The sequence below is a fragment of the Amblyomma americanum genome, chromosome 8, assembly GCF_052857255.1.
Source record: "Amblyomma americanum isolate KBUSLIRL-KWMA chromosome 8, ASM5285725v1, whole genome shotgun sequence".
NCBI lineage: Eukaryota > Metazoa > Arthropoda > Arachnida > Ixodida > Ixodidae > Amblyomma > Amblyomma americanum.
Window position 1 is genome coordinate 112,281,811 of NC_135504.1, and position 72,089 is coordinate 112,353,899.

The following is a 72,089-nucleotide window of genomic DNA, read 5'->3' on the forward strand; positions in this document are numbered from 1 at the left end:
TACCCTCCCTGATTAGGTGTTCACGAATCCTTAGAGCGACATACTAGAAACGCATAAGCTTGGTCCTACAGGGCCTTTGGCTTCAATTAGGACTTCAGCTCGGGAGCAGGCAGAACTGTTAAACAGTCGTTTGAGGAGCAAGTATATATTTTTTTCTTGCGCATCTATTCTCTATCTAATCAGAATAACATTTCTGTTGTTGGGCTTCATTTTCAGGCTCTGTACGTCGTTCCTGTGCGCTCACCACCATATCTTCCAAGTCAACACTGTCGATAAAAACCCTGAGTTATAAATACCCGCAACTCGGGATACAAATGCTCTTGGCGTTCAAGCGCTGCAGAGGGGCGCACGGCGCGTGGATCGCCTACTGGTCCCAGCGGACCGGTGATGACCTGCGAGATTTTAAAAATGCTCTGGACCTTTCAACGTGGGATTCTCTGAAGTAGTACAAACTAGAGCCCTTCATGGGATAGGGTGTACGCGGTAGCCTAACACAGGATCACAATATGCGGAGTTACGGTGGGCTTGGGCCGGGCGCGGTGTTTCGAAAAACGCGCCAAACTCCTTGAGAATTGATTATGGTGTTCAGAAATTTGCTGACTTAGTATCTGAATTACTAAATAAACGCCTACACATTGTAGAATTTTCACACCAGCCTCAAGGCAGGGCGAGTTTAAGAACAATAGAATTAATTACCTCTTTTCTTCATCCCTGTGCAACCAGTCCACGCATTTTACCATCTATGCATATGCATTCCCTCATTGCTTTCTCTCTCTTATGTTACTGTTAGTGTTTATTCCTATTCTCTCTACCCACGTAAAAGTATACTGTAGCCTTTTCTCCTTTCTTGCCTCATCAATCATTGTTCTGCTTTATAGATTTTATTTGCTGTATTTACAAGTCTACAGATACGTCTGCCTGCTTACCAATATACACATGCGTGGCGGGGTTTCGTGCGGCAAAAAAAAAAAACAATATGATTTCTCCCATGACCTTAGGCTTTGCTTGTGTGAATAAAAATTTTATGTCCATCTCATCTAGCTGCGGATACGAACGTGAGCAGGGGATTGAGGTTAGCAAAAAAGTGGGCGGAGCCTCAAAATATTCACTTCATATCTGCTCGTCGACTATATGCATTGAAACGCAGCCGAGAAAGAAATGCAAATACAATTCTTAAGTTTTCTCAATTTGTCCAAAGAAGCAGTTTGGGAAACTGAGCACTAATTTTGACACTAAAAACTAACCATGGGCGCTCTTTTGTTCACACAAAAAAATAATTGCATTAATCTGATGCTTCTTAATAGAGTGTACACTTTTTGTCAAAAACTCACAGCCCATAGGGTTTGCTTCCAAGCCATGTAACGGGGCTCTTTAGCACATTTGACAATCCTAAGTTTAGGAGCGTTGAGGACTTAAATTCCTCCCGCATTCCGGAGATTAGGTTCTCAGAGTATGCAAGAGGGACCGCTCTGCAGGGCTCCGCAGCAGGCCCCTTGGACTGTATACTTGTGACAAAGACTGTACCTACAGTAGCCATAACTGCATAGCCCAAATAGCGTGTAATGTTAATGCTCACTCGTTCGGCACAATGAACCGCCATGTGTTTAATTTGCTTTCTAAGAGTTAAAGGGTAGCGCAGAAAGCCTTCTCTCGCCCGTCCTAGAACGGGGAACCAAAACATCCGCCTGCCACTATCGGGGCGGTTGGCAAATGGCATTCTTTGGTGTGAATTTGTATTGTGGCTAAATCTTTGCTTTCGTTTTGACCTGCACCATAAAATCGCTTTCGTTTAAACCCTTCGACTTTTTACATGCCCGTTTTGCCGATCGCCATTTCATTCACGTGCTTCCATCTATGACGTCAAATACGTTTTTTTTTGTGTGTGTACATTCGCACGCTATAATTCCCGCACCTTTCCATATTCATCAGTATCATCCGTATTTGAGCCTCAAATTTCGCTCTCCAAACCTAATCCAGCCTACATAATCCACATAAAGCTAATCCAGCCTAGCCAATATGAAATGGCACAGGTTCGTAAATTACACATCTTTTCCATATTCACAGAGCCAATGCTATGTTAAAAGAAGGTCACAAGTGTCAAGCTTTCATATGCACCACTTGCGCCCTGTAGAGCGCGTCAGCTTGACACAGAAGAGCAGCAAGTAATAAATGCATACGAATGTTTAACACTTGCGACCTAAATTTCGCGTATCATCTGCCGACTCCGACCTTCGTCGACTCTAAAGCTACGACTGTCCCTGTAGGCATCGGCCATCAGGAAGTCCGTAATCACACCGGCGTGCCTGACTCCGTCTCAGCTGAAAGACGAGCAATCGCAGAAGCAATCGTTCACCACCTTCTCTAAACTGACACCATCAAAGTGCGCATGGACAGCCAGAATGCCCTCCATGACTTCAGCCGCAACGTGCTCCCGGCACTTATCCGCGCGCTGCTAAACACCTACATTCACCATGACCCACACTTTCACGTCCTTCTCGAATGGGTGCCCTGTCACGCGGGAATAGAATGGAAATAATGGGCTCGTGCCATCGATGGCGACACGGCTCTAGCAACTGTTTCCCTTGGCCGGATAATTGAAACGCCAAGGATGATCGGAACGTACACCGAGAACACTGAAGACAAAAGCTGAAAGAACTGCAAACATCTGCCGCCTCTTTCCTCCCCTTCCCTGCGCATCCCTCGCTGCGAATCAGTTTACATTAACAAGCGCAAACATATTATCCACCATGCGACCTCTACTGCTCTGTCATCCCCCCTCTGTAATAGTGTGGTGCAAACCCTGACAATACAAAGAGACGTATTGGACGTGTTCACACGCCTTTCAGTCACCGCTCTACCTCCGACCGAAATTATAATCCACCCGTACCATATTTCCAGGAGAGATGGTTCTCTCCTCCTTATGCACTACGCGGAGCACTGTGATCACTGCTAGTTGTCCATATCATCCACGTGTGGACCACCAGCTTGAACTTCAGGACTTTAGATGGCAACACATTCATCTTATTTGGCCCAAAGGGCACGACAGCAGAAAGGTTCACGAACACCTCGACTTGAGATGTACAATACGCTTTCCCTCTCTCCTTGCAGAACAGACACAAAAACAAATCAAATTTCCACTCAAGGCGGTATATCTTGCATCGCTGGTTCTATTGTTTCGTTGAAAGAATCTGCAACGTGCAAGAAACCTTCCAGGCATTAAGGGCATCGGTCGACAGCGACAATTCCCAGGCACAGCGACATTGGGCACAGTGACAGTGACAATTCAAGGGGCACAGACACAAAATTTTGAAAAAAAAACCAAGGATATTATTTCTTTTACGGGGTTAAGAAGACGCCCTCTGGCAATTTCATTCGCAGGCGTTCAGTGGAACATAAAAAAGCGGCTGTGGTTTACCTCTGGTTAAGCCTGGAGTGACGCGATAGCTACAGCTGGCCGAGTGGAATTCGTTCAGTCGAATTGCAAAGTCTGTCTTTCGCCACTCCGTTTCGCTAGGCGTTCCTTCTTCATCTTCGTCCATGGATGTGGATTCACCCCCTCCTTCTCCCCCCCCCCCCCCCCCCACTGATTCGCCGGCGTGCCGCGCCGCCGGTAGCTGCTCCGCAATACGTGATCAACCACGTAACCAACCACGCACCACCTGATCACGCGTGGCGGCACCGTGGCCACCGTCGCGGCGCCGCCACGCTGAATGCTCGAAATGCTAGCGTAATGCAGCTATCGCTACAAAACATTAGGATTTTGAATGTTATCGAAGAAGCGACTCGGCGCTTCCACCCGCATCGAGTGACGTCAAAGTGCGCTTGCCCAATTATTGTGAAACGCGGAACCGAGTGCTTGTTCAGAGGAACAACCAGTGTTTGCCGGTGACGCCGATGCAATCAGGAATATGGTAGTGGAGGTTGGCTGGTCGGTCGTGACGCCGCGGTGCATTTCAGCGCTGGAACCGACCGAAACCAAAACTGTCGGCAAAAGTCGTTTGTAGTTCATTATTAACGGTTCACACTAGTGTTTTGAGCAAATTACTAGGCGAGTCGACCTCTTTCAAGGAAAACACGAACACCCAAACACTTCGTGTCTGTACCCCTTTAAGTAGCACAAGTCGTTTTTCTGCAGCTGTCAAATAAGCCGCCACCAATCCCATTGGTGCCATTGATTTCAGCGGGTTTTTTTACGAAACACGAGGAGGTGAAGTTGCGGCCTCTAAGGAATCTGTTTCCAATGCCGGCAGTAGCACTCACCTGAATCACTTGCTAACAGAGTGAGAGATTGAAGGTATGTTTATTTAGAGGGGTGGCTCTTAGATCCTTTAGGCTTAAGAGCCCACCTATAACACATGCCTTCACGCTGCTTGATAAGCAATATTTTTTATTGAGCAGTGCATTTACGTTTTACGGAAACAAGGCAGAAGCCTTCCTGGCGATAAATATCATAGAATCTTATAGCCTTCACTCAAATTCTCTGGACGTTTTCATTCAGAATGATTTGTCGATGTCAGCCTGCTCTTCGTACCAGGTCACCGCTGGCTCAAAGGCACGGTGGGCGAAAAGTAAAAGAATATAGCATATCTAGCACAAAGAAACTAAAGAGCCAAAAAATAGACCTGTTCATTCTCTCACAGCACCCCAACTCTGAACACTAATCATTACACCGTGCTGCCACCAAAACTATTTCTGATTTTCTTAGTGGTGACAGAGTCAACATGGTTGACCGTACTGCTGCCCGCCTCCTTAATTCAAGCGCCGTTAGCAGCGAGGAAGTGCGGGCAGAGTCATATGGTACCGCGATAAATGTATTTAACCTCGTGTGGATTCCATGCACGTATGTTGTTGGTTCGAGGCTGCATGTGAGCACATCGTAATAAAGCTTCCCGTTCCTTGGCTGGCGTCTGGTTACAAGTGGCGACGAGGATGGGATGGACGAGGGCAACCAAGAAACCAGAATGGCCGCAACCGTCGAGAAGCTGCCGGAATTCCAGCCGGAAAGCGGCCACTTCGAAGTGTACCTGGAGCACTTCGAATTGTTCGCGGCTGCCAACGGCATCAAGGATGACAAGAAACTGCAAGTTTTCTTGACCGCTATTGGCGAAAAGGCCTATGTCGCAATGTGGAGCTTGCTGTTGCCGGCGACATGCTAAGTCGTCATTCGAAGAAGTGGTAAGTGCTCTAAAGAAGCACTGCGCCCCCAAACGCTCGCTTGTCAGCGAACGCCATCGGCTCAACCAGCGCAAGCAAGAAACTCATAAGACCATCGCGGACTTTATTGTTGAATTGAAGAGACTAGCTTCAGCCTACGAATTCGGCACGTTTCTGAGCTGAGCTCTGCGGGATCGCCTCGTCGCGGGATTGTGTTCCGGGGCGATACGATGCCGACTGCTCGCCCTTCCTGAAGATGAAATAACATGGGACCGAGTCTGTAGTGTTGCCATAGCAATGGAAGCTGCAAGCGAAGACATCTAATACATGCTGAAATCGTCAAGCAGCAAAACAGCTTCGTCGGACAGCACCGAAGTGTACTGGAAAAGAGAGGCAGGGAAACAGCGTAAGCCTGATACCTGAGAAACTCCTGTCAAGGAAAGAGGCAGAGCGACTCCGTTTCGGAAGACGTCACAAGAAACGAAAGCTCCATGTCATCGATGTGTAGGTCAACACTCACCCGTGAGTTTCCCTTTTGTAAACAGCAGGTGCTACAAGTGTAAAAAGAACGGACACGTTGCAAAAAAGTGCAGAACTAAACTAGTGCACTCCGTAGAGCCGGATGATAGCAGTTCTGAGCTAGTGACTTTTTGTCACACGATCCAAAAGGCTGGTGCACCTGCTATTGTTATTGTGGTTACGATAAAGGGCAGAGATATCCCCCTGTAAATTGATACAGGAGCAGCTGTCTCAGTCATGTCGGAAATCGAGTGGGCGATACACTTTCCTAATGCCGGTTTAAGACAAGCCATTGTGAGATCGGTCACGTACAATGGCATGGCTGGGCCTAGTGATGGATCTGTGGACGTCAAAGTGCAGTATAAAGAGCAGTGTTGCGAGCTGCCTCTAGATATTGCAAAGGAAACAGAAGGCGCGAGAATGCCCACGTCGTTCGGTCGAGACTGACTTTCCAAGATTAGGATAAATTGGCACGAGATCATCTGTGCACGCAGTGGAAAGTGACACACCCCTCACAAAAAAAAGTAATGTGTTCGACTCGGGTTTTGGCGCTATCAAAGGTTTCAGAGCTAGCGTTGTCTTGAAAGAAAATGCGCGCCCAGTGTTTGGTAAATCAAGGCCAGCTCCTTACGCTTTACGCCAGCAAGTCGAACATGAATTGGCAAATCTAGAAAAAGCTGGCGACGTGTATCGGATCAGGCACAGCACTTGGGCAACGCCCCTGATCGTAGTCCCTAAATATAACAGCAAGGAGCTTCGCCTTTGCAGCGATTACTGGGTCGCCGTAAACCCAGTAATTAACGTGGACCATTATTCCTTGTCGCTGGCTGAGGATATTTTTGCCTATTTACAAGGCGGGGCAGTGTTTTCTGTTCTTGACCTGTCTGAGGCGTATCTCCTGCTCGAGCCAGACAAGCAAGCTTAAGAACAGCTTACTATCAACACGCACTTCGTCCTTTTTAGGCTACGTCGCTTGCCGTACGGCGTAGCTTGTGTACCTGCAGTGTTCCAAGCAGTCATGGACCAAATACTCCATGGTATGTCGGCTAGGGCCGGCTGCTTGAATGCTTCAGTCATCACAGGCGAGAACTACAAGCAGTGATACGAAAGAAGTAAAGCAGGTTGCACGGCGCCTGAGCGAACAATATGTGCGAGTGAATAAAAAAAAGTGCGCGTTGTTTCAGCAGCGCATTACGTACTAGGAACGTGACATTGATAAGGATGGGTTGTATTCGGCGCCTGAAAAAGTCATCATCATCATCATCATCATCATCATCAGCCTTACTACACCCACTGCAGGGCAAAGGCCTCTCCCATGTCTCTCCAATTAACCCTATCCTTTGCCAGCTGCATCCACCCTTTGCCTGCAAACTTCTTAATCTCATCCGCCCACCTAACCTTCTGCCGCCCCCTGCTACGCTTACTGTCTCTTGGAACCCACTCCGTTACCCTTAAGGACCAGCGGTTATCCTGCCTTCGCATTACATGCCCTGCCCAAGCCCATTTCTTTCTCTTGATTTCGACTAGGATGTCATTAACCCGTGTTTGTTCCCTCACCCACTCTGCCCGCTTCCGATCTCTTAACGTTACACCTATCATTTTTCTTTCCATGGCTCGCTGCGTTGTCCTTAACTTAAGCTGAACTCTTTTCGTTAGCCTCCACGTTTCTGCCCCGTAGGTGAGTACCGGTAAGATCATGCTGTTGTACACTTTCCTCTTGAGGGAAATTGGTAAACTGCCACTCATGATCTGCGAGAATTTGCCATATGCGCTCCACCCCATTTTTATCCTTCTAGTTATCTCCCTCTCATGATCAGGATCAGCTGTCACTACCTGCCCTAAGTAGACGTATTCCGGCACAATTTCTAGGCTCTCGCTGCCAATTGTGAACTGTTGTTCCCTTGCTAGGCTGTTGAACATTATCTTGGTTTTCTGCATGTTAATTTTTAGACCCATCGATCTGCTCTGCCTGTCTAACTCGTTGATCATGATTTGCAGTTCACCTCCTGAGTGACTCAGCAAGGCAATGTCATCAGCAAATCGCAGATTATTTAGGTATTCTCCATTTATTCTTATTCCCAACTGTTCCCAATTCAGACCTCGAAATACTTCCTGCAAACATGCGGTGAACAGCATTGGCGAGATCGTGTCACCTTGCCTGACGCCCTTTCTTATTGGAATTTTATTGCTGAGTTTATGGAGGACTATAGTAGCTGTGCAGTTGCTATATATATCTTCCAGTATTTTGACATAAGGCTCTTCTACCCCCTGATTACGCAATGCCTGTATGACTGCTGAGGTTTCCACTGAGTCGAATGCTTTCTCGTAATCAATGAAAGCTATATATAGAGGTTGATTATATTCTGCGCATTTCTCTATCACCTGATTGAAGGTGTGAATATGATCTATTGTGGAATATCCTTTACGAAAGCCTGCCTGATCATTTGATTGATTAAAGTCTAACGTTGCCCGGACTCTATTAGCGATTACCTTAGTAAGTACTTTGTAGGCAACGGATAGTAAGCTGATCGGCCTGTAATTTTTCAAGTCCTTGGCGTCTCCCTTCTTATGAATTAAGATAATGTTTGCATTCTTCCAAGCTTCTGGTACAGTCGAGGTCATAAGGCATTGCGCATACAGGGTGGCTAGTTTTTCTAGCACGATGTCCCCTCCATCCTTCAACAGATCTGCTGTTACCTGATCCTCCCCAGCTGCTTTTCCCCTTTTCATTGCTTCTAAGGCTTTCTTTACTTCATCTTTCGTTACTGGCGGGATGACGCATTGCTGTGCACTGCTGTCTTTCTCATTAGCGCTCTGATTACATTGGCTACTGTACAGGTCTGTATAGAACTCTTCGGCTACGTTAACTATCTTATCCATATTGCTAATGACATTGCCCTGCTTGTCTCTTAATGCATACATCTGGTTTTTACCTATGCCTAGTTTCCTCTTCACTGTTTTTAGGCTACCTCTGTTCTTTATAGCATGCTCGATTCTCTCCATATTAAACTTCCTTATGTCGGCTACCTTGCGCTTATTTATTAACTTTGATAGCTCCGTTAGTTCTATTCTATCGGTAGTGTTAGATGCCTTCATGTTTTGGCGCTTCTTAATCAGATCTTTCGTCACCTGAGATAGCTTTCCGGTATCTTTTCGAACTGTCCTGCCCCCTACTTCTACTGCGCACTCCGTAATTATTGATGTCAGATTATCGTGCATTGAATTAACATCAACTGAAAAAGTAGTGGCCGCTAAAAATTTGCTTAAGCTGACAAGTGTGACCCAGCTGAAGGCCTTTTTGGGCATGGTCAGGTTTTACGCCAAATTTTTGCCAAACTTGGCAATGGCCCTTGAAGCACAGCACAACTTGCTCAGTAAAGAAAGCAAACGCACTGGTCGGATCAGTGTAACGAGGTTTTCACATGATGCAAAGGAATGTCTGATAAAAAATGTCTTGAAGCTTTACGGTGTACAAAAGAAATTCAGAGTGCATGTGGTGCTTCTGAGTGTGGGCTGGGCGTAGTACTGTCGCGCGTCGAGAATGGGAGTGAAAAACCGGTAGCTTTTGTCTCGCGGTCATTGTCTCTATCCGAGCGGAACTACAGCTAAATAAAAAAGAAGCCCTAAGCATTTTGTTCGAAGTAAAAACTTCACAAATACCTTTACTGACGAGCGTTTAACTTCTTTACTGATCATCAGGCGCTAACTACTCTTTTCGATCCGAAAAGACAGGGCAGTGCTGTAGCTACTGCAAGAGTCCATCGTTGGCTCGCATATTTGGCCAACTATCGCTACCAGATAAAACAAACTGGGATCTGCTCTCAGTCATGCTTACGCATTTTCTCGCATGCCACTACCAAACACGGGTGACCAGTGTGATGAAATATTTTATTTTTCAGCTCTGAATGAGTTGCCTGTGACAGCAAAAGATGTGGAACGAGAAGCAAGGCGAGGTAAACTACTTAACACACTTCGGGAAATGATATGGCATGACTGGCCAAAAACTGTATGATGAGCTGAAACCATTCTAGGCGCGCCGACTGGAGCTGACTATAGACGACGAATGCCTTGTGTGGACAAACAGAGAGGTCATTCCCGAGATGTTGCAGAATCTTGTGCTGGCTTTGTTGCATCAGCAACATCTGGGCATTTCTAAAATGAAATCAGTAGCGAGATCCATGATATGGTGGCCTGGCATTGATGAGGCTCTCGAGAAAATTGTGCGGAATTGTCAAATATGCCAGTCCGTTCTCCCCTCCGCCCGGCCCGTAGCTTTAACCCCCTGGCAACGTTGTGAAAACTCATGGGAGCGGGTGCACCTGGATTTGGTGGATGAAAAATGAAAATTGTTCCTTGTCGCGATTGATGCTTATTTCAAATGGTTGGAGGTCAAAGTAATGACAGTGACAACTGCCACTAACACGGTAGACTTTGTTCGTTCGTGGTTTGCATCACATGGGCTGCCTGTAGATAACGGTCCGCAGTTTCGACCAGCTGAATTCCAAGGTTTTTTTTTTAACAAATGGAGTTAAGCACACGCTCACGCCACCCTGCCCTCCTCAGTCGAATGGAGCGGCAGAGCGTGCGGCTCGGTCAAGAAAGCATTGCTTAAGCAGTTGCTGGAAGACGGTTGCACTTTTAGGTCACTGCAGCACACAATTGAAGACATGTCTTCTCTTACCGAACACCTCATACTTTCATGGAAAGAACACCCGTGAACTATTTATGCGAAGGAAACTGCGGACTCTCCTATCGTTACCCAGACCAAACACGGCAGAGGAAATTAATGCGTAGGCTGACAAAATTAGAAGATCTGCTGATAAACACAGAGGCAGGCAGCGAGTGTTTGCTGCTACTGATCGTGTGTGGGTTCGCTCTGCCGGATTACGTGGTAAATGGTGGCCTGGAAAAATTACTCCAGTGCAGTAACCGTCAATGTACTTGGTGTGCGTGTGCGAGACAGGGTGCGGTTTGTGCACGCGGACCACCTGCAACGATCCTGGATCGCATCAAGTGCAAGGTCTAATGTTAACCCAGACGTGAAACTTCCGCATGCATCAGAGGTAGTGCATCATTCACCCGCTACAGGACGATCAACTGAGCCATCCCAGTCTACCCGGCCACTAATGCGAGCTAGCGGCGAGCAACCGGTGCCATTACGAAAAAGCACGAGGGAGCAGCGTCCACCTGATCGTTTGACTTATGCTTGTTTTTAGAACTGCAAAAGGGAGGGAGTGCCGTATGGTATCGCGACCAAGAATATCGCGATGTCTGCTCCTGGCTTGTCGCTTTCGCCATGCCTTGCTGCGCATGCACCGGTAGCTCACGAATTCTATTTAACCTCGCACGGATGCCATGAACGGTTCTTGTTTTAGTCTGCCAGTGAGCACCTCGTAATAAAACTTCCCGCTTCCTGGCCGGCGTCTGGTTACAACAAGCAGCAGGACAAACTCCCAGACATGTCCCAACCGCATGTTTCAATGTCTCATCTGCGGAATTGCATACAGCACAGGCCTTCGGGACAGCATGCTTTTATTGGAAAATGAAATTTAGTGCAATACAATATGTACAATGATATTAAACCCATATCTAGGGGAGAGTTTCGGGTTTATCACAATATACCTAACATAATTACAGCATTCGGAGACGAACATTTCTATTCACAAAATGAAAATCGCAACTTTACAACGTTCTCGGGGCAAACAAAAGCATGAGAATGAAACACAAAACACATATTCATCAACATTTTGAGCGATTGTATGAAGTTTTTCTTTTAACATGATTAGGAATACCATTTCAGATCAACGATCCATCGAATCCTAATAAGCTTTCCCAATCAGTAATGGGACACACGGGTAAATTGAAATCTTCAGCTCCAGCAGCCTTCCTTTTAGGAATTATGCGGATACTATGGAGAACTGGGTAATTGACTTTTATTTGACGAAATGTCGGGGCTACCTTTAAAGTATAAATGGAATCAAAAACGTGGAATATCGGTGGACTTGGAAAGTGGTTTCGTAGAGTGAGTGCATTTTGAATAGGTAATGATTCTTATCGCTCTCGTCTGGAATCGGAATACAAGTTCGATATATATGGGGCGCGTCTTACCCTATGACTCTATGCAGTATATCAGCTGGCTTTGTATTGGTGAAGCTTGCTCTCCACATCATCGAGCACAAAACACCACACCTCATCTCCGCAAGGAAACCTCTCCCCTTCGGTTTCTCATAAACCTATCTCATGCTCATAAATGTCTTCTTCCTGCAGAAGGCTGCTAGGAACTGCGAGAGTGGACCGCCTTGTCGAAGAGCATGAGATACGTTCAAGGGCGTCCTCAGGCGCCCATCTCGCTGCACATTGGAGCCGAAGGTCCTGCAAAATTGTCCACAAGATCTCTCGGTGCACCCCTTTATAGGCCGTCCAGATGTGTATAAAAGCTCCAGGCATGATCGGAGGAGATATCTGTCAAGAGATTTCCATGCTCTGTATTTGATCCGGAAAGTAACAGTTAGATATGAGGAGAGGTTACCAAACTCTTAAAGTGTTTGGCAAAGAGAAAACGTGCATGAAATTGGGGCCACTGCTATACCTCCAGAGCAAGTGCGCATTATGGTCCACGCGTGAACCGCGCTTCGGCATAGAGGATGTAGAGAACCTTTGCAAATGAGAATAAGCATGTCAGTCTATAAAGTCAAAGCTGCTCCAGCTTGCAAACATTGTCACCGACAAACAGTTGACATAGTCAGATGAAGTTTACTGAGATGGGCTAGGACGCGCAAGGCGACAGAGAGCTCGAGAGAGGACGAAGCTTCTGGCCCCTACCATGAACAAGGCTAGCCAAGAGCAGATAGTTCTGTTCAGTCTCGTGATGCTGCCATCTCAGCGGCTAGTAGCGCTACTTTACTCCCATCCACTGAAAGACGCCTACTCGGCGAGCCGACCGCGAAGGAACAACGCAAGTGTCCAGTGGATAGTGGTGGTGGTGGCGATAGCTTTAATCAGTAAAGAGTTTTGCGCTCTCTGAACTGGAAGCAGCCCTTAATCCAGTGCTTCTATCGCCATAGCTGCTTGTTCCGCTCGCTGCAGCAGCTGTCTTTGGTCTTCTAGACTTTAGCTGGACATCGCGGCCTCCCGCTGCTCATGCTGTGGATTTGCGATTTTCAAAGCGGTCTTTATGCTTTGGCAAGACCATGCACTTTTAGGTACTTCGTGGTGTTTCCCACACAGTAGGAATGTTTTTTTATAATGTGAAATGTATGGCTTCTTCCCGCATAACCTTGCGTGGTGGGGAGTAAATTTGCCTATTTCGCTTGTGGTAAGATTACCACTGTACCGTTGCGGAACCGTCTCCGGGGCCGCTGAGGCTTCTGTCGGGGCCCGGTTACTAAAGCCTCGAGCTACGTCGTGCGCGCGCTGATAACCGCTTATAGACTCGTGGCCTGGTGTCCAGAAGGGTACAGTTTCAGGACGCTTACGTGAGGAGCTACCGGGCTTGTCAGTGCTTCATTCTAGCGGCGAGGATCACTTCGGGCAGCCGTCGGGAAGAGCGAACAGTTCCTTGGGCGAACTTCGTAGTTGTCCTCGCTTACTCACCACCGCATATCGCTTGTGCCAAAAGAATGACGAGGAAGCTTTTCACAGTGTCTGTTCAGATGAATCGTGCTGCACACCAAGACTTGTGTGCATGGCTAAAAAATTTCATCTCTGTGGTGGAGTTTATGATTTGAGCGCTAGTGTCTTCCTGGTGCCGGATTCGCTGTCGAGAAATTGGCGTTTGTCCTCACCTTGCCTAAAGAAATTGCTCAGCACCTTGAAAAAGATGTTAGCAGTATATGGCAGAAGCATTGCGTCAATCATGGTCTTGGCTTCAAGACCAAGTACTAAACAAAAAGGAGTGAATCCCGTCGTTTGCTGGATCGTATTACTAAATATAGAGGGCAAGTAATGCAGTATTGCCTCGCACTGCTATTTTCCTCGTCGACATATATTTAAATCATATCGTCAGTCTACTTTATTGAGCAATTCGGTGAGTTCCCTCTCTTTAGCATGGCAAGGCCTGTTTCTCAGTGACCTGTGCCACTTAGAAGCATAAATTCCTGGGTAAGCGCCGAGGTCAACGGGATTTTACTGTCAATGACGTTGAAGCATTTTTTGAATGAAGTTCGCAATTTTAACAGGGGTACCGCGGGAAAGACTCTGTATCTACAGAGTCGGGGCGAGATCTCCAATGACCACCACAATGCAACGATCACCCAGTCAGGACTCCGGAAATTGACTGAGCAAGTCCATGTCGATTTGCAGCAGTGGTACTTATGACAGACTGATAGGCTTATTTTGTCCGGGTGGCCTCATTGGCGTCGTCTTGCGGCGTATAGTTCGGTGTCGTGCCGTTATTGTTTACTGAGATTGAAAGTGCAGATAGCGCTAAAAAAACGATATAGTCCTCGAACTCAGCTCGATTCCACTGAATAGCAGCACCAGACAGTTATCACTGCCTCTTCGCTGAATTATAGACGATGGAGACATCAAATTAATTCATTCGAAGGCTTCAGTTTGCAACTGCATCGAGGAATATTTGAGGTTCGCCAGCAAACTTAGTGATTTGTGATCACTGGCAACTCGGAAAGAGCGGCAATATAAATATGGCCGAAATTTGGACACCGCTCTCCACAAAAGCTAGGAATTCTTTTCCGGAGGTGAAATAGTTCGCCTCAGACCATGGCAAGGTGTGGCTTCTGTAAGCCATTATACGTTCAAGAACATTCTGTCACTGGACAAGGACAGCACGGAGGACCACGCAGCTTGCGTCGGTGTGTAGTTCTGTTTCTGCTGCCTTGTCAAATTCTCAAAGTATAGGCGTACTTTGCAGACAATGTCTTCGAGGGCCTGCTGTTGCTCCTGGCCACAGATGAACAGTTATTAGCCATGTGTGAGGCTGGTTAGGGCCTCAACTAAATCTGAGAGAAGTTCTGCAAAAACGCCGATAACAGGTGCAAATACCAAGAAAACCGCCGGCACTTTGCTCATCAGTTAGGGTGGAGAAAGCATAAACAGCGACTGTCGTATCTGGTATAGGCTAACGCCCTAAGCGCTCAGAACATGGTCCAGTGCCTGCAGCTCTTGAATGCGAAGTGACGCTTTATTATTTTATTTTGTTTAGAAGCCTGTAATCCTCTCAGGGGCGTAGAGTTACATATTTATTTATCCCTAGAACAACAGACGACGCCCAGGGGTCATCGACGGCTATATTTGCAAGCGTTTTGCATCTTATTCTTTTCAGCGGATGCCATGAGGTGGCTGTCGCAAGGGTTTCTTGCTTTCGTCAGCTTCCTTGTGAAACATTATAACTGACACAAAGAGGACGCGGGCCGGTGAAAAAGGTGAATGCTGGCCTCAGCTGGTCAGCAGCTCTACTCTGGGTCGCCGCAAGTTCTCGCCGCCTCGCGAGCACGGTAGGCAAGGGCCGTCTGGGCCCCGACAGTCGAGCACCCGAGGAGGGAGGCCTCCCAAACCTCTTTAGTGGCGATGGGACTGGACTGGGGCTTTTCCAGAACATAATTGAATCTAACATACCCAATGTGTTGATGAAAAACGTATTAGTCTCACATGCCCTCATGGACACAGCGGACGGTTGCGCGCACATGTGGGTCCTGAACCTTTCTGCACAAACGCTGCGTCTACCCTCCGACTTTAAACTCGCGAGATTTGACGACAGTGTTACCGGCACTGTCTCGGCTGTTTCCGATTGTGCCCGAACCGCGTCCAAGACGCCAGACTATTCTGCTGAGTTGAACAGATGATCAACAAGTCGCTCCCCCTCTACCGAGCGACATGCATTGCAGGACGTTCTCGCGCTTCATGCCCATGTGTTCTACTTTACTTGGACCGAATCTACTTCTTTTTGCCAGTCTCTCGCATGCAACATAAAATTAGCATGGAGAATCCCAGTCCCATTCCTTCAGACACCATATTGAGTCTCAACAACCAAGCGCAATATCATGCTGCAGAAAGGATTCATTCGGGAGTCTTGCAGTCTGTGGGCCGTGCCCGTAACTTGCAATTCATGACGATTTTTAGTCGATTATGTTCGCTTGAATGCGGTAAAAAAGTAGGACGTGTATCCATTACCGCGCATTGATGACGATCTGGACTGTCTTCACTCGGCGCCATAATTCTCGACCGCTGATGTCTGATATAGGTATTGCAAATAGCGATGCATCCATCAGAGAGAAAACCGCCTTCGTGACTCCCGACGCCCTCTTCGAATTCAATTTAATGCTTGTGTAATGCGCCTGCGACCTTCGAGCGTTTCATGGATACGGTCCTCCGGGGATTGAACTGTAATGGGACATCTGTTTGTGCTGTTTGGATGATGTCATAATCTTTGGCAAGACATTTGAAGAACACGATGAACGCCTCGGTATCGTTTTCAAATGCATCAGAAAAACTGGAACAATCTTAAATTCTAAGAAGTGCCACTTCGGAGAGAGGTAGACACTCGTTCTGGAACTCCTCGCGGATAAGAGGAGGAATACGGCGCAATCCGCGGAAGCTTGCCGCAGTTCGTAATTTCGACAGCCACAAACCCTAACAGGCATTCGGAGTTTCTTCGGACTGTCGTCGTATTTCAGCGGCTTCATTCCCGGATTTGTGCACCTTGCACATACCCTCACTTCTCTGTTGGACGAGGGCTCGCAGTTTGCGTGGACCCCCGAATGTTATTCGTCTTTCAACCAGCTTAAATTTGCTCTCACTTCGCCGCCCTTTTTGCGCCTGTTTTATTCTACCGCTGCCACAGGTATTCGCACTGATGCCAGTGGCGTAGGCCTTGGGGCGATGCTTGTCCAGATTCACACTGGCGCCGAACACATTATTGCGCACGCCAGTGGCACATTAACGAAGTCCGATCGCAACCACACTGTAGCAAATTGGAATCTTTGGCTGTTGTGTTCACTGTCCACAACTTCCACCCATCCTTGTATGAACGTCCATTTAGTGCTGTGACCGATCAACATTCCCTCCACTGGTACATAGGCCTGCGCGATTTGTCGGGTCGTTTGGTGCGTTAGGCACTGCACCTGCAGGAATGCGAGTTTTCTGCCGCCTACAAAAGTGGTCACCACTACAGTAATGCCCACTGCTTGTCACGCCATCCGTTGTCACCTACATTTAGCAGGAAGGAGGACTTTGATCGGTTTTTGCCTTCGCTCTCCCCACCGTTCCCAAATAGAGAGGCCTTCCTTTTGGCGCGAGTAACAAAACGACCTCTCACTGCAACCTTTTCTTGCTGTAGCTGCCACACGGGTGCATGGTCTAGGCCATTCATCTTCAAGCCGGAATTGTGTCAAAGAACTATTCGGTCAATGGTGCAACCGTGCTTTTGATTGTCCCGGAAAAATCTCCGCATCAGTGGGCTGCAGGCCATGCACGACGACATCGCGTCGGGTCACCTTGGCTTCTCCCGCACACTGCACGGAATTCGTCAGCGCTTGTATTGGCCAAGCCTGTATAACATAACTAAACAATAAGTTGCAAGCTGTGACAAATGTCAACGACTGAAGCCTCGCACAGCCCTCCTGAAGGCCTTTTTCATCCGGTCAAGCCATCATCCACGCCTTTTAAATAAGTTGGAGTCGACCTTCTTAGCCCCTTTCCCAAATCTTCAGAAGGACGCCGCTTGGATATAGCCTGTGTAGATTAGTTGACGCGATACGTGGAAACTGCAGCGCTTGTGTCAGCGGAGGCAAGTGAAATATCGTCTTTTATGTTGCACTCTATTATTTTTCGTCATGGTGCGCCCCGTGTTATCATCAGAGACCGGGGCAGGCAGTTTACTTCTCAGACTACCGCTACTATACGCCTTACCACCCCCCGACCAACGGTCTTACAGAGCGCACAAACCGCACCATCACCAACATGCTGTATATGTACGTCGCACCGGATGACCGAACAGGGATGCCGTGTTACCATTCGTGACCTACGCACTCAACAGCGCGAAGCATGAGGTCATCGGGTATTACCGTTTCTACCTGCTCTATGTCAGGATGCCGCGCGCTTTTCTGGGCACTATCTTACCCTTCTCGTTTCATGAAGACCTTTTTACTTACCTGTTCTTATGTCGCGCCGAACAAGCTAGACGACGGGCCTGTTTACGCAGTTTGTTTTCTCAACCCCGCTCTTAAAGGTGCCCGGAACACATTTTCAGTGCATTGTTTTGCCTGTTTGTTGCATAGAATGAGCTATAGTGATGCTATTAACATCGGCGATACCGCGTATACTGTGGTTTTTAATATTTTACTTAGCTCGCAAAAACAAATTCGTGGCGCTGACGGTGTCACCATACAGTGGCGGTTTTTGGCAGCGGATATGACATCACTTAGTGCGAGCTTGATGTTTGGACAAAGAGTAAATATACTGCAAATTGCGTTAATAACTACAGATACGTTTTGTCAAGTTTTTGTGTTTTATATTACATTAACAAAACCAACTTGTTTGCCCTAGATAAAAGAACTGTAAATCAAGTAAAACAAAAATACGCCGCCAGAGGCACTGGCTACTTTTTGCATCGAAGGACTTTGCGCCTCTCTGTAAACATCCTACGACCTAGCACTAAACACTTACGACTCTCTGTGTATCTGAGAGCGGCTTTGCGGAATCGATCCGATCGAGCCATTGCACTCTATAAGCATTCGTTTCGGTCCCAGTGGAGGATGCGTTCGTTTCACATTTAGCAGGCAGTGCGCATCGTCATCTTGTGGAGGATCACCGGGCGGCGGCGCCAAATGGCGCCACGTTCCCGTCAGCAACGTGCGCTCCTTGCTCGCCGTGACCAACCAGCGCGCTAGGAGCGATGGGCGATGGTAGGCGGTAAGCAGTAGCGGTACGCGCTATGCTAAATGTGTCGGATATCTTGCGCAGGCTGTCACATCGTCGCAGTATCTCGCGCTCGAGTTCGGATCCATAAGTAAGGGAACGTCACTGATCCAGTGTTCCCTTCTGCGCCGTCGACGTGACGGTGAAGCATCGCTGGGCCAGCTGGGCGTTCACATGGTTGTTGTAACCATGCAAACGGCGCTGCCAGCCTTGGCATGAACGAGTTACAGAGAACAGGCAACCATGGAGTGCGAACTTCCGCCACGTGCTAAGATAGGCTGTTTTGATTGGTCGTACTGAGCGTCGTCATTGAGAGAGTGAAATGGGAATGGGAAGCTGCGGCAAAATCTAGTTGAGGGCAGCGTTTTGTTTGCTTGTATTTTGAAATTTCTTTATTGAATAACTCCCGTTCCTATGCATCGATTCTCGTAATTCTTTTTGAGTCAGCATCTGTGTGACATACAGAATCCATCTGAAGTGTAACCGGCATCCGTTCAAGTGGTGTTTCGCAGCCCCTTTAAGACTGCTGTGACGAGCGTCACGTTGCGACTACATAAGCTTCAGCAGAATACGTGTGGCTTTGGACACCATTGCGCAAGCTCGGTTCAAACCAGAAGTTTTCGTTGAAGTATTCAGGCCCCTTGCTCGTTCTGAGGCGATTGAGCGATGTCATCTACATCCTCGCCAAAGTTACTGCAGACAGTCGCCGCTCTCCCAAGACCCAAGTAGCCCACGTGGCTCGTCTGAAGCGCTGCCACCGTCGACCACCCTGACCGGCTCGAGGACGAGCTTTGTCTGGCACCATAGAAATTTTCACGCGCCACGCCGCAACCGCGGTAGAAGAGGACGAGGCTGAAGAAGCGCGAAAGACGTTCGCTTGGCGGCCTGCTTCGTTTCCCCTAGTCCGCCCAACATTCCTATGTAAATAAGCCCATTCCATTCATAACAATATTATACTTATGTCCATTCCCTGGCGTTTATTGCTAACCTCTCACAGTTATGCCACTTCCTGCCTCTCTATGGGGTTACAGACTTTCATACTTCGGAGGTTCCGCATCTGGTCCTTCGACTCCAGAAAGACCTTTCCGTTATCCTGACTGCCTACCCTACCCCGTCCTTCTATTCCGTAATACGTTCTGGTCCGTTCTCCAGCAAGATTCTGAATTTCTCTACTTTCCCTCCAGAACTCCTAGATGTGTCCCTTTCTTCTTAGTTTTAGAAGCAAATTCGAAACAACACCATTTTATGGTCACTATATGTAACCTTTTAGAACACTTCGACATCCTGCACAGTGTGAGGATAAGCGCACAGTATAAGTACGGTTAATATTTTGCCTCACCATTCGGGTTCATCCATGTCAATTTCCGGCTTTCCCGTTTGCAGAAAAGGGTATTAGTGGTACATGAAACATCGCAATCTGCGAGCGCGAAGAGTTCTGCGAATAACTCAACACTGCTATTTCTAGAACCTCACAAAAAGTCCCCACCTGCCTGCCCATCTGTCTGTTTCTTGCATTCCTTGGCATTCATGTTACCCATATGGACATTGCACTGTGTTTTTATTGTGCTCCTTGCCGATTCCATGTGTTCATAGAGACTTTCGAATATCTCGTTCTTATGACTTCATGCAGTAGCCTATAGGCATGAGCAACCTTCGATTTGTACCCTTATAACCTTTATAACGATTCCCGCTATCCTGTAGTTAAAGCTGTAGAATCCCTCTATGTAGTAAGCTGTATCCTTGTTGATGAAGAATCTCCCACCGAGCTATCGGCGGTCCGCTAACCCTTCATGCTATATTAAGAGCCCGGCCATTTACCCTGTACAGATCTCATCTGTCCTGCCCTGAGTACGCAATATGATATGCCATTTAACACCCGATAGTTCTTTCAACAGCACTGTTAAAATACCTTTCTTAAGTAACGTTCTAGTGTTAAACGATGTTACGTTGTTTACAATGGCTGCCTTCCTAGACCACGGAATTTTCAGCATGCGCTACTGCGTCACACGTATTAACGCTGCCTCGGCCAATGCCGCCGCAGCCGCTAGGAACTCAGGGCTACAATCTAAATGCCATATTCATATAGGAGTTGGTGGCCACGTAATGCAGCAGGGTGACCAAATTGTGTTCTTCTTAGAGGTTACGTTGCCTGCTTTGTTCGCCGGTATCATGCCACGCCCTAAACTTTGTTGTGCAGTTTCCTCGGCACTCACATTTTTTTCTTCGAACGGAGTAGCCCCAGGATTCGAGCCGCGGTCTCCTTGAGCGCGCGGCGAAAGTTTAACTTCTGCACCAGCGAATCACTGCAGAGATGTACCATGCCAAAAAATGCCAGGAGAGGCCGTACAAACAAATGGCAGCATGCAAGTCATTACCCCACTGGTGGTGTAGCCCTGGTTCGGGCCGATTGTGATGGTTATTGGCTTGTCGAGTGCCTCCACTGTTTCTTTTCATAAGAAATTACAACATTCCGGCACCAAAGGACGTTTCTCTCAAATACGTCTAAGTGGTTTGTCTACGAGCGCGCTGAAGCAGTGCGCTCGTCACTTGTTGTTCACTGCGCGGTGTGTCCTCCGCATGAGACGCCGCGGTTTGTGAAGACGGCATGACTTTCTAGAGCAGATCACTGCGCGACTTGCGCCAAATCATTTGACGGAACGGCAAAACATCATCGTTGTCGTGCAGCCTTCATCTCATAAGCAGACAGCCATTGCCAACTTTTTAAAAAATGAATTTACATTGGCGCAAGTTGTCTGTGTTTTTTCGGAGGCCGTTCAATAGTTCCACCGATATTTCAGTCAGCGTCGCAAAGCAGAGGCGCGTAGTAAAGAAAAAGATAATGACGCTGCAAGCGGTGCCAAAAGGCGCGATTGTTCATGTTTGCTAGCGCAACATATTTTAATTCGCGTCTGGTCACCCTTCGTTCGGAAAAATACACAAGTCGTAGCTTTGCAGAAAGTCATTGCGAGCCAGCTTTGAGTTCAATCAGCTCTAGCCGCTCAGCGTTAGGCATCTATTACTTTTTAGCGCAGGTGCTCTCCGCACGTTGGTGTTAGTTTTTACATATTGTTTACTTTTTGTTTCTTTTAAACGTCTGCATGTCGTCATTTGTCGCCGTTCAAAGACCGCCAGCGAAAGCTCTTAATTGGGCTAGCTGGTTTACGGATGTTACATAAGTGTCCTATCGCATCTTTCTGTGTCCGATTATTTAGAGCGCTACCTACTTTGTCCGGGTCAACTAAACCGTTCAACTTCCAAGTCGAGTGAACAGGAAGGGGAAAAATTGACTCAAGTCTTTTAAGAATACATAGCAGACATCGCTCAGCTCATGGGATCGTCACAGAAATGTGCTTGCAAGGTGACGCTCGTCCGCGAATATTTCAAGTGAGTGGCGAGTTCATTTGCCTTCGCTAGGAAAGCTAAAACGAAAAAACCATGCTCCCGTGGAAAACAAAAGGATCAAAGACAAAAAGCTGTACTGTTGCTGTTGTTGTTACCCTCATACAATGGCACAAGCCCGCATAGAAGGATTTGCAAAGAATTGGGGGGCACAGAAAGTTTTTCAGATAAGTATTTCCTGGACGAAAATAAAATGAATACTGAGGAAGGAAGCACTAAACAAAAAGGAATAGCGAAATGAAACGGAAAATGCATAATGCACGCAGGAGATCGACACTGAGGTTTAGAGCCGAGTGTTTAAAGGATAATGAAAATTGTAAGAATAAAAATGATATTGAAAAAACGTTACCAAGGTAGCCGATTTGACGCCATTAAAAAATTTTGGACGGCGGTAAAAGCAGACTTGTGGCTGTACCCAAGTATGGTAGCTCCAAACGACAATATGACTAGGCTGCTCAAACAAAGGCCAAGATGTTGTAGAGGCTGCTCTAAAAACCGTCTTCTCATCATGATGTAGCGGCGAAAAAACAACCATAAATGATCTATGCATGGTTTCGTGCTCACCACAGAATACGCCGACGGGATTAAGCGTCAACCCAGACCTGTGCAAATAAAAATTTAATGGTGAGATCCGGCAACGAAGCCTTGATAGAGACACGTCAAGCTGCCGTGAATGGCATGACTTCCTGCTCCACGAATACCTCAGGTGCAGGTAATCATCAGATCTTAAAAGAGATCCACTTGTCATTCTTAACAAAGTCTGTCTTCGAAACCTCGCTGCTCTGATGTGCGCTGTAGTAGGAACGATAGGTAGCCCGTGACCATTGAGGGACGCCTTTTCCAAGCAGTCCGCAACTTCATTGGCTGTCACAGCGCTATGACCTGGCACCTATATCATGTGAACAAGGCTCTAATGGGGAGGAAGTAATGAGTGGAAGGTGTTGAAGATTGGCGAATCCACAGCCGAAGCAAGGGACGAACGCAAAGAATGAGAATCTTAATGACAGCCACTGAAGAGAAAGATGGATCTAGTTTGCGAAGAGCAAGCACCACCGCCAGAAACTCCGCTTGAAAAATTGGGGTGTAGTCGGGAAGCCGCACAGAAAAAGACCAATTAAGAAGCGGACAATATATTCCCGCCCCTGCCTTTTCATCTCATTGGGAGGCGTCAGTAGCTATCGTTAAGCTAATATGTAGTTTTGTATATGGTACTGCAAAACCTCGAGGCTTTACATTCTTTCTTTTCATCCACGACTTTCCCGCTATTGCTGCAGCAAATCGCTTCCCAGAGAGCAAGACTAGGCGAAGCACTGTCATGTAGCAAATTTTATTCCTGTTTCTTTACTTGCGTACGTTAAATTTTTACGGGTGCTCTGCACATGCTTCTAACAGACTGTGCACATATTTCATTCCAACAAGGAAGGGACAATGAAAGAGGAAGTTTTTCCGTCTGCAGAAATTAACCCTTTATAAGGTACAAGCTAGATATGTGTTTCACATACATAAAATTTAAAAATATCTCTGAGAATAGCACTATGAATTGAAATACAGCACTTGCAAGGCGTTTCGACCATTGGTTTTGTACAAAAAAGCACAGTTTTACCACTGACTTCGCTAAAATACAATAAATTCCTGCTTGTCCATAACTCGGTTTTATCATCATCATCATCATCAGCCTGACTACAACGACTGCAGGGCAAAGGCCTCTCCCATTTCTATCAAATTAACCCTGTTCTTTGCCAGCTGCGCCCACCCTATGCCTGCAAACTTCTCAATCTCATCCGCCCACCTAACCTTCTGCCACCCCCTGCCACGCTTGCCTTCTCTTGGGAATCCAATTCGTTTCCCTCAATGACAAGCGGCTATCTTGGCTTCGCATTACATGCCCTGCCCAAGCCCCTTCCTTCCTATTGATTTCGACTAGGTTGTCATTAACCCGTCTTTGTTCCTTCACCCACTCTGCCCACTTCCTGTCCCTTAACCTTAAACCTATCATTTTCTTTTCCTAAGCTCTCTGCGTTGTCCTTAACTTAAGCTGAACACTTTCCGTTAGCCTCCACGTTGCTCACTTACCGCGGAAGGAACGGTCTTATCAACATATACAAAACCTTACAATAGAAGTGAAAATTAACAGAGTATACTGAGGGGCCAGTTGGTCAGACATATTATAAACAAAAACGTAGCATATGGACGGGACGTAGAAGGGCGAAGACAGGACGGTTGTAGCAACCGTCCTGTCTTCGCCCTTCTACGTCCCGTCCATATGCTACGTTTTTGTTTATAAGAAGTGAAAATAACTTAAAATGATTGTCATGAGGCAGTTGACTGATGAAAAAGGCTCGAAAGTTGAATAATTTTCTTCTTTTTTTTGCCGCAGAAATGAGCCACTTCAAAATGTACCCCTGTGCTTGTAAAAACAGAGACAAAAAACACGTAGGAGGCCTGTAAGCCAAAAACAAATAAATTTTGTTCGATTTGCATAGCTAGACGAAATGCGAATTAGATGGCCCAGCACTACGGTCCGCTGTGCGGATCCATTGTTCACAGATAGAAATTATAAGAATAGCGATAATGTTTTCAGAGCTATATACATTATGGGGAATTGGTTATTCTCTACTTAACACTCATAGATCATTTGGAGTCCTCATACCTCTCCTGGCGCAGCGTTGCAGCGGTTAAGGAATGTTCCACTGCTCTGCGATGGCAGATGCTGCCACTGTGGGGCTTGTGCAATCCAGGTTGCTCTTCCTGAGGAACCTATCGCCACCAAGCAATAATTCAACTGCCACCTGCCACGGAGGGCAGTTCGCTCGCAGTCCTGTGGCCATGTTGCGGTGACACAACAATGGGACATGACCTAGGCGAACCACCTGCCTCCTTCGCACGCCACCATGGTTGACTATCTAAGTTGCATCTCTGGGCATTTTTCCTACATTTTTCGTGCACAGTCAACAACGCCGGCGCCGACAACAGACGTCGACGACTACGCTGGCTAGTCTGTGGCACGGGCTCCTTGACGCTACGCCGTTAACACAGAACGGCTAAATACGGTGAATAGATACTTTAAGTGCTAGCGCTCTAAAACACGCTGGATTATTTGTTTAACGGGTCGGTAATACAAAAATGTGGCACCTGTGTGAACCGCTGCCCCCTTGCCGGCGCTTGAAGACGGTGGGAACACAAAGGTCTCGTTCTCCTACAAAGTGTTAGGCCAACACGCGAGGCGAATCATGCACCGAACTTCACACTCCCGGCACGAACTGAATTCCACATTTCTAATGAAAAAGCTCTGTGGCCGGTCAGCAAAGAATGAGGCTATGAGGAGGAGTGTCACACACTGGGCTGGCACCTGAGCCACTCCATGGGCGATGAGAGGACGGAAGTGAAAAGGGGGTAAGATATTCGTTAATAAGGGTACTGGAGTAAGACCTGAGTGGTTTGCTCTTGAAGCACCGTGACCACGCCGTGTGCGGGAGAGTACATATACCCTAATGCTCAGGATGGTGCCCTTTAACGACGCTTATAATCACCAAAGACTTTCACCACTCAACCACCTGCCGCAATTCCCCTGTGCTTCGTTTACGCCTCTACTCAAGAAAGAGATTGGTAAATTACTCTAGGGCATTTTCTCCTTTGCAAGTTATTCTTAAATATTCAGCACTTTTCTCTAAACTACGCTGAAAGGTAACAGTACTGAAGTTTAATATCCATCTATAACAATCACAAATGCTTACCGAAAGAGCACGACGAAAGATGTGAGCTAGCTGGTTCAAGAAATAATTAATGCGACGATGATAGCACGCATGCTTGCATAGATACTGTGTTTTGTTAAGGGCAAGTCGGAATAAGTTATATATGTGCAGCGTCTGAAATGTATAGGTGCTGGCATGAGTATCTTTAGGCTCTAGGAAATGGGGGGCACTATTGCCAGAACGTTCGTCCTGTGCACGACCCACCAAACATCTGTGGATATGGCCTCCCACCCACTTTCAGCGTTCCGAGTAGCTCAGTACGTTCGGTGGCCGAGTTAAAAGCGCTTTCGTTCTAGATTCCACCAGCTGAACGTTTATGGGTCTGACCTCCTCTCCTCCCCCTGCATTCCCTGACAAGACAAGAAGGGATGGGGGCAGGCGGATGAAGTAATTACGACGACGAAGGAAAATTGGGGCAACTAGTTTAAGACAGCCAGTGCTGCACAAACATGTCAATGTTATCCTCCAGTTTATAGTTCAAATCGCGCTCATAGCAAAGGCACTACTGCTGTCTGTAAGCTGGTGTTCATAAACTGCTCATCCACTGCTCATCCACTCATCAATTCTTGTTTTCTCGTCTATTCTCTTTCTCTGTTCTGCTCCTCAACAATTTTTGTTATTTTCAAGTAGTGCCTGTGTTATGTTGACCGGTAGTCATGGGTGACACCTCGAACTGTATAAAGGAATCATCATTTCTCTTGGCATGCCAACAAATTATGAAAAATTTGCGAGGCATAATGCTATACTTTGCAAACGATCCTTAGAACACCACAAAGTTTCCACCCCTCAGTTCTTCGGATCTGCAGTCATATGTGATATCCAGATTTGCACAACCGAATAATCGGTTCTGCTTTTATACGCACAAATGACGAACATGTCCTTCAAGTTCTCGGCTGTAGTATATGCAGGCAGGTCGGTAAGAAACCTACAACGGCGTTACGCTATCTCGCGTTTCCAGCGGGCCGAAAAGATGAGACGCCGAGCGTTCGTCTTATTTAACAGAGCATGCTTACTCATATCGGAAACGCGTTGCAGGCCAAGGCCAGCTGCATGGCAGCGATGAGCACGGCCAACGCACCGAGCCATCGGAAGCACGAGAGCTTTTTGACAGGACAAGCCAAGCTGGTTCCTTGATGTTTTGACACATTTAATTCCTTATATTAAGAAGCTTGGTGGCGCACTGCAGCAGGGCGTCTATCTCGACTCATCTTACTGCGTCCGCTGGACCTGGAGCTATACCACGGCAGTTGCCAAATTCTTAGTCCTAGCCTTATTTATTGGCTTTAGGTGACACAAAACGGCCACATGCGCCCGCGAGGACCACGTGTACACACTATAGCTCGTTAATGCGGTAACTTTTTAAGGGTGTCTTTCAAGACGTTTCGGCTGCGTCTTTTACCGCTCACCCGACTGATGCACCCAATGTTAGATGCCATGTCGTATCTAATGGCACAAAAGTCGGCGCACAGCTAAACTAGTTGCCCTTCTATTCATGCAAGTTGAAGACATGTACGCTCAAAAAAATTCCACTTCAGCGCGGAAGCTCAACGGACATACATGCAGCTCATGTCTACAAAGGCACTGGCTACGTATGGAATTTTTGTGGTCCGTTTTGAAGGAGAATTCCTTTGTTTCTTTACAGTCAAGCACACCAACCCTATAGGAACGCTATGAATCCTGCGCATATATTCGGTTCTTTACGAGCCTCTCGTTTTCAGCTCGATTGTCTTCGCATTGCCAGAAGCGTGTAGCGGTGTTTCGCTCAGCGGGAGCGCCGTTGTGCAGAGCATGTTCCTTCAACGGGCTCATTTTACTCCGACTAGCGTTCGTCCTAATTTACAGGGCATAGATTTACAAATTCAAGGTCGCAAAATAAGCACAAGCACTGCCAGACCCGCTTAGGCATGGATCCAACAACGGCTGAGCCGAGGCAGGTACCAGCCACTGGTTCGCTATTCAGGTCGGCGCATCAGAATCGGTGCACTTTTTATACTTATGGACCTTCCGGCCTTCTGGCTGAGCTAACAATTCTTCGCAAGCAATACTTTTATGCAAGTGATCCGAAGTCGGTTGCGCATTGCTTCGCGAGACTTTCGGGGTTATCTCCAGGCTTATTCCGTTTGTTCTTAATGCTCTCCGGGGCTTTTGAAACAGATGCCATAAACCCTGCCTCATCTCTGTCTAAGAACTGTTTTGTTTGCCTCTTTTTTTTTCTCGTCATTGCTGCCGCGCTGAAAGCTGCTGGAGCACGACAGATGCGGGGAATGCAGCATGTTTCCCGATGGATGGTGCAAAATGCCCCATCAGTCATGCCACGACGCGCTCGCCACATGCGCGGTGTGTCTTTGCCTTCTGCTCATTGCTTCCACGTGAACGGTACGGCGCATAGCACATGCGATAGGACCTCCACGCAGTCCACATTCTCGGCTCTGTCACCTCCTTGCCGCATTTCAGTGGAGGCGAAATGCTAAATCGCCCAGCATTTCTGTGATGTCAACGCACTTTAAAGGTCACCAGGTGGTCGAAAGCATTCCCCAGCTCTCTAATACGGCGCCTTTTCTTCCATCTTTCACACGTTCTTTGTTTCTATACGACATGTTTGAGTTTTCCACCGAGAAGTGAGATACTTGCGCGTGTTTCATTTCCTCAAAACCAATTTCCACTTTTTTTTCGCATGAGGTAAACTAGTGCTAACTAAGCATGCTGGAATTCATTTATTGTGAAAATACAGAGCGAAATGAGGAAACGACTACAAAAGAAATGGGAGCGCCATAACAGGAAAGACCTCGTGTGTTCGCTTTTCTTTCTTGCGTTCGCTCTTGTCTCGTGGCTCTTGTTCAAAGCTCAAGAGTGCTTTGTCTGTGGAAATAAATTTGGTAACGCTCATTACACATGCTGATGCAAAACAACATTTCGTTAAATAAGATAGTAGATATTTCTTTGTTTCATGCAACGGATCCAATTTGCGCAATAAAAACGTGCATCCAGCACAAAGTACTCCGAACGAATCAGAGTCGCGGTCATATTGTCATGTGTGACAATATAAAAAAAACGACAAAATACCCAATCCTGTCTTGAAGATGTATAGAAGACCGTTTAATGCCATTCATTGCATTTCCGGAGTGAAGAATTAACTGTGAGGCACGTTTGAAACTTGAGTAACCTTAACAACAAACATCTGAGACCACTGCTCCCTCGGAATGCAGAGACATTACAGAAAAAATTTTGCGGCGGACAACTAAATAATGCGCGACATAGTTAGAAGGTGAGAAAAAGCGCTTCGCTTTTAAACCATGTCCTTTTCCGCCTACAATACGGAGCCTGTTAGGTTTCTAAACAGCTGTCATCACTTGCCAACAGGCAAAATTGCTAACTCCGTCTGGACGCTCAAGGTTTCGGTGTCTGATTGCGCGAGCACTACTACGCTGAAAGGAGTTACCGTTTTAGACCCTAAAATCGCAGAGAAGCGGTACAACAACAAAATTCAGAATACCTAGTGGTTTACATAATCGCGATCTCTTAGGATCCGAGTTCATGCACGTCATTTCGGCTTAAATTGCAAATATTGCGTGGACCACACTAGGAAAACTGTTGAAATGGTTAACTATCCCCGCCTCCATGAGTGGTGAATGGTTTTAAATACCTGCTAGCAATGTGTTCAAAGTGTGTTGTATATCCTACACGATTTGGGCCAAGACTGCTTTTCCATCGGATACTAGTGCACTAAATACGCCCATTGTTCCTCTGAGAAAATATTTTATTTCACTCTTCACATTTGCTTTTCTAAAAGGGGTTTAGTCACGCGAACGAAAAAGTTGTGGGGCGATCGATTGGATTCATCCGGAGCAAATGCGAGAGTATTCCGATTTTTCACTGTGCACTCTGTTGCAGTTCTGATTCTATGCGAAGCATGACATCTTCCCATCTCTGACATCTCCGATTGTTCATTAACTCCAGCTGTGGTAGTTACACAGAGCGTACCACGTTGATAGATAGATCACGGCGAGTCCGTAACCTCTACCGACGAAACACAGCCACCAGCGGCGCTTCTGAAAGCCAGGTTGCTCTTCCCGAAAAATGCGGAGGATTAGCTACAGCAAGCCTTATTTTGACTGTACAGCGTTCTTTTGGAGGCTGTATATTTGGTACGTAGTCCTGCTACTGTGTGAGCCGTTTTTGCCGTTTTTGCCATTGCCGTTTTTGCTGAGTCATTCTTAGTCCGTAGTCAGGTTCATCTGCCTTACAAGTGGAGAGAGGGAAATATCCCTAAGCACCACCTGCCACGGTTGGCATGTGGAGGCTTCAAACAGACACCGACGCTGCCGATGTCCGACACCAAACAACTTTTTCCGCCATGTCCCTCCTAATTCTTTCAGATGAAAATGTCTCAAACCAGCAATGCAATCGATGCGGTGCTGTCATCGTCAACATCAGCCTTACTACGCCCGCTGCAGGGCAAAGGCCTCTCTCACGTCTCTCCAATTAACCCTATCTCTTGCTAACTGCGCCCACTGCATGCCCGCAAACTTCTTGATCCCATCCATCTGCCCGCCTAACCTTCTGCCGCCCCCTGCTACGCTTGCCTTCTCTTGGAATCCACTCCATTACCCTTAAGTACGAGCGCTTATCTTGCCTTCACATTACATGCACTGCCAGAGCCCATTTCTTCCTCTTGATTTCGACATGCGGCACTGTAGGCGTTAGCATTACAGCCCGCCTGGCGTTTGCGTCTCCTGCACTAAGCTCCAACTGGTGGACGACCAATTTGCATCGTTGAGTTTGCTTTCGCCACCGGTTCATGGCATGGCAAGGCTTCTAGAAGTGTTTGGTGTGTGGACCGTTTTGGAGGTTCAGTGGAAGTCGGTTGATGCCTTTGTTGAACGATGGCTGGTAGGTGTGTGGTGGGTGAACGCTCGTAGCTGAGAGATGCATTTTACAACGGTAGCCGCTAAGCTCCCATTCCTGGGTTTCGCGTTGTAATAGTATTGTTTTGTCGCAGTCGTCGGCGTAACCGGCGACTGCCTTTTCAAGGTAACCATACGCCGTAACCGCCTGGCGGTTGCCACCGGTATACCATGCGCCGGTGGTTACCGTGGAAGAAGGAGGGTATCGTGAGAGCGGAGGAATCCCGTATTGGAGGACGGTAGCCGTGGAAGAAGTGTATAGCGAGAGGGTAAAAAGTCAGAACCAGTGGTGCCCGTCCCACTAACCAGCCGGATAGTAATTACCCTAGAACGAGAAGGAGGGGTACCGTGGAAGGAGGAGGGCATGTTGAGAGCGTAAGAAGGTGTGCCTGGACAGTGGCTGCCACGAGAGCCGTCGGAAAGGTTTTTACCGCCGAATGAGGAGAGTGTAATCAGAGCGTACAACACCCCAACCGGAGGAAGGTTACCGGTGAAGGAGGGGGTAGGGCGAGAGTGTAAGAAGGCCCAGATGGTGGATGGTTGTCCCGTGAACCTCCCGAAGGACAGTTGCCCTTGAAGAAAACAAGAACAGCGTATGGCGGGGGCACACGAAGGCTTAACAGGAGGGTGGTTACTGTGGAAGTAGAAAGGTTGGGTGAGAGCGTAAGGCGCAAGCGCTGAATGGTTCGCACGGTAACCATCTGGAGAGTGGGTGGTTGATGCAGGGTGATATATGTGGGGTGAAGGTGGGTTGGTCGTGTGGGCGGCCTCAATAGAGTGAGTGTTGATAGAGGGCAAAAGGTGATAGGCATTAGGCGGAAGCATTGTACAGGCGGGAGGTGGCATCGCACAACGCCGGAAGGACAGATTTTGCGAACATTGAGGTAGTAGTGCTTGTGCAATAAAATAGGGACTGGGTTATGTATTAGTTCTGGTATCTATAGATTTTCGTCGCAGTATTACGCCATCCGTGTAAAAGTTTCCACTGTCATCCATTTTTTTACTAGTTTGGTGCACTCAATTTGCCTCCAAAGAGTCTTAATTACACAAGCTGCTATTCTTGTGCTACTGTGCATAAGTCGTTAAAAGGGTTTTGCTAAGAATGATGTTGGTCTCATAAAAAACAAGAGGTAAGGAGCCGGAAAGGAGAATGGTTTACAATTTTCAAAAGGAACAGCTGCAGTCTCGATCTTCTAGAATATATCATTGCCTCCAACTCCTTTCAGCAGCCTCATTTACCCTAAAGTAACAGGTACATAATTAGGGTTTTAAACATCTTCGGTTATTTTATGCTTAGACGTGGACACACTTTTGATTAGACATGTTATAGAACAAACAGAAGGAAAACTGCAAAAACTATCGCTACTTTCAAGAGAATACTATTTAGGCCACGTGAACATAATCGATGAAAAATACCTTTGGTAGGCAAAAATTTACTACAACATACGGCATTGCTTCTTTCTGTAATCTGCAGCCATACGCAGGAAGTGTGGATTCCAAAATAACATATCACTTGATAGATCGTTCGAATATTTGCGTGTATAAAAATATAAAAAAGAAAGCACCTATACAGAACGGGAGCGACGCCACCTTTGTGACAGAGATCGACATGGCACAATATAATGTATGTTTTGCAGCGACAGCTGTTAAGCGCCTGTTCCTTGATTTCTCGTTGCGGTAGTAGTACTAGTAGTAGTAGTCGAAGTAGTAGTAGTATTAGTAGCAGTAGTAGCAGCAGTAGTAGTAGTAGTAGTAGTAGTAGTAGTAGCAGTACGTTCTAGCGGTCGGCGTAGCCGGTGAGTGCGTTGCCACGGTGACCACTCGGAAAGTGGTTAACGTTTGAACCAGGAGGGTATGATGAGCACGAAGGAATGCGTAACTATCTGGACGGTGGTGACTGTGGAAGGAGGAGGGTGTGGCAAGCACATGGAAAGGCGTAACATAACCGGAGGGCAGTAACCACGAAAGCCGTCCAGCATGTGGTTACCATATAAAGAGAATGTGGCGATAGCGGAGGAATCCTCAACGTGATGGTAGTTTCTAGCAGAGTAATTGAGTGCTTCTTTTCTGAGACGAGCACCCGTCCTGCCATATCTTTTCTGTGTGCTCATCTCAAATAAGCAACGCTCCGTTACTCTTCTGGAAGCAATGCGACACCAATTGGCCCTTCAGCGTGTATTATTAATTGAGGATAGTCACTGCGGAAGGAAGACGATATGGCGAGAGCGTAATGCGCAAGTGGAGGGCGGTTGCCACGGAAGCCACCCGGAGTGTAGTTGCCCCGGAAGGATGAGGGTTAACGTAGAAAAGAACGGTATGGCGAGGTCATAAGATTGCGTAACCGGAAGATGGCAACCACGAGAGCCATCTGGTGGTTGGTTACCGTAGAAGAACGACGGAGGGTACGGCGACAGCGGATGAATGTAGCATGTTCCATCTGTGGGAGCTGCTGCGAAAGACGTCACCCCAGGAGAGCGGTTCATCGATGGCGCCGCGCGCCGGAGAGGCGGGCTATAGACGAGATTTCGTCGGAAAATGATAATACGGGGAAAACTAAAAACAGCGCTCTAGAAATACACAGCAATCGAGTCGCTCTCAAGCTTTTTTATTTCGATATATCGTAAAATATAAATACCTTAAAGATGGTGCGTGCTGGATCTCGTGTTACACAGTAGTAACCGTCTTGTCAATTGTTGTGATGAAATTTTCTGCAACGACATAACAATAAAGTATTCATTATCCTCACACGCCAAGCCATTCGACAGAACTGCGTTGATGGATGCCTGGTTCACGCTGCGTAGCTGTTATCTGTACTCCTAGGTTACAGTGAGGAAGATCAATGGATTGGAATTTTCAAAATGTGTTCATGAGGTACTCATTAAATGATAAAGACTCCAGGCTCCTATTGCGCAATGCAGCCCCAGAAGTACCTTAGTACTAATTTGATGAATAATCATTCCTAATGAAGACATTTTTGAACCTTATTACATTGAGAGCTATGGAAGCTACAAATTACGATAAAAGTGTTGTCTGCACACATCGCACTTTGTCAAAATTGAATCAGTTTCATACAGGCGTAAAATCAGCACAAGAACTAGTGCAGTCATTTAAAAAGAATTCATTTGCAGTCTATGATTTCTGATGTTGAATTGATCTTTTTCAAGCTTGTTGTAAAATAACGGGATGTTACTAGAAACACAAGGGACTGATTAGTGAAAATGTCTGCTAGCTTCTGCACAAGAACACGCAGAACCGCAGTCACAGTAAGATCACGCAGAAGCGAGTGCATGCACAACGCTGCAAAAAAAAAAAAAAAAATCCTGGGCGGAAACGCGAAGATTGAGTAAATATTAGTTCGCGGTTACGGGAACCCATTGGAAATTCGACGAGAGGTGATGCGCAAAAGGAATGTAGCGCACCAGCGTGGCCCTCACGTCTCCTTTCATCAGCCTGGCGCCACGTACTGCGGTGCATTGACGCTGACACCACCTTTCTTCGCCCGCGACGGTGTGCACCACGAGGCCATGGCAGCTCATTCTTTTTCCTATGGCTTCGGCGGCTTCCACTGCGGAATCTTGGCGCCGATGGATATAGTCACCGCCTTGTGCGCTGCGCGAAGTGCGAACTCTTTACGGCTCACAGTATTTTTTTCCTGTCTTGAGCACATGGTTATGTCTTGTCATCAAAGGTGTCAGGAGCATTCTGAAACAACTCCTCAATGTTTACGCTACGATGTGCATATCGCGACAGTCAAGATAAACAAACCAAAAGCATCCACGCTACTTATCCCTAGATTGTAACAGTCCTATTTTAGCCAGCACTTCGCGTGATTTTGTCAAAACCCACTCGTGCCAGATATACATTTCACCCCCTCACGTACACAGCCGCGCGTGCACCGCAGCGCAACGGCAAATACTCCAAGCCACCTGAATCTTTACCTTGCCCAAACCAAAGCTCTTCTTTTCTATTTGAACAATGTTTTCATCGGAAGGCTGCATGTCAGTGTGTTTATGCGTTTAGTGGCACAAGCTTGGATGGTAAAAACTTCCCTGTTGAAACGGAGTGGGGGCGGGCCCTATAGAGCTGATATCTATTTTTTTTTTACTTTTTAACCCTTTTCTTCATCTGAATCACTACAACGAAGTTAACCCTTTTTAAAACCCAAGCTTCAAACTTCTTTCAGAACATGCCGATTCTGACTCCTAAAGAAACTGTTCCCAAGTCCTGTCTCTGGTTCTAAATCGCATGGTAAAGAGAGGGCAGGAAGGCGGATTTTTTGACAACAGAAAGTGAACAAAAGAGCGGGGAGGGGGGGGGGGGGCATCAGGAGGCTTAGCCAACGTTTCGACACGAGGACATCTCTTCGAAAGGACACAGCGTTCATCATTGGCGGGGTATAAATAGTTCCTTCATTTACGAGGAGAAAGTTTTGGTGAGTGGTAGGAGGGTGTGATGTGGGAATGGTGTTAAGATGGTTAGGGTGAACTTGGTGATCTTGTCTCCGAAAGGTGGCTGCTGAAAAGGATTAACCGGTTAACCTACGAAAAAGTGAAAATTAAATATGCCAGCTCAGAACATAATATCTGGGGAAAGGGAGGGTGGACATAAAGTGTATGTGGTCTTGAAGGGTTGTGTGTCCGCGCATGGGGAGCTGCGACAGTTGCAAGGTAGACTGGCTGCGTGACCTTCAGAAACGAGGATAAAGCAAATAAGCAGCATGGCACAAAAAAAATACTAGAAACCATGAAATAAAAATAATAAAAGATAAGGGCATGCGGAGAAAGACAGTTATCTCTGAGAAATTATCTCACAAGGTTGTCAGCATAAGGTGAAAGCACGTAAGAATAAACGATAAAGATTAAAAAGTAAACAAGGGCAAAGAAAGGCGGAAAAGCAACAGGACAGGTCGAGGGGAGAGTAAAGAGAAATCAACGTTAAAGAAGGAATATGAAGCACTGAAAAAAGCCGGCGCATTGTGCTTTTCCTTGTGGCGTTTTTTTTCCTCTTCACCTGTGCAAGATCTGTTGAGACAACTACGTCAGCGCCGGTATATACCTGAGAGGTTCTAAGTGTTGGTTGGAAATGTTAATCAGTTCTGGCTGCAGAGCTTTAAATTTTACGACTAGCAATGTGGCTTTCTATATTCTCCACCTCTCGCAGATTTAAAGCCGTATTGGAGAATGAACAGTATAAGCTAATCGAAATTGTGAGAGCGGTGATTAAAATGTTCCAAAATTACCATTTGGATGTACCGTATTATATCAGCACGGTGGCCATTTAGTCTCCCGTTCACTGATTGTCCGGTTTCCCGGATATATTTTGTCTTACAGGACGAGCATTGAAGCATGCAGATTACATTAGACGACGCGGTGTCAAAGCTAGTCTTGTAACGTGGACATTTTGGCAGAAACCTGAGTAGATCAGTTATGCCAACTCCTAGAGTTTTGTCTATGTGGAACACACTTCGCCTTTTAGCAGCATTTTTCATGCAAACCTACGGCACGGCAATGGGAACGGCAATCTCAGTTACGACTACGAACCTGCCGATGGAGGTGGTATAGCAGCGAAAGCTGCAGTGATTCACGAACGGACCTACGGTATTCCTTCGGTACGTGGAGGACTGCTTGCTATCCTGAAGAACTCCTCGGTGGAAGATTTCGTGGCGCACCTTAACGAAACTGAACCGGCGATCGCGTTCACCATGAAATTGTTCAGCAAACAAGGGAATGGAAACCGGTGCCCGTTATGACATCATTCACCGTGTTATGTGAGACAAGTAAGACGTCCAATTTCTTTACGGACGAGAGGAGCGAAAAGGAGCTCAATTCGTATTCTTCGTGTACAGGAAACGTATCCAGACTGGACTCTAAGTTCGCGATAAATCACCCCAAACCAAGAAAACGACCATGGTCTCCACTTTTCTGCCAAGAGCCAACACGATCTGCTTCTCAGACATCGAGCGCCAGCTGGAGGAGAAAACCGTCATAAGTGATCTCCGCGACGACGGCTATACGCAAAGAACATCGTCCGATGAATCACTCGAAGACTTCAGAACAAACCAAAAATGTATGCAGAGGACTGACCAGGACGCCAAAACAGCCCGAATCACCATCCGTATGCCAAAGGCCCAAGTGAAACGCTGTTTAATAAGGAAGGCAGACAGGTGTACCACAAACCATCGTAGATCGTCGGACGCTTCATGGCTCGGCCGAAGGACCGCGCAACGAAAGAACAAGCGCCCGGCATCGTTTACAAAATACCCATGTGCAGACTGTTTCACAAGCCGCATCGGCGAAACGAAGAAGTTTTCTCAAAGATTTCGCTTGCACGAGAACGATGTATAAAGTTAGAACGACGGCACAGTGCAATGCCGGAGCATTCTAGGGCTTCTCATTGACTTTGAGCAGGCCAAGATTGTTGAAAAGTACCTCAATCCATTCAAACTATAACCTATATAATCCTGGCACATATGAAACACATCCGGGCGTGTAAATTTCTCTCAAGGCTTCCTACCGTCACTCTGTGTACGGCCTTCGAGGAGTCCCAAATTCCAACCACTGCCAAACAGCGACGACCTGTTTATTGTCAGCGCCCATGACTCACATGACGGCACCCCTGCGATCCTCTTGTGAGCAATGATGACTTACATGACGGCGACTCCTAGTGGTTGTGGTTAAAAAAATTGGCTGAAGGCTTAGCTTGGTTAAGCCTGGAAGATTGCGAAAGCAATACGCTTGGCTGCGCCTTGGTTCGATTGATGGTGAGGACATGGTTGCCCTTTGTTAAACTTATGGCTATACATTGTTTTGCTTGGCTTCTGCCCAACCAAGCGAGCGCCCACACTTGGTCGAAGCGAGCGCCCTCCCTCGGTAGGTCTCTCGGTTCGCCTTCGTCAAAGCGAGCGCCCTCTCTCGGTAGCGCCGCAGCAGCGGCGCGCAAGGCTTCGCCTCCACCACCGATGCCGCGAGCTGGGGCCCCGTCTCTCGGTCTGGCGTGACGTCACACGGTCACGTGACGCGCAGCTGTGTAAGGAGGCGCCACGACCACCGATGGGCCGAAAGTGCGAGCAGTATTGCTTTCGCAATAAAAAGCTTGTCTCTTCGTTCCATTCAGTCAACCCTGAACAAGGTGCCTATTTGAACTCCGAAACGTCGGTCCTCACTTGTGACTTTAGAGGGAGTATCAGTTCTTTCTCTCTAAAGCTAGTCTTTATATCGAAGTATACCCAGCAGTTCTAAACAAAAGCATATTTGAGCTGGAAGCCGTTTATGAACTCAATTTTTAATATGAGCTTAGTTTTCATTACAACAATCAATATATCAGCAGATCACCCAATGGCAGTCTTACTTTTTTTTCTCTTAAAGTTTTTGATATCGTCAAAAGCGTTCCCCAGTGGTTTTCTACGGCAGTGTTAACTGTTCGATGCGATCTATGGAAGCATTTTGGAAAAAAAAAGATTTTGCTACTGATCAGAAGAATGGACCATTATCAAAAATATTTCCATCTTCAAAACTTTTTTCCAAGAAAGTTGGACATGATTAAGTCTGTTGCGGTCGTTCTAACTATTGTGTTGCCTAGTAAATGCTTACACGTCTTGCATCTACGTCTCGAGAACATGAGCTTATCGCCGGGGGGGGGGGGGGGGGGGGGGGGTTCCTCATGATATCTTATGAGATGATATTTTAGAGTGCCTCTCAGGTTTGTGTTGCGTCTGTATGTCACATCTGGTGCATAACGAAGTATTTACTTCAGGCGGTCGTGGCTGTTTGAAATGCCTCGGTATTTCCGAGGAATGTTGTTCATGCTAGGAAGGACGTTCAAATATTTTATCATGAGTGCAAGGTGCCGTTCACTGTTAACATTCGGTCGTTTTTCAGGCACACCGCCTAGTTTTAGACTGCTCGCTCGTTCGAAAGATATACGACGGGAGTTGCGGGGATGGTGCCTATCAATTATAGTGCTTTCTCATCTACACTAGCAAAGATGTCATCAAGAAAATATCACCTGATGAACAAAGAGAGACTAAAGCTCCTATTCCTAACACCCTACCCAGATTACACCCTATTTCCTCACGAGGACGTCCTCCTCGGAATGAAGGACCTATAACCGCCCCCCCCCCCCACTCAATGATGAGCGCTTTGCCCAGATTAATATAAATCCTCTTGTCGAAACGTAGGCTTAGCACCCTTATGGTTCCCCTCCCCCTCTCACTTCGATTATCTTGTCAAATATTCAACCGCTTTTCCTGACCTCTATCGTCATCACACTGGCGATAATTGTGTTCTTTTTGAACTAACTATCAAGAAGATGACATTAAGAGTTGAAATTTGGGCTGGGCTAGTTGGTGTGCACTCAATGTAGGGGGGGGGGGGGAGCGCAATAGCGGCGGGACATAAATGAGACAAGCGCTGACTAACAACTGAGCTCAATGAAGGACGGAGTTAAATCTATAGCGATGTCCTCTCAAGCGCGATTCGACCAATGCTACTGAAAATGAGGCACAGCACGGAAGAAGGAAGGTTCATTGATCTAGGCAACAACGAAATACACAAAAAACACACGGCGGTGTTGCGAATGGGTCTCAAATTCGCCTTCGAGCCTCCTCTGAAATCGGGAGAGAAGGTGGTATTTTTGAAGAACATCGTTCGCCTGGCTCCAGAAGATTTGCTTCTGCGGTGCATCAAGGAATGAGTGGATGTGCTTATGAAGACCAACAGCATGAAAAGAAACAGCGGCAAAACAAAGGGGGCAGTGCAGTTTCTGGTAAAAAGTGGTCTCAGGTTAATAACGGTCGATGAGGAGGGTTACTTTGTCGTCTTTCAAGAGGGCTGCTTTGCCGAGAAGGCGTCCTAAGCGTTGAAGAACTTCAGGCAGGTGGCCTTTGAGAGACTCAAGGTAAAGGGAGAGGCTGTTTATCTTTTGCTGCGCCAGAACCTGAAAAAACTGGCTGATTCAGTGGATTAGTCAAAGGAACAGCACCTCGAGGTATTTTTCACCGTTAAAACACACGAACCGGGTATTTCTTTCCGTTCCATTGTTTCTGAGCGCCGCATATGGCAGCACACTGTTTGCGGCTACCTTTTCTATTTTCATGCTGTTTTGGCTTCCTTTTTCCTCTTTCCCTATTATCCTTGCAGAAATAACCACACCAACACTCCAACTATCTGCAAGTAACGGCTGTGGTTACCAGCGGAGCAGCTGCCACAGGCCTGTGCCACGCCACTTCTAGCTCACTAAGCGCCACGAAGCAGAAGCCGACAGAGAGGCAAAGCTATGAGACGCGCCATTTTAACTCTATGTAGCACTGAGAAGCAGAAAACCATGACGCATGCCATGTCGCATGCCCGGGCTTGCAGGATACCTGGAACAAAGCGTTCTGTTCCAAATAACCCGACACCATCGGCGCGGCGACGCGGCCGGAGCGTTCTGCGGGCGTCAAACCCAAATCCGAGCGCCACCTATTAGTTCCCATACCAAGCTTTCTTCATATGCTGCAAAACTGATACATTCTTGTCAGCGGATCCGATGTTCCTGTCTATCTTATTCCGTGTACTGATGCGACATCCACGCCTATGGAGGGCTAGACAGTCAAGTGGCAGAGGGCTATGTTTCAGCCGTGGTTTTCCCAGGGTTTCTTGCGGTCGCCAGCAGAGCGCCGCCACCACGTGTACGTAGGAGAGAGCGTGGGCGTAACATGCCCACAAGAGCCTGAAAGTGAATATTTGGTTTATGGGGGTTTAACGTCCCAAACCGACTCAGGCTATGCGGGACGCCTTAAAAGGAATATGGATAATACGAAGTCAGCCTGGATTGATAGGTTAGCGTCATGTGAGAGGAAATGTGTCATTTTTAGCTAAAACAACGCTTCTATAAGCCACGAAATCGCGTAAAAGACGTGTATTCGTTGTGCCGCCACGAACACATTCGTACAACTGCAGCTGATGACGTATCTTCTGCCCTTTATGGAGGAAAGCTATTTCGCCCTCAGAGGGCAATTAGAGTCGAAACGCGACGAAAACAGCGCGGTGAGCGTAGGCAGGAATTTGAAGAGTGATAATTAAAACAGCGCAAAATAGAATATAGAATGAATGAATGAATGAATGAATGAATGAATGAATGAATGAATGAATGAATGAATGAATGAATGAATGAGCGAGCTGTTGCTTTAGGAAGGTAGGCAGAAGTCCGTTTGTTGAGGAATTGGGTTGTTAAAGGGACAGTGAGGAGAACTCTATCAATTTCTTTTTTTGAGCAAAATATGATAGTTCGGCATTTCGTGGCTTTGTTGCCGCTTGTCCGGGAGCAAAAGATGCATTTATTTAAAAGAAATTTGGATTCTAAGTTGAAATAGTTTTTCCCTCCCTCGCATTCAAACTCTGCGCACTCTTAAGACGTTACGGCGACTGTTATGACGTCACAGGACGGAGTGACGTGAAACGTGGACGTAAACGCAGACTCCGTGATTTCTGACGGCTAGCGGTGCGGCCTAGCAGCTGCCGAAATGAAAGCTACCGCCGCCGCACGTTGAATTCATCTATCGGAGGTCGCTGCCGTCGCTTCGTTTACGTTTGCCCCAGCGTCTTGCCAGCGTTACGATGGACCCTGTTTCCGAACCCGACGACGTAGTTCTCGCCTAATCTCCGGCCTGCATTTCAGCGACCTCAACCCCACAGAGCGTGCGATGCTTTTGAGCGAGCACGGTTAGGTTATTCGCCGGCGGGTCGTTTCCCCCTTCCCCGGTGAGCAGCCGTTGCTACTTAAATATCTTAACCCCCAGTGCGGGAGTCGCGAGGGGCGGGGACACGGTCGGCACTTCGGAGGCTGGCCGAGGCTTTGGGGCCAATGGATTGGGATTTCATGAAAGGCGCTGCTACACGGAGCAGCAGGCAGCGTCGAGAAGGTTTCTCACGGTTGCAAGGGCCAGGTTATTTTTTTTTCCAACAAAAAACGGATGGGTGCTCAAGGGCACTCGCGTTTAAAGCTGGCGGCTTGAAAGTAAAACCGATGCACGACGCTTCAACGGGTTCCGCGCGTTTCCTGAGGTACGGGGTTCACTGAATCGGGTTCTCTCGCCCACTTGCATGTATGCCTTCAGATGTGTACTGTTAATGGATTAAATTATCCGAGAGCTCGAAGAGAACAGCTCCGCCCAACTGCCGAAGCTATTCAATGAAGCCGCAAACAAACCGAGTTGGGGGAGAGCGGAGTCACGGTCTCTGTAGGTTCCAAATCTCTTTTACAGCGAAAGCTTTACTGGCCGCGAACTTGCGATTTCGCCGTGGACGTGCTCCGAGGACGCACATGAGGTCACAAAGCGGGCCTCGCAGCGGAGCCCAACCGACCTGACCGTGCCGGCGGCGGCTGGCGCACTCGGCGCGAAATAGAGAGGCGCTCGAAGTCTCCACCAGTGCGGTCAGAGTGCGCCGAAGCCGTCGTACGCGTCGGCGATAAAGCGCAGTTGCAGTATAAAGAGTTTCGCTTTGGCCGACGTGACGTCGCCGTGCAGCGCGCGCGCGTTGCGGCGGAGCACTAACGCGCCTTAACGGAGTCTGCGCTTAACCGCTAACCAACGTATTCGGTGGCGGAATCTATGTGAGCCACTGAAACCCCCCGCCCGCTCACTGAATTAAAGAATACAAATCCTATGCCGAGGCTCAGAATCGAACCCGGGCCTGTGGCGTTTGAGGCGGAGGCGCTACCACTCCGCCACGACGGCTCAAGCATCAACCTTGAATAAAGGCGCATCTAGTGAATGCACTCTTTCGATGAAGTCTCCGCGCTTTCGCATATCCTGGCCTAACAGAGCTAGGTCATCAGTAATTTTTTTTTCTTAACTGTCTTGTATCTTGTATCCCGTTCTAATAAACGATTTCCGTCAAGTAGATTCAACTTGAATGGCACAGCTGGGAACGTTTCGCCGGACAAGCGTACGAAGACACAAGTACTCTTTATACTACTAACTGCCTTGTACGATAACCGACCACCATGCCATCATAGTTTTTCATCGACCGTGGTGATCATCTGACAAGCCTTAACAGGCTCCTTCAAAGGTTAACTAGCACTTGAAGCGGCACTTGGAGGAGGAGGAGGAGGTAAACTTTATTAAAGAAAAGGTCTTTGGCGCGGGTTGGGGTGACGTTCCCCTCCCCGCGGTGGGCACCTCTTCTAGGCCGGACGCCAGGTGGCCGACCAACGATGTCGCTCGGCGACCTCTTCGGCCCGCTCCGTGACTCGGAGTTGAACCTCCGGGTCCGAGCTGAGCAGCACGGCCTCCCACTGCGATTGGGTAGAGAGCTGCAGACTGTTCGACGGCTTGTCTTGAGGACATGAGTATAGGATGTGGGGTGTGTCTGCCTTATGGTGCCCACAGAGAGTACAGATGGGGCTGAACTGCTCTGGGAACCATATAGAGTACATGTACGGATTAAAGAAAGGGTTTTTTTTGGAGCTGCCGCCAACTGACTTGTTGTATTTTACTTAGAGATCTATGTGGGTCTGGGAAGATTTGTCTTTCTTTCTTGAAGTGGGTAGTAATTTCTTTGTAGGTAGTCATTCGCTCCTTGGCCGACCTGAGCTCGGGGTAACGCACCTCCCGGTTAACTACGAATCCTCGGGCAAATTGGTGCGCCGCCTCGTTTCCAGGATGGCCCGAATGGGCGGGGACCCAGATCAATGTGATCTGGCGGGTATTGGAGATTTTTTGTAATATATTGATGGCTGTTGAGTGGGCCCTTCCTTTGCAAAAATTTCGAATTGCGGTTTTAGAGTCGCTTATGATGTATGATGTATGATGTACAGTACAAGGACCTGTACAATGGGACCGGAAGAAAGATATTACACAGGTCCTTTCGCGATACAGCTGGCAGATATTCCATTGAAAATCGCTCTTGCAAGACGTGACATGCCATGTACGCTTTTCTAAGGAAGTCGAAAATGCCCCCTTGCATAGTCGCCGAACTAACAACTAAAATTGGCAACACCCTACCCAGCCTAACTTGACAAACAGTTCGCAGAAAAGGGTCATTAACGTCCCGAAAGAACATAAATCGATTCACCAACTGGCTCAGATACAAATGCGCTAAACCTACTCCTCCACAGCGGACACGATGAAACAGATTGGTTCGCCATGTCCACTCCCAAGTGTTTCCCCATACCAAAACCGCAAAAACCCGGTGCATCCTCTGCACATTGACTCGAGAACATAGCATTGCTTGCACAACGTATCAAAGCTTGGTTAAAAAAATTATGTGACATATTGTGGCACGCGCAAAAAGGCCAACTGAAGCCTTTTAGCCTGTCGGCCTGCTCATGCGCTTCAGCAACTTCGCGTTTCCAATACGGCACACTGTAGCGATAATTCTCCAGCGGCACTCCTAAATATTTTGCTGGAGTTACTGTCCAAGGCACGTTCGCGAAAATTGTTGGGGTTGTGGGCCAATCGCCGTGCCAGAACCCCAAACATTTACCCCGTTCACAGCGCTCCCACTCACATAACAAAAGTTTTTCACAGTTTCAATCACAACACGAAGGCTTTCGTAGTCAGCAAAATATATGGCAATGTCATCTGCATACGCGAGAACACGGACCTCGGCCGCATTCAGACGAAAACCATGAGTACTGCTGCTTTGAATAATGCTCAAACAAAAGGGTTCACTATACAAACAAAATACCAATGGCGACAGGGGGCAACCTTGACGTACAGAGCGTTGCACTCGGATGTGCACTCCCACCCCTTTATTCACTATCAACCGCGTCGTGCAACCCCTGCACGCCATGGCTATGCCCTGGCAAATAACTGATCCGACATTCACGTGCTCTAACAGAGAGAACACGAGGTCATGTGGCACCCTGTCAAAGGCTTTTTCTAGATCAAGCTGGAGCATTGCAATGCTTTCATGCATGGCGTCGCAACACTCGAGCACAGACCGGGCTGTGTGGATGTTGGTATATATGGTGCGGCCTATATACCCAAGGTTTGATGTGGCCCTTCTAATTCTTGCATAACAGTTTGGAGTCGTTTAGCCAGAATTTTTGTGAATATCTTATAATCTACATTCGTCAGTGATATTGGTCGGTAAGCGGTAACTTGTCGCACTCTAGTTTCATCGTCGCTTTTTGGTATTAAAACTGTGTGGGCTGTTAGAAATGACGGGGGAAGCATATCCTTGTCATAAGCTTCATTAAAAAACGCAGCCAGAACTTGTGCAAAATCATTCTCGAATGCCTTATAGAGCGATGCTACTAGCGCATCTGGTCCCGGAGAATTTCCAGGGTTGAGATCTTGAATGGCTTTCCGCACTTCTTCAGTTGAAATAGCCCCTTCTAACCGTTATTTCGTTTCATCACTAAGCTGCGGCAATAAGGAAAAAAAAATTGTTTTAAAGTCTTCGGTTCTTACTTTCGTGTATCCAAAAATCCCGCTATAGTATTCATAAAAAGCCCTCTGTATATTTGCTTTATCGGAGTAAATTACACCTTTCCACTCTATTTTCAGTACGTCATTCTTGTGGGCATGCCTCTTTTCCAAGCCGAGAGCACGTTTCGTGGGCATTTCGCTCGCTATCAGGCGTTGTGCCCTCGCCTTCACGATCGCTCCTTGATACCGCTCCGCATCTATCGCCTCTAGTTTCCACTTAACGGAGCGAATTTCTTCGATACATGCTCCTGGCTGCTTGCCCTCTTACGCTGTCGAAAACCTCAAGTCATCTCTACGCATATTTTCCTTCACTCTTTGTTCTTGCTTTACATCGAACGATCGTTCAATAGCTGTCATTTTCATTGCCTGCTTAAATCTTTCCCACTTCACTCCTAGAAGTTCATTGTCCTCGATTTGCTGTTCGCGTATCGCCGACGCCTCACGTTCCATAAAGATATCATCTTTCAGCAGCTTTTCTTTAAGTTTTCAGTTTTCCCACTCGAATTTGCTTTTCGTTCCTTTTCTTTTTCCTACATGGAAGACAACAAGACAACTGTCACTAAACGGCACTGGTTGTACGAGGTATCCAGCGCAGAATGGTATCGGTTCGGCAGATACGTACGCCCGATCCAAACGTGCGTCACTCGTTCCCTGGAAATGGGTAAAACGAACGCCAGAACCACACCCGAGACAATCGCCCACTTCTTCTAAATGACAGCGACCAGTTACGTAATTCAAACAGGCAGTGCTCGCATCTCTATAGTGAGTCAAACTGGTCCTGTCGCGTGCCATGCATACGCAGATGAAATCGCCAAGACACACGACCAGACGGTCTGTATCACAATAGTTTCCAACTGTCTCAAAAAGTTTTCGCCTGTCTTTCACGTTAGTGTGCGCGTAAATACTGATGACGCGCCATTCCAGACCAGCAAATGTCATGTCACAGAGAATCCAACGACCGAAAATGCAAGTCAGATCTCTTTCTTTCCACAATCGCTCCCAGAGACTGGCGGATCAAGAGCATGCCCCCTGCCGAAGTACCCACCGTATGAGACACGCAAACATCGTATCGGCCGCTGAACGGACGCACCATACTGTCGGTCTGATCTTGACTATTGATTATGGTTTCTTGTTCCGCTACAATATCCAATTCCTGCTCAGTCACGAGTCGTAACAGCTGATTTTGCCTCCTCCTGGATGAAAGATCTCTGACATTGAGCGTGGCTACGACGAGGTGTCTTTCAAAAGCCGCCATCGCTTAGCAAGACCGGGCCACCAGTACGGCGCTTACCTTTGTACGCACAACGTGGCGCCGTGTAGTGGCGTCCCGCCATTATTAGGACTTTGGGTTGTCGTCGCGAGGAAGCGAAGACGATTGTTGTCCGCTGGTGACACGCTGCTTTTTCACCTCGCCGGCGTCCGGCTGGCTTTGTAGCAGACGTTGCCTTTGCTCTGCGCACATTGCATCGACGTTGTCGCGGCGCCGTTTAGCAGCAGCAGCGTCGACCTCCATGGATTCCCCGTTGCATTTTTCAGCGGGGCGTGGGATATCTTGCGGTTGCTCGGTAACCTTGTTCGTGACTGCCGACTCGGGTGGGCTGAGCGTTGGCTCAGCAGTCGGTGGCGTGTCGTTTTCCTTGTCGCAGCGCTTCAATGCAGCCGTTAGGGTCTCGACCACTGGGTTGGAGGCGGCCTGCTCAGCTTCATGCTCGTCCATATGCAGCTCACTGTTTTCGCCGAGTGTTCCTCGCCCTGCCACGCGGGCGTACGATTTCATGCATTCAGCCTCTTCGTACCTGTACGCGTGGCACTGGCTACACTTGGGCGCCTTGCAGTCATGCCTACATATCGGCACGACGACCAACACTGTCCCATTCCCGATACGCATCTGATGGGGTAGGCGCTCGAGGCTTGCACCTTCTCATAGAACCAGCCGCACAACTCGAGTAGTCGAGTCTGCGTTTTCAAACCCGCCGGTCTACCATCTATCGCTCGAGACTTCTTTCACTTCGCCGTACTCAGCGAACGCCCGCCTCAGAGTTTGGTTACTGACGTTGAAGGCGCACCAATGCACCTTCAGTCGCACTTCGTGCCTTTCAGGATCAAAAACCACACAAGTCTTCCGTATAACAGTGATATGCCCGGCGTCGAGGAGCTTTTTCTTGAGCTCCTCGCTGCGGAAGTTTACTAACCAGATGTGCGACATCTGGTACGCTCCGATACCGCCCACCTGGTAGATGATGCCGGCTTCTTTCATCGGCTGGCGGAAATCTTCAGTCCTGCATGGCCTTAAAGTGGTGTCGCATTGAAGAACAACCATTGCTTTCAGTCCCTTACTGGTAGGCAGGGGCGGCAAAACAATCCTGTAGTCTTTCAAACCGTCCAAAACCGATGTTCCGCGGCCATCATCGGTCGTTATCACAGCTCGCGAAGAGCCTGCCATCCTGCGTTCTTTCACGACCGTGGCCGGACGCAGAATGACTGAGCCACCGCGGCGGGTTACAGTTCTCTTCCACATTATCTTGTTTGGCTCTGCATGCCTCCTACCTGACCCAGTGTCTCTACCAAGTTTGTCCCGAAGCACCACGGTCCCTGCCGCGTCCTTGGCCGCACTTATCCTGTTAATTCCATCGTCGAGCCCATTATGCCCTCGTCCGATCTCCGGCGCCGTGGGTGCGATACTGTCCACGTGTCTCGTTTAAAGCCACACTACGCCCCCTGCGTCCGGTTATCGCCCTAAATCGCCACGATGGTTCTTTTTCCCCTGGGGTCAATTGTAAAGAGAAAGATCATTGGCAGCTGCAACAGAGGAGCTGATAAGCGGCGCCTGACGATTGCGCTAACTGTTTTGGACCCGGACCTGTCCTTGCCTGCTCTACTCGGCCTTCGCACAAGATGTTTACCTGCGAATAAAGCCAGTTCTAATATATATTTTTAGTTTTTATTTTTAATTACTTGTCTGGGCTGCTCTCTAGAAACTAGGCCTATCAGAACGAGGTGGGCAGGTTGTGATATCGTCACGAGGTCACTGGATATCTCTTGTTCTGTATTCGAATTTCTTCCCGGATATCGGCTGGTTCTTCGCGTGACGATAACTCTAATGATACGCAAATATCCTGAACTTAAAGTAAAAAAAAAGCCTACTCAGCTCTACATGAACGGGAGTTCTGAAACGGCTTGGTAACAGAACTTTGCACGGTAGCACACGATGACGCAGGCTGTACCCCCGTCCTCCTGGTGTTGACATAAGTATTCAGAAGGAAACGCCAGTGGTATTCTCAGAGTTGGTGGACACCTAAGCCTTAGTGTGAGGAAAGGGAGTGGGATCATGGGAGAAATGGGGATATTAAGAAGAGAAAATATTTCACGCTTGTTCATCGAAAAACGTGGCGCCATCTCGCTATAAATGCCACCAGGCTTCATTTCTGTATCGGTAGGCTTCACCGCACCGCCGTCCTGCTGTCTTTTTTGTATTATCAATTGCATATTTATAACCAACCATTGGAAGTTATGAATATATTGCGAATTTTTTCCACAACACGAAAAAATATAACTTATAGACCTCCTGCATGTTTGAAAACAAACGAGGTGGCACTTCTCCCCTTGCTTAAGTGGTCAATTTAGTGAATTTTTTTTATTTCTGGAATCATTTTCTTTCCTAGCCCTGGGGTCTTCGGTTCCGTGACGAGAAATTATAGCAAAATATTCAGTAGAAATTATAAAGTACGCTTTTTAGATGTGTGGTCGTCGAAAATTATGAGGTAATTTCTTTGATTTCTTTGAGGTTTTCTTTGATTTTAGAGCCGTATTTCTTTGAACAAAGCCAAAGCGAAAAGGCCATAAACGAAGGAATAAAATTTAAAGTTAGTTGTCTGACCTTTCACATTTTCTGCGATTGGCATCACCCACCCCTTCGTAATTTCGTAACGCATGAAAATGGAATGGTTCTATTTGTCGCAAACAATCCCTGAGACATTGAGGAGTGTAATATATCTCTCTATTTTTTTCCTACACGTCCAATACTGTGTTAGTTATTTCTTTAATAAACGTTTTCATCTAAATACAAGCATGCACAAGTACTGATCGTCTAAAGAGAGAACTAATAGCGTCATCATCCAGAACAGGGCTTTGTGAAGATGCTGGAATGCTGAAGATGCACTTTCTACTCAATTATTTAAGAACCTGCGGTGACCTTACGAGGGTGTTAATTATAATTACCCAAGAACTGCAGCAGGCATAGCTAAAAATATAACGCATTACTGAAGCTAGCGTAGCAACTTCATATCTGCAACAAATTTGAGTTACAAATCGCATGCATAAATAACTAAAACACTTTTCATTGCCGCGTCCCCTCTCAATCTCGCCACGTGTCTGTTAGTAGCTGCCTGCTTCTTTCCAAACAAGCTTCGCGATCATGTACTACCTCATGAAACATGACACATGAAAAGCAAGATTGACACAACTTACCAGACTTCTTTCTACTTTAATCAGATAATTACGTCGGTCATATTAAAAAAACACTTTCAAGGGAATATTAAATGCCACAAAAAGTGTCATTAAAAAACTCTGTGCTATTAACAAAAGAACGCATTCCTTGGGGGCCAGTGAACCTGCCGGCACCCCGTGCACACCGGCTCAAGGTGATAAAGACGTGTGCAGCTACATATGTGGTTTTTTTCCTTGCGCAGTTATCAGCGTAATACGCTGATGTTGAGGTGAATGAACGCAGTAACTTGCATGCTATTAAGTACATTGATTGGCAGGGCCGATCGACTGCAAGACTTCGCGCTTTACTACGGCGGCTCATTTCCTGTTAGCCAGTTTCCTAATCACTCACTCACTTTATTTTCCTTAAAGACCCCTTGCGGGGTGTTACATAAGGGGTTGGTTTTTCTGAAGTACAGGTGTTCAATGCAGTCATGAATGTTCCAGGGCAGGTGATGGCAGCGATATCGTGGGGGAGGCCGTTCCAGTCAGCTGCTACTCGGCGAAAAAATTAATTAGAGAAAACAGTGGTACGGGCACGTGGGCGCAAAACTTGAAGAGGGTGACTGATGCGATGGGATCTGCGCGGCGGGGGTGCGCAGATGTAGGGTTCTTGTCTGAGTGGCGAATAAAAAAACTTGTGAAATAAGACGAGACTGGCAGTGCGACGGCGAGCAGAAAGATTAGATAGACCTGATTTCAATTTTAGAGATGATATGCTAACGTCGTATGAATACGAGGAATGAATGAATCTGGTGGCCCTGTTCTGCACAGCTTCGAGGGCGTTTGTTAGATATACTTGGTGAGGGTTCCAGATGGCCGATGCGAATTCCAGTTTAGTTCTGATGAGTGAAATGTATGCTTGTAGTCTTGCATGTTGAAGGGCATCCCGCAGGTGACGTTTCAAGAAGCCAAGTGTTTTATTAGCTGATGATATCAGGTTAGTCACATGCAGACGCCAGGATAAATCATTAGAAATGGTGATACCTAAGTATTTGTACGACTGGACGAGGTCGACAGAGGAGTTAGAAATTGTGTACTGGAAAACAAAAGGATTTCGGCGGTGGTGAAAAGACATATACTTACATATGTTAGGGTTGAGTGTCATCAGCCGCTGCAAACACCAGTTTTGCACATGGTTTAGGTCAGCCTGTTGGGATTCTTGGTCAGAAGGGTTAGTGACTGAACGATAAATAACGCAGTCATCAGCAAACAGACGGATATGACAAGATACATGCTGGGGTAGGTCGGTAATGTAAATAAGGAATAACAAAGGACCGAGAACGGAACCCTGCGGGACGCCGGAGGTTACTGGAAGCGGGTGGGAGGGCTGATTATTAATGAAGACAGACTGAGAACGATGCGTGAGGAATTCTTTAATCCACGCGATGATGTTTGGATCTAGGTTCAGCTGAGAGAGTTTGAGAAGCAAGTGTTGATGAGGTACTTTGTCGAAAGCCTTAGCAAAGTCTAGGAATATGGCATCAGTTTGTAGGTTAGGTTCAAGGTTGGCGTGAATGTCATGAAGAAAAATGGCTAGCTGAGTTTCGCAGGAAAAACCTTTCCGAAATCCATGCTGGGACGGATGGAAGAAGTGATTGGAATCTAGGAATTGTATGATTTGGCTGTAAATGACATGTTCCATTAATTTGCAGGGTACACTTGTTAATGAAATAGGGCGATAATTAAGAGGTGAATCAGTAGTACCTGTTTTGTGGATGGGAACGACCTTCCCCACTTTCCAGTCGTCAGGTATGGTTCCTTCAGACAATGATTGCGTAAACAGTGCACAAAGGATACTGGAGCAAGCTAGTTTAGCGTTCTTTAAAATTTTTGAGTTTATATCATCTATGCCGGTAGCGGATGAGTTCTTTATTTTATCAATTATGCACGAAATTCCGCTACAGTTGAAAGTTATGGGTTCCATGGCTGTGGTGATAACAAGTGGTAGTGTAGAACAGGGCAATTCGGATTCGTCAGTAAAAACGGACGAAAAAGCAGTGTTAAATGCATTTGCACATTCGGTATCAGTCATTGTAACAGCGGCATTGTTAGTGAGGGTAATAGCGCGCGTTTCTTTTGGGTTTATCACTTTCCAGAATTTTTTGGGGTTATCGATTATCATCTTTGGTAGGTCGACTTCGTAGAAGGAGCGCTTAGCTTTAACAATCGCGGCCAAGTACAAGTGTTCCACTTCATGGTATTTTGCCCACGCATTTGGGTTTCCTTGTCGCTTCGCTGTACGAAATGCCCGTTTTTTCTTATTTTCGAGTCTTTTTAGTGTTTTGGTGAACCACGGCTTCTGATTACGCTTCCTAAAACTGCACGTCGGGATATATTTATTGGTTACGTCAGCTATTTTATGTTTGAAGAGTGTCCAGTTTTCATTTACACTTCTGCTATGAAAGGATGTTTCAAACATTGACAAGAAGTTATTTAATTCATTGCTGATTGCTTCGTAGTTTCCCTTGTCGTAGAGCATAATAGTTTTCCGGGAAGGTTCTTTTAACACAGGTGTAAAGCTGAAAGTGGCATGAATTACTTTATGGTAGCTGATTTCGCGGAGGTACGTAAGGGATTCTAAGCTATCTGGATGAGTGGTCAGAATAAGGTCTAGAGTGTTAGCTGCTTCTCCTGCGACACGTGTTGGTTCAGATACTAATTGGATCAAATTAAAATTAAGACAGACATCTAGGAATTCTCTCGACTCTTCCTGACTGACCATGGGCTGAGGTTGACTATTCCAGTCGATATTGGGGTAGTTGAAATCCCCAAATAGGAGGATACGTGCCTTAGGGTGCTTTGAAACCAGTTGATTTAGGATATTGTGAAGCTTGCGAGGAAAGTCGGGACTACTTCGAGGTGGTCTATAGCACACCACAATTAGAAGTGACAGGGGTGAAGCACTGCACATGAGCCATAGTATTTCCTAGTCCGAGCAGACATTGATGACGGAGCATGATAACTGTTCGTTGACGGCAATTAGAACTCCCCCTCCGCGGGCTTCTTTCCTATCGGCGCGAAAAAGGCGAAAATTTGGCAAATCAAACAAGATATCTGAGTCATTTATATCGCTGTTCAACCACGTTTCGGTTAATACAAGTAGATCGCTGCCTGATGATGAAATAAGGTTTGACACGATATCGCGTTTCGGCAAGAAGCTGCGGATGTTAGTAAAGATAACCGATAGGGAAAAGTTGGAACGAGGAGTAGGTGGGGAATAATACGGTGGCCGGCAGGGGTGAGTTGATTGTTAAGATATTTCTTTAACAGTTTCAGAACTTTCATCAAAAATGTAACGCTTTGGGCCGATATGCAGCGTTTTAAACCGCAGGGAATAAGACACAGACTTTGCCTTAGCGAAAGCTATAAGCTGTTTTCGACAATTCTGGACGCGGCGCGAAAAATCTTCACCTACGCTGTAGCCTGTATCTTTGAACTTTGGACCTTTGGAAAGAACTGATTCTTTTGTTTTGAAGGATGTAAATTTGACGATAATCGGGCGTTGCCGATCCTGACAGTGTCTTCCGAGGCGGTGAGCACGTTCAATTTCTATTGGGCTTAACTGGATATCAAGGTATTGAGAGCAGTGGCGGGTGATTATTTCTTCGGATTGCGAATAGGTTTCAGAGGGGTTGGTATCAGGTAAACCATAGAAAATTAGGTTGTTTCGCCGGGAGCGGTTTTCAACGTCTTCCAGGCGAGCCTCTAGCACACTAACTAGGCGGGTCGTTTCGGTCGTAGTGGTTTGGATTGCTTCTAGGTCAGTGCGCATTGTAGACAGATTTCCGCAGTGAGTTTCTAAAGTGCTGAGACGGGTGGGGAAATCTGCCATTTTTTGGTCCATTGAGAGAAGTTGGCTCTTAAGCTCCTGCACTTCAGTTACTAATGTGGTCTGGCTAGAAGACATCTTTTTTAGTTCGTCAAGAATAATGTCTAGCTTGTCAGGACCGGGGTTGCTCTCAATATCACCACACGACAGTAACAAAGAATGAACAACGTGAAGACACTCAACACTGATAACAAGGCAGCACTGAGGGCTCGGGAGCTGCACCAAAAAATAGTTACTCGTTTTCTTTGAAAAGAGACTGTAATGGCCACCAACCTGCATGGTGTTGTGGCAGAGCCACCGAGCCCACAGAGTGCCGGTGACGGTCGCTGTTCATTTATAGTTGACACGTTGAATGTAGTTACTGACGATGGGGCCTTCCAAACTGGTCTGAGGATCCAGTTGTTTTGAGCCGATATTGCAGGAAAAGGGGCGTTTTTGGTTGCCTTGTTGATGGGACCTCCGTAAGCTGCGTCGTGCAGGGGCGCATGCTCGATCGCGCTCGACCAGGGAGCGCAAAACATGCCAGGGAGCATGACGCAGACGATGAGGGGCGAGACCACCTGCATGGCGAAGACGAGCGGATTAGAGAACTGTGTTGTGGCACAGCCACCGAGCCCACAGAGTGCCTGTGACGGTCGCTGTTCATTTATAGTTGACACGTTGAATGTAGTCGCTGTAATGCGGTATTAATCTGCGAGAAGCCCAACGAGGCTCATTTAAATTTCCTTTTATGCTACTACACGGATCCAGCGGTGACGCAGCAGGTAAATGCGTGCTGCTTCTGCAGTACGCGGGCATGATGCAGCCGCCGGTAGCTGCGGCAGCTGCGGTAGACACGGACAGGTGGAACCAGTTTTGCCTACCATGCGAAAGTCGCTGCTGACATCAGCGCCACCGCATATTCGTGACGTCGCGGGGTGAAGGAGGTCTATAAACGAGAGGTCTTCTCTATCGCGGACTCTTAATACTATTGAAAACGAGGCTAGTGTATGCATTTACCACAATATTTTGTTCTGTAATATTTATTTCCACCTTTACTGCAGGGCATTACAGTTATCCTCCTGTTTTCAACAAGCCTCAGCGGTTACCTTGAGCAACGTGGTCCAAGTTTTATTTTTAATGCAAAGCAATGTTCACCTACCTCAACCAGGTTATTTGATGTGTATCCGTCTCGAGTGGAAAGAAGAGGTAGACTCATTATTTATTTAATTAAAATTGGAGAGGACACTTAAGCTCCGCCTCAAGGGTATGACGCAATAGCGTAGTGGGTGAGGCCTTCCATTCTGAGCAGTGTGACATCTTCGAAAGCATTTTTCATTTTTTCAAATGTTTCCAGTAATTAATCGATGAATTGCACACTCTAAATTTTCATAATTAGCATCATAAAGCATTGGTTTTTCATTCTGAGCATTTTGGCACCTTTGAACCCCCCTTTTTATAATTTTTACAATTGTTCATTCCTTTCAAAAATCAAGTAATTAATATAATTTCATTAACTCGTCGTCGCCTGTCAAAACCCAAACAATCATCAATCACTAAACCACAAATTACCATGAAAAAAATTTTTTACGCCGCCCCGATAATTTCCGACCTGCGGTGCCGACTACGCCCACGGCTTTTCGACAGAACTGCAGCGGGGGCCATGTGGTTGAGCATCCGCCTCGCATGCGAGAGGTGCGGGGGTTCGATCCCCAGTGCCGCCGGGTACCCACCGGTGATACAATGGGTAGAAGCTTTGCCCTGGTCTGGTGCTCGGCTTATTTAGGGTGAAATGCTTGGGAAATGGGTCTTTGACCCCGCCTCGAGAAGTCGTAAATACCTTGTAGTAAGGCGCTCTTTTGGCCTCTATAGATGCCCTTGCGCCGTAAAAACTCCATAACCATCAGGCATTTCGACCGAACTAGCTGTACACGCTATCGCGTAATAATTCATATATCTTTACTGACAACGATGGCCTGAGGCCTAAAGCGTAAGAGGGAGGTTTAGGTTTAGTTTAGGACGCCAGAATGTGTAGTACCAGTAATGCCTCAAGGGAGAGTTGTAAAGTATGCGCGGTGTCTTGCAGTTCGCAGCGGCCAAATCAAAGTAAGCGGCGCCGCAGCGGTGTTTAGCAGAAGGATAGGGACGATTAGGTGACGAGCAGCCTCCGTACCTTGTTAGCGAGCCGTTTGATCGGGTGGAGCGTTGATTTCCACTGATATTTTAACTATTGCATCCGCGTATTAGCCGAGCATAGTTGGTTGAAGGAAACGCCAAGTGTGCGATGGTAGAGCCTGGAGAGCACATAGTAATCAAAAGAGTAAAAAATTGGAGGTGGTTTAGCTCTGGTTAAACCTGAAGTGACGCGATACCTACAGCTGGCCGAGTGGAACTGGCTCAGTCGAACTGCAAAGTCAGTCTCTCGCCGCTCCGTTTCGCTGGGCGTTCCTTTTTCATCTTCGTCCCACTTGACACGGCGCATGCGCACAGCTGTGGCAGCTCGGCTTCGCCGGCGCGCGAAAGCAGCAGCTGCCCCGGCAGCAACAGTTGCTCCACACCATGTGGCTGGTCACGTGACCAACCACGTCCGCCACCGTCACGTGCCGCTACGCTGAAGGCTCGAGATGCTACTGTAATGTAGCTATCGCTACAAAACACCAGATGAGGCTGCGCAAGCGGCCACCACCCAGTGGAGCCCCACGAAAGAAAACAAAGCGAACGGGGCGATGCGCATTCAACAGATGCGTGAGCCCGCCCGACAATGATATGCCAGCGAAATAACCCATGCATAGGATGGGAGGCTCGAAAACATGCACGTAGGCAGGCGACGTTCTGTGCAGGGACAATTGCCTACTGCCGGTGCCAATGCCTGCATGCTTTGCGAAGCACTTAATGCAAGACGAATCCGCGATGTTGTGCCGCGCTTGCGATAGGCTCTTTCACAACGCACATTATGTGTACACACGTCACGACACGTCAACACACGTCACATCAGGAACACTACGTTATTGGCCACTTCAGAGGAATTGACTTTTAAATCAGGCGGCAGTGGGTCTCACCGGACCACCCAGATTCGTATATTGCCTGTACACAGGGTCCATATCATCGTTCACTTCTTGATTTAATCAGATCAGCCCACCTTTTTTCATTTATTTGAGCATCTTACTCATCTCTCATTTCATAGATTTTATGCCCTGAGGCAATAAACATCGCTTCAAAAAAAAGCACACACATTCATCTGCTATCCTTAAAAGAGACACCAGAATAGGAACACCGCTATTGCATGCAACTCTGTAAGATTGGCCCACACAATGGCAAGCGTCGATGCAATCTGACTCAAGCGCCCCAGATTCAGACGCATTGGCACACGTTCACGTGCTACAAACAACACAAGACAAGAGGTCGCCTCAGCGCACCATTCTGTCTGATGTAAGCGTCCCCTAGGGAAGTCGACTTAAGGACTACCAAATACGACTCCTACTTAAGCATGAAAAGAGCATTAGTCTCAATACTGAAAACCGAATATGATAGCAACAACAAAATAGTGTGTATAATCAACAAAGAAAACTCAAAATCAAGAAACTGCCGTGAGTAAGGGTCGTGAGTATCATAGTGTGTGCTCTCGGACCTCATAGACAACTAGCGTAGTGGTTATGGAAATTTTTCTTTTCTTAACCTTTTCTAGCAAGCCTGTGCGGTTATCATTAATAAAAAGACCAGCACATATAATTAGGACACAGACATAGAAGAAGCCAGGACGATCACTAGTTGTTCGTGCAAAAGAATGGTATCTGCACAGGCTCTTGCATAGTTTCGATACTTAGTTAACTCTTTTAGGCCATTTTGGCAAGCACGTTGCAGCGTACATGAAAGAGGAAAAACGTGTTGTGAGGTGTTTTAGGTACGTGGAGGAATTTACTGTGTTTGTGAATGTTGATAACGTGAGCGACACCACAAATTGCAAAAAAATGTTTTAGAGATTTTCGGTGATTGTTCTGGCAAGCTGAATTTCACGCATGAAGTTCAGATGAACAGGTGTATCCAGATCCTCGAGCTATGTTAGTACTTTGGCACGGGGCACATCTGTTGGTCGTACCATCCACGCACAAGAAAGGAAAATTAGCGTATAATTCGGCCCCATTCAAAATTGGTCAAGCGGGCACTGCAAAAAGTTGCCTGCGTGGTGCTTTCGAGAAGTCATGCCAGCATAAAATTGAGGTTAGTTTGCAGACGCAAACTGCACTAGTTGCTGAAGGCCGGATTTCCTTAGGATACAGTGACGGCTGTGGCGGCATGCCTCATGAAAGGAGTCAGGGCAGGTGGCTGCCCTGGCGTGGCAGCCGAAGAAAGCTGCAAAAAGCGGAGGCATACATCCATGTCTTACGTCCACCAGTTATCGCACCGGCTGAGAAAAGTTGGTGAGAAGTGCGGTGTGGACGTTATGTTCACTGCCCCCGAAAAGCTAGTGCGCATGTGCAAAGCCGTCAATGAGAAGCAAAAACCGGTCTGCACCATAAACCACGAATGCAAGTTTGTACCTTGCACTGCTGGCGTCATGTATCGCATACCTCTCTCCTGCGGTAGATGCTACGTTGGGCAGTCTGGACGCTGCCTAAACGAACGGCTGTGAGAGCACCGCACGCTGGTTGATTCATCGGCGGGGGGACGGCCATTTGACCAATCATTGTAAGCGGTGCGGGTGCGTGCCGGCGTTTGATGCCACGTGTGTGCTTGGTAGGGGAGGCACAAGGTTAGGCCACGAGATTGGTGAGGCCTATCACATTAACAGGGAGGGTGATAACTCTGTTAGCACGACTTCACCTGCCTTGTCCAAAAAAAAATGTACCTCAGTAACGGTTTGCCACATTTTGAATAGTTTGTGCTTGTATTGTTATAAGCCAGTGTGCGCATGCGCCATCGAAGTGCATTTATGTACCTTTCGGTCGCAGTAAAACCTTAGTTGATGTTTTGCGCTCGTCCTGTCTTTTTCTGTGTCTGTGTCCTAGTTACGTTCGTAAGTCTTTTAATTAATGATGACACACCAACTAGCCCAGCTTTCCGCCCTGACCACCCTATGCGGTTAACTTTACTAATTCCTCCCCGGTGCCAATCGGTTCTGCTCAGGTTCCAGCAGCGAATTCACACCTTTTTAATGCGAAATCATAATTAGTCCCATTACCAGAAAAGCCAGCGGCGTGTGCGTTAGCGTGTGTACCGCAGCTGGTACCGAAAATCACAGCGATGGCAGGAAAAATAGGCTGACGTCATAAAGCGCCCGTGGGACGCACACAGCAAGCCAAGCACCGCCATTTCAGACATTCCTATGCATGTCACACGTCTATATATACTCGCCACTGACTGACCTCTATACCGGGCCAGTGTTCCCGACAACATTCGTACTAAAATTGTGTTGCAACGATTGGTCGCACAGCTTTCTGGGTGGTGTCATATTGCATGCAGCTTAGATGTGTTGTTCAAGTTGGAGGCTATCTAGCGACAGGGATTCGAACCGACAACATATACACCATCAATTGTATGCCTCCTAAAACTCTTTACCTTTTCTCTTAAACCGCGGTTGAGGTGTCCATCGATATGTGAGACACTTACTGCGCCATTTCTTTTCCTTAAAAAACAATTTTCGTGCCAAAACTGCAATGCAACCCTCTGCCGCACAGCGTTGTGGGTGGTGTCATAAGAGCGTGTGCGTGTGGGTGGGTGTCAATGCACCCTGGAACAGTAATGCTTTCGCATTCCCACAAGTAAGCACTCAAGATTTTTTGCAAATTTTTTCCATAAATTCCCAAAGCTCTTTTTAGAAGCAGGTATTTCGGAGCCTAAATTCCTTTATGCCTCGAAGCGGTTGCACATTCCTCCGGAACATAGCCTCACAGATGAAGGCGACATACGAAGATGTAACTGTCAGCCTGTGACATCGCTCGGGAAGACTGAAATCACAAACAGAGCGTCGTGCTGCGTCTATGCTTACAGGACTGCACTGGCTCGAACCCCATTATTCACGGGATCAGCCCGGGTTCCGAGCTGTCTCTTCGCGGAATGCTCTCAAGAAAAGTGCTGTTCACGTGCGGCCCTCGTGGTAAGTGTACATCATCGGTTTATCTGTAAGCATGTACACGGCGGGACACGCATCGCAAGAAGAAATTCAGCTGCTCAGTTCAAAAGAATGCCTTTTCATAAAGCTGTTGCTAAGTTATTGACTCTTTTTTTTCGTTCTTCTGTCAGCAAGGTAATTTGAGCTCAAGTGAGATGAATTCGTACCAGCTGGTGCAATGGATGCGGTAAATTTACGCAGCTACGTTGAGGCCTATATAAATCAGCACATTCAACAGAGCCGGTTCGCATTTTGGGCTCTCTTTACACGCGAACAACAATGAGACCCGTTTTTCTTGCCATCTTTCTTCACCTTTTCTTGTACCATGTTGCGACAGGTGAGTTTCTGCCCATTACCACAGCCTTACTTTTTCCTTAGGCCGTAGCCCTTGGTGAGCATACCAGGCAGAAAAAAAATTTTAAGCCGATTGCATCAGCTGTAATGCATATGATCAGCGCTAGCAGGTTAAAATTGTGCATTCACAATTGTTTCAACTGTTTTGAATACTCATGCCATGCACAACAGGATTAGAATCGTATTTCTGTTTTGGAAGGACTACAACGAGTGGCTTAAGTTTTGAGATAAGAATTGGCACGGATTTGAGCATCTAGTCGTGCAGAACGTTTGCCGGCAGCGTCACGGGAACGTTTGTCTTCCGTACTTCTAGAAGCATGTTTCCAGTCCTTACCTTCCGCATCAGTTCAGCGTCCCGAGCACGGCGCTTAGCCCTGGCAACATTCATGGCAGTCCCGCAGCTCGGCATATCTACCAAGTCGCAGTTGGCGCCTTTAACGTAACAACGGTGCCAGCTACTGCGCACGCGCGCAGGATGCGACGCCATCAAGACATTCTAAGATGTTTCCTTTAGTGGGATTTCATGGTGTCTGCCAACGTCTTGTTGCGATCCCGCTCCCACATGACGACGAAAAAGTTGGCGCCAGGCACGGGGTGCGAAGCACGGGCTGTGTGCGCGGGGAGGTCAGGCAATCGTGGACACTGTGGCCTCTCCTCAACTGCTGCCGCTCGGGAGGGCACGGGAAACTTAGCACTCAAGGCCACGACTTCTGGTTCAAGCGATTCTTGAACTACTGGCGCGGCAAACAAGAAACACAGCTTCAAGAGGACGAGACGGAGGCCTTTATTCCAACGACACAAAACCACAAATGCACTTGGTCAGCAAACACTGGAGGAAGAATACAAGGCGCCCTCAACCCCATGAGTTAAATGAGCGGCCCTAACGCGGCATTCGCGCAGGAACAATAGTAGGCCAGGATTGCCCGAGCATAGACACTCGCATAGCGACAGGTTTCAGCGTCCGTTAGCGTCCTATGACCCTCCACGAAAATGCCTGTGTACCCTCCTCAACGTGAGCTTAACTAGCGAGAGCAGCGACCTCTTCGGGCTCTTCTGCGCATGACCTGATGGTAAGAGACGATACGCTCGTGATAAGCGGTCATAAGCCATTATGCGTGCCAGGCACCGTACACGCTGTAGTCAGAAACCATGGAGCGTAAAATGCTACCTGATATTTGATTGTAAGCCTTAGTTTGACACAATCGTTTCGTGGATCTAACAAGTTTGAGTGTTGTTACATCGCTATTCGGAACCAACAACAAGAAATTATTTTACAGGACATCGGTATGCGCATTCCTTCACGGATGTGTGATTCTATTCTGTCACAAGCCTCAGTTGTCGTTATGGTAATTTCATGTCTTCATTCCATGACAATGTTCACATTCTGAAACGCACTACTACCTCTCCGGCGAACATCCCATGAGTTCTATTAGGTCTCACTAAACATTGCATATGCCATGAGCTTTCAAGAAGCTGCACTTGCAGTAGCGCTTCTGCAGTTTACAGTCGACGCTTTAGCGTAGATGAATTAGACCTGGCGAATTTATTTGAGAAACACTTTCTTCTCTGCTATGCTGCTAGAACAGAACATTTTTCCTATTTCATGTTCAACGTTGCTTTTCTTCATTTTAATTACTCATGTTTTGTGTGGTGGAAGTTGTGACTCTTTCGATTTCATGTATCGCCGTTATGCTTGCCTCTGCTGTGAAGATGTCTAAGTTATAGTGTTTTGTTTATTTATTTATTTATTTATTTATTTATTTATTGATAATGCAATATCACATTTCGGGATTTAAACAGTGCGGCAGAAAAACCAATATATAATTCACAATAAGATGGCAAACCACAAATAAACTGTGGCAGATTGAAGCAAAACAAGTAACAAAGGAAATCCTTTGGAATAAAAGAACGCTACCACGGGAGAAAAGCTTAACAACTGTTGGTTTTGCCTCTTACTAGCTTCAATTCAATGTGTCCGCTAGGTGGACTGATGACCGTCTTCATTGTACATGCATACAAATGTAGTACAAAGTATTTGTTCAATCCTGAACGACCGCGATCCCCTTCCCTCACGGCGTGGTGGAGGCTTCCACATAGAAGTGAGCCAGTTACTGCACCTTTTTCTTTCTTAAAAAAACAGAAAAACACTAATTAAAACAACCACAAAAAGGAAATGCAGTATGCTGAGTGACATTTAATACCCCCTGCTTCGTCTCTACGTCTACCGTTGCACATGTATTCTGCCATAGCAGGCAATGATGGATCATCTTTGTGAAGAAGGAGGTCGTTTGCCTTGGCGGCACAATAGTTTCGCTTCTCAGAAATATTTGCAGTGAAAATGCGTAGCAACACCACAGCCAGTACTCAATAACATACAATAGTGATCCACGGTGCATCTTAACCTCGAGAGTATTGTCAAAGATCAAATTCTAGATCATGCTCTGGATCAATTATCATATACAAAGTCTTTTCTTCAACTCTAACAAGGAGTTAGATAAACCATGCCATTAACTATGACTTAGTTAAGAAAATCTGCTAAACCGTGATAGCAACTAACTCTTACGAAATAAAGGTTCTCTTGCTTATTCTCTCTGTCTGTCAGTGCTATTTTCTGCAACTCTTTTCGCGAAATGCTCTTCGCCGTTTTACAAGGCACAGTACTCAGTCCGTTTTCCAGAGTCTTATTCCCGCTCATGACCTCGCTCTCTCGCAATGTGACAATATCCGATCAGTCTGCATGTCACCGCACGGATCCATGCCACAAAATGGGCTTTAATTCATAGAAAATGCTAACTTCTGCTCACTCGTTCAAACGTCGCACCGGTCGAGAATGGAACCATCTTCTCGTGGAGGCGGTGCGTGTTAACGATAACCGTTTTTTTTTTTCGAATCATTGCTTAACACTTAACATCACGATGCTGCTTAGTGAATATAATTTTCTGGAGGCGGCAGAAACACAGGTTGGTAAATGAGATTAAAAGGTTCGCGGCTACAGAATGGGCGTAGATTGGGCCGGACAGCATTATTAGAAGGTCAACAGGAGATGAGTTAGTACATCAGGAGACGTAAGCAGGCTGATTATATTGATCATGATGAAAGCGCAGACCCTTTGAAACAAAACCACTGATAAATATAGGCGACGTCGGCTTAACAGCGTAAGAAAAACCTTTAAGCCGTCTATTAAGTCTTGCAGAAGATACATTTTGCTATATTATACTATTATTCCTATTATTTTAGGAATGTTATGGCACAAGAACTAACCATCATTCTAATACCTTTCAATGATTCATCTAGCGAGCCTCACTCGCAGGAGCAGTTTTTAGCTCAAAGTAGGCCATTCCGGATAATCGCAAAGCTGGAATCCTCGCTGCTATCTAATCATTAACAGTATGTTGCGGTACGATATAAACATTCATTAGTTCGTGCCTCATTTTTTTGCAATAGGTCCTTCATTGCGTTTGGAATTAGGAGCAGCTATTACAAGAATCAGGATGGAACGCATGCTTGAAAACGCTTGATATCTAGCCGAAACCCTAACGTATAAGTGGGATTTCAAGACGTTTAGTCGTGGCGTTAAGGTTTCAGTGCCGCCTGACGCGTTGCTACTTTAACAAGGCCTGCTGGGGTACCAAGAACTACTTCCGTGCCGATATGTCTTCATAAGATAGAATAAAATTCTTGTAAAATGTCATGTATTTCGGTACACATTTGGATAGAAAGGAAATCTCTGTAAACCTTTTAGCTCTATTTAAAAAATAGTGTTAAGCCATACTCTGTCACCTGCCTTACCGACCCACCCCTCTTAATAGGGTTCGTTTCCATCAGGCCCGCATCAGCCAGACCGATACATATCATATTAGATCACATTACAAGATACTCGGCCGGCGGGAGTAATTGCCGACCGTGTGACTTAGCACGTTGCCCTCACGTTTATTGGGCGCCGCAAGCCTTCGATAAGCGCTCGAAAGAAGCCTATATGAATTCCTTCGAACTCACAATTCTGGCCACCGTAGCAAGCATCAAATTGGCAGTAACGAGCCGAGCACGGTAGTTCCAAATCTTTAAAACTTCTCCTGCTGGCTTGGAACGTTCCCGAACAAAACAACGCGGTTTCTCATCGAATCGCCGCGGTCCCGTAGTCTTCAAAGCTTCTTAACAGGGAAGTTTCCTGACCGCTGGATTAGTCTAAAAGAACTCCTGTAGCCTGAATACAGCGCTCACGGAGGTACTCCTGAGTGTCTACATTTATCCATGCGATTTGTACCTGTCTGGCAGCTGAGAACAGAGTAACATAAAGGAATATTTGGTGTTTTTTTGGGTGCAGTAAGAAGGAGATACTGCTTCTTTTCCTCACATTTAAGGCAGATGGTTACTAATCCATTTTACGCCCAATAGGCCATGTGACTAGTGCTGTAATTATACCGGTATATGAAACAAAGTACGGTTGTGATTCTACTGCCATCCGGCAGCAAGACAGCTTTTTTTTCAATTACATTCAACTCAGCAGTAACTTGCAGTCTTATTTGTTGATATTGCACAGCTCGCGTTACATTCAAACTCATGAAAGGGATTTTCGATTCTTTGAAAAATCAATTCTAGAACCCTAAACAAGATCCTAGTGATTAAAAAGTAAGAAAAGTGCACAAGCTTATGGAGTAATAACGAACTACTGGCCTGCCAGAAAAAAATATGTAGGTAGCTTAACTCTTACTCCACTAAAACTGGCAGCTTAGAACTATGGTTAGCTTGTCAGTTGCTGTTTCTGTAAAAGTGTGCCTGAAACTTCTTTTTATCGCTCACTTTATTGGCTTGTGCTGTTCTTTGTCAGCTAAACACAAGACAAAAAATTGCACAATCTCTACCGAAAATTCAAATGCGGCGAGCAGCCCTTTGAGCCTATCGAGTAAGTAGCTGTTGCCCCATTTCCCATACTGCTGCTTCATTATCTTCATGAAAAATAATGTTCGGAGCCTGATCATAGCGAACGTTAATGCAAAAATAAGTGTCATAGACATTTACTCTTTCTGCCATCGGCTTTCCGAAAGAACTACGCTGTTTGCAGTGGTTGGGATAGTAAAATACTGCCAAGTAAAACACCTTACACATTGACCTGCGTACAAAATCAGTGCTAAATTCATCTCAGTTTACAATTATAGCGTATTTTTTTACAATTTAAAGCTCCCTTAATAACCCGCAGTGGCGTTATCATGTGGGCTGTGTAAGTGGCAGGCCAAAATGAGCAGAGCCAATTTTTCTTTCAACAATTTCTTACTTGCATCTTCGACATTTCCTGCGAAGCACAATCGTACACTTAGCAAGCACAGCTGCGCAAACCGCGATTTGTCAGTTCATTCCCGCCGAAGAGAATATTACCAGCAAATTATATGGACGCACCTGGTGCCAGTTTTGGTTTGCTTTGGTTTATGGGGGTTTAACGTCCCAAAGCGACTCAGGCTATGAGAGACGCCGTAGTGAACGGCTCCGGAGATTTCGACCACCTGGGGTTCTTTTACGTGCACTGACATCGCACAGTACACGGGCCTCTAGAATTTCGCCTCCATCGAAATTCGACCGCCGCGGCCGGGATCGAACCCGCGTCTTTCGGGCCGGCAGCCGAGTGCCATAACCACTCAGCCACCGCGGCGGCTAGGTGCAAGTTTTCCTTCAGGTGCTTATTTTCATGTCTGTGCTCGTACCCCTAAATTATCCAGCGATTATATTACTTGCCAGAGTAGGGGGGGAAGGGGGTAATAATATTACGTGTGTCAGTGCGATGATTGTAGGTCACATATATCGAACCACGGCTGCCAACTGCTACCACGAACGTCCATCGTAGGGCTGCCGCGTACCTGCGTCAGGCCTTGTGGTGCGTGGCGTCGCACTCCGCACCGACCAATCTGCGACGCCTATGCACAGTTGCCAGCTTGCGCCACGTTCTCCGAGGCTACCTCTTGACCGACGGCATGTCACGTGGTCACATGATGCCACACTCCGCGCTAACCAATCAGCGCCTCTTGCTTTGGACGGCGCCTTTTGCTCCGACGCTCCGATGCACTATCCTGCGACTGGTCGGCAAGGCGCGCTGTGCATTCTCAGGGTTCAATCGTGTTCCCAAACGCCTTACTGTAAGTTCCTAGAAAACGGCGCCGAAAAACGAAGGACATGCCGAGCTATGGACTTCGCTCCTCAGAACACGTGCTGTGTCGCTGAACACCTGTTGCTGTGCTCTCACTGAAAAAAACGCCCAGCAGGAAGCAAAGCAGTCGTATTTGTAGCAAGCAGCTTACAGCGTGTGCGAGCATAAAGCGGCGCCTGCTGAATTAAAAGCGTTAAACGATCCTCCCCATTGCATCAGCAACTGCTTTTTAATTATTCACCTGCTGTGATTAAAGCAGAAAAATTCACCGATCGAAACAGAATAAATTGCAGTACCTTGCTGTCCCGTGCCGTGTAGCCTCTGACCGGGACAGACCTAGCCTGGAGCACGTGTTCAAGCATATCTATTTCATTGACTGGGAGAGCTCCTTTACACAGCTTCTGCAGTTGCAGTGCAATCCGACGAGGCAGCCGGCACGACTCTTGAGTTATTGAGTGGCCTAAATCGAAGCACAGTGGATCCAACTAAGGAGAAGGCGATGGCTGGCGCCACACTTGGCGCGACGCCAGTTCACCCGGCCTGACAGCTGATCTTCCAGAGTTCAAGCGCAAAAAAGACAGCACACAGAAAGGAGAACGACAGGACATGTCCCGTCGTTCTTATTTCTATGTGCTGTCTTTGTTGTGCTTGAATTCTGGAAGATATATGGCACCAAGTTGCCCCGCAAAGTGTTTTGGTGACAGTTGAGGTTGTTATGGAAATGTGGGGGATTGCACCTTCCTATAACTGCCTGCTATAAAGGAGCACCGCCAAGGGTTTACGCAAGGGAATTGGATTGAAAGGTACAGACGGCAGGATGCAAATCGGAGCAGGGAAGAGGCAAGGAAAATAACAAAAGGCAAGAAGATAGCGCCTATGAAAGACGCACAGGCATCGTACAGCTGAAGATACGAAAAATGAGAAGGAAATAATGGGAGCCAGAATTGGAGCGACGTTGGAACCTCCGACTGGTCTAGCCAAGGGGAGCAGGTGTTAGCGCCGCGCGTCGGCACCATCAGTAGTTGTGTTAGTGCTATGCCCGAACAAGAGCAGCTTGTACGTCGCATCCGCGCTCAACATCGTGAAAGTATCCGTCTCCGCAGTGAAATCCCTGCTGTGCGCGAAACCTCTGAATAAAGAAAGAAGTTTCAAATATCACATGGCTTTACTGGACACACTCAGGTCAGCGTAGTACGCATGTGTTTATTGTAGCTGCTTCCGCTGCATGAGCAAATTAGCAAAGCAACAGAGCACAGTGTGAAATAAACCAGTTTTCGCCGGAAATTTATGAGCTAATCACTAAAGCTTAGCACTGCCTGGTTTTATTTGCTCGTTTTGTGCACAATTAAGGTCTTAAGGCTTTTCAGAGACGAGTGATGAAATCATACGTGATTCTTCGCAACTTTGTCGTAATTGTTTTCATAAGTTATGGCCGCTAGGGAGGTAGGCATGAGGTCCTAGTTTTCGATAATCCTTGGTATAAATGAATCAGTCAGCCAGAGTAGGAAGCTGACAGTGTATGGTAGGTGTAGGACGACGCGTACATTAATCTATGTAGAAGTAGTTTTTTATAAGTGTTGATTATTCCCAAAGATTCTGTATTGCCAGACCAGTGCAGTATTTTAAAATGTTTATATTATGTGTGCGTCTCATTTGTGTTCGTCTCTCTACAAAGTTTTTTTTCTTTGTTTAGTTTTGCTTTCTTAGTACCTGAGCTTCCTGAGCTTTAGTACATTTCTTCATTCATATAATTTCTTGTATTCCATGTGTTTTTGATGTCTCTCTACAATAATGCCGTAGAGTGACCGTTGTAGGTATTGCGTACAAATAAAAATAAACGGTAGCCTTTTTTACAATAATAAATCTGAATAAACAAAGCAAAATCAAATTTTTGCACACAACTATGCCTGGTGAGCTGAGGATTAATTTGATGGATGATAAGCTAGCGTTAAATGAGTAAGGCAAGATGAACCTTTTAGCAGGGTCTTGGCTAGATTCAAGAATATTATCGTCACAAGCATGAAATCCAAATTAGAGCAAACGAAAACATAGAAAACATCAGAATGCTGAGATGTGGTAGTGCCAAGCAGATTAGGTGGTATGCTGTACTGATGTTTCCCAAGCCCGCACCGTTTACTTTTTCTGGTTACTATCACAGAGCGCGCTATCTTCCACTTCTGGCCAATCACATCCGTGGTGCATTGAATGTGCGGTGTTCTGTCATCGACAACGTGTCTCTCTCGTCGCCTCGAGTGTGGCTTTTCATGCCCTCTCGAATGCATTCAGCAAACAAATTGAAGGGCCCTTCTTCCGAGCTCTCGTATAGACTTTTACTAGTCTCCGACCAGGTCGGTCCCCCTTCCGCTAAAAGATCATCTTTAACTTTTGCGGCCTTTTACCACGCATGAAATGTTCATTGCGAGCGCTTCTAAGATACCAGTTTATATTGACAAAACCGCGGATGATGTGGTTCATTCACCAAACTTCACTGCGTTAATATGCTTCAACATACGCTAACCTATACCCTAGCATGTCAATCAAATAGCGCGGAAATCAGTTGATGTATTTTAAGGGGTACCTTCCTATACCTTTTTAAAAACTGACCATTTGACCTTTTCTAAGTTACCAACAAACGTCGAGAAATTGTCTCACCAGTCCCGCAGCCAAAAAAAAAATGTAGTATGCTGTCAACATGTTAGAGCCGACATCTCAGCCACTGGGACCATGATTGAACTCTAACATCAGCCGAAGAAACACAGACAAGGGAAGAAAACGGTCAAGCACAACTCGGGTATTCTGGAATGCTTTTTCCTCTACAAATAAATTTATGTCTGGCATTCTTCTTGAACCACGTTGCTCTCTAGCCCGCATTTCTCCGCCTGGTCTTCAGTTGCAAGAATACTCATAGTCATGTAGTATGTCAAGGTCGTTCTGTTCCCCGTTTGCGGTCCGCCTTCATCGTTCCGGGCTCCGTATTTATTCTCGACGAGCTAGAAGTAGATTTTGAGGAAATTTGAGAATTTTGTGCGCCCTAAATTTTTATTGTCCTCCTGTTCCATCCTTCTCATGGTGGTGGTGGCAAAACTTTATATCCCACAGTAGGGGTCCTGAAGGATCCTTCTCATTGGCGGAGCCATTTTTGCAACACACTTAATGCTCAAAATTGGGACAGCGGAAACTACGACGAAGTAGCCATAGTGGTGGAAGAGGAAAAAGTTTAGATCCGGTGTCATTGATTTATTATTACGCTCCAACAAATGGTTCCACTGAGTGGATGTCGTGCTGATAACGCTAACTGTGCAAGCGCATGCAAATGAAAACTGCTCTCTATAAATCTCTAAAAAGTGCGTTTTCAATTTCGTCCAAAAAATATAAATATGAGGGTTCACGACCTTGAGCCTGCAACTCGAAAGATTTCGGCTCTCAATGAAAGGAGTATAGCGTAAAGCCATGTAAGCAATACGCATTGAAAAAAATATTATAAATTGGAATGACGTGTGTACTAAAAGCAGAAGGTGGAGTGCGATCTTGCTAAAATGTGCAACATGATGCAGCCTGTATAAGAGAGGAGTTAAGATTTTCAAACGCTATAAACGAGGCAGTAACGCAGGAAGGCCAGGTAAAAGTCTTTAACTGATCGTTAGGTTCAGTTTATTTCTCAAACAAAACAATACACTATAGACAGAAAACACGCCACGTGTGTCATTGTGGCCTTACTCAGCTTATTTTACAAAGTAGTACCTCATTTGCCCTTACGAACTGTATTGCTAAGCATGGTGGTGGCTTGCCTAATACAACTAATGACTTTGATCCGGACGGCCAAATATTTGAGTAAACGTAATTCATTACTTTCGTTTTTCTCACTTCTCTGCTATTTTATTTAGATGCTTCGATTCTAAATATATAATCGATATAGGACCTGTTTACATTATTAGTTTTCAACAAACTTGACACCTTGTTATCAAACCTTTATGCTGGTGCACTTTCACCCTTCTCATGCAATTATTTCAGTCCACTTCTGTACAGTTAGGTCCTATTCGCAAGTAAAACGCAGAAAATTTTGAAATGCCTGTATCTTGTCACTTTTACTCGCACCTTTTTACTGAAACGATGTCGTTTCCTTTGGCTCAATAATTTAAAATGTTAGCGACACTGAATTAAACCACCAAAATTCTGAAGTCAACTTGGTCTGTTTCTCCTACCCCGCGAAACCTGCTCGCTGCAGACGCTGATACTGTACAGCCGCTGATAAGCCATCTTCAGTGACATAGATACTTCGAGGTACAATAGTTGATACAACAAGGACCACAAGCATTCGCAAACACTCAGCGAACAACCATTTCGTATTGACTGCTTCAAATTTTCGTATTTTCCATGAGCCGTAAGTGAATGGAATAGCCTAGATCCATCAATTGTTGACAGTTCATCAACTGATAGCTTTGTTGCATTGCTTGTGAATTATCTATAAGAAACATCATTACAAAATCCACGCCATTGTTACTTTTATTTCGTGGGAGTTTTGTCTGTGATCCCTCAGTCCCGTTTTTTTTTTCTTTTTTCAAGATGTATACACAACAGGAATATTGGCACGTGGAGGCCAGCTGAAGAATGAGACGACGAGATTAACGATGGGAGAGTTATGATTCAATGGCCGCTGGCCAAGCGCGAGCGCTCCGTACCACGCCATTGCCAGGTTCTTCGTGACACTAGCCGGGGCCACCGAGCGATCGTCCCGATTGTTGACAAAGAGACGCGTGAAATGGTTACGGGCTTGGGAGGATGGTTGAACAGGGCGGAGAAAGTGCTGAGGTACCGGCAGCCACGATGAAGGAGATGGGTGAATGATTCCTGGTCTGCGAAGTTTCCGGGCCGCAGGTCCACAGGAGCCGATGGTCGAGGCCCTTGGACGCACCGAACGGCATGGGCAGGGGGGCTGTGTCCATTAAATGTGAGCAGCGTCTCGGGTCGGTGGGGTGATAGGTAGGGTCGGGTCCTCGCGTCGGGTGCAGTTCGTCATGTCGAGTGGTAGGGGCGCGGGACGGGGCGGGGGAGCGGCGAGGTTGGTTTAGGTCTGAATGACTGCGGCACGGCGGAGCGACGCAGGCCAAGAACTCACTGCCGAAGACCACGGCTGACGCAAGACACTCAAGCTACAGGACCAGGATGGGGATGAAGCCCAGCACCTCCACCAAATGTTACGTGGCGGCCAGCTGAAGAATGAGACAAAATGGCTGATGGCAATGAGATGATTTTAATGACCGCTGGCCTAGAGCGAGCGCGCCTTACCGCGCCACTGCCAGCTTCTTTTTCGTCGCAATATGTGTATATGTTAAACCATTGTGCCTTTTTGCGCTTTATTACCCTGTTATACAAGCCGCTACTAGTTGCTGTTAACACTAACATGTTGCAAAACACGGCTCATTCCAATGTGTTATATGTACTTGACAATTTTATATATGCCCTTCCTGCAGCAATCTCGGATGAGGCTGACAGTATCTGTGGACAAATACTTTCTATGTCGACCTCTCCACTTGCTGGGATTTTCCACTCAGGCATTAATTCTGGCTCTATTCCAACCTGGTACAAAAAGCTTTTTAGACACTTCTGCACGCAACCACGCGCACTTGCAACTGCCGCTGAGCCTGCCGCGCCGCTCGGCCATGTCATAGGACAAGTGCGCCTGCCAACTCGCTCATGTCACGTGGTCTTCTGACGTCACACAACCAGTCACCCAATCAGCAAATATTATGATAGACGACGCTAGACGCTGCACGATTCCGCCGGGTTTTATCCTCCGATAAGCCTTTTAATGCTCTCGCGTTAATAGTTCATTTCTCTCTTTAAACATCTAACAATAACTTCGAAATTAGAATCTCCGCTGAAGTCTTCTCAATTTTAAAAATGCTGATGAAATGATTTCGGATCAGGCAGGATGATGCATGACAGTAAATAGAGCACAGTGGGGAAACCAGGAACCCGAATTTTTTCTTCCAAGGTGCGAACATTAAAATCAAGCATACCGACACTCATCACAGCGAGAAGAATACCAACTCCAATGCGACGAGACTCGGTAAGTAGCTTTTTGATCATACTTGTTACATTGGGCCATTACACCACTAGATATGGACAGATTCAAATCCTGAGAACGCATTTTCACTTCTTCCAAACACCGTTGCA

The 72,089-nt window shown here is 46.8% G+C and overlaps 1 protein-coding gene, 1 long non-coding RNA gene and 1 pseudogene across 2 annotated transcripts in view; all 3 read left to right on the forward strand.

The window, feature by feature from the left end:
• The first annotated feature begins 4,961 nt into the window (after positions 1-4,961).
• LOC144102670 (uncharacterized) lies at positions 4,962-5,577 on the forward strand (annotated as a pseudogene).
• A 13,814-nt stretch (positions 5,578-19,391) lies between these two features.
• LOC144101970 (uncharacterized) lies at positions 19,392-59,640 on the forward strand. Its single transcript, XR_013308120.1, has 3 exons — positions 19,392-19,467; positions 59,302-59,407; positions 59,554-59,640. It is a non-coding gene; the product is annotated as an uncharacterized LOC144101970 (long non-coding RNA).
• A 12,270-nt stretch (positions 59,641-71,910) lies between these two features.
• The window catches only part of LOC144102671 (uncharacterized), a 12,802-nt gene continuing 12,623 nt past the window's right edge, over positions 71,911-72,089 (forward strand). Inside the window, exon 1 of the mRNA XM_077635877.1 lies at positions 71,911-71,982. The gene's annotated coding sequence lies outside the window, so the exon portion shown is untranslated. The remainder of the gene's footprint in view (positions 71,983-72,089) is intronic.